Source organism: Crinia signifera, chromosome 3, assembly GCF_055691185.1.
Source record: "Crinia signifera chromosome 3, ASM5569118v1, whole genome shotgun sequence".
Taxonomy (NCBI): Eukaryota; Metazoa; Chordata; class Amphibia; order Anura; family Myobatrachidae; genus Crinia; species Crinia signifera.
The window spans coordinates 61,917,648-61,989,736 of NC_139219.1; positions in this window are offsets into that span (position 1 = coordinate 61,917,648).

Below are 72,089 nucleotides of genomic sequence, written 5' to 3' on the forward strand. Positions count from 1 at the left end.
GGCTGCGGAGTTCACACCCTGCGGCGGCAGGGAGTGCTTTCTCTGGAGTCCTGTATAGACTTGACACAAATTAGAATTTTTTTTAATATTCTCCATCTGGCATTTCTATGCTAATAGACTGTACCCCTGAACACAAGGGGAATGAGGAGAGCTGCCATAGCTAAATTCCTTAACATTCTTGACAAAATGTCATTAATGTAAGGCTATCACCATGTCCCAGAGTCCGGGATCATAAGTTCTTACTCTCTCAGCCTAAGTATCTTAGAATGGAGTGAGTTTTCTCCTAATGACTCTTTGATAACTATATTTATTTTGCACAATTTTATCATGCTAACCAGCAAATAATATCTAATGGTCAACCCATGTCTTCAACAAGGTTTCCACCGCACAGGGTTTTGTTTAATATTTATCCTCTCTTTTCACTACCTTTCCATAGATCCTAAATATCTGTCTTTTCCCCTTTGCTCTACAACCTTATATTGGGAAAGGGTGGGGTTCCTCTCGTTAGAGGGTATAGGTTGAGTGATTTCAAATCAGTTACATTTCTTATTAAGAGCCAATCTACGATTTTGGAATTTTTATGGTCTCAAGTTGCCACAGAATTTCAAAATCTTTATGAAAATGCTTCCGTGCCTGAATCCCTATGCTGCCCTGCCTGAATCCCCTTCTTTGTGCTCTAAACCATTTAACAAGATAAATACTCCCACCTGAAATCTTTTCTTTTCCAAACTTATTTGTGTATTTTGTATAGAGCAGGTGGAAGACTTGCTACATTAAAATACCATAAAAAGTTTTCTATATGTTATATTGATGACCTTACCATACACATATAAATAAATTGATATTTCTCCTGGTATGAGACAAGACTCTCCTTAGATTACCATCCCCTCTAGGGTGGCAAATCATAGGCCCTAAAATTGTGAAGATTCCAATCCTAATATTTGGATTTCTGGATTAGACTGTGCATGCGCAGTCTAATGCCAGTCAGCGTCTGAGTACTCACTCAGACGCTGCCCGGCTGCTCCCGTCTCTGGCTGTACAGCTCTGTGCAGTATGACATGGTCAGAGGTCATGTTGCGCACCTCAACAGCCACACCTCTTCACCGGTTTGGGGGGGAAGTAGCATTTTTATTTTATTTTGGAGGTCAATTCTGATATCATGGGATTCCCAGTATTGAAAAAATGCCCAGCATTGGCATCCCTAACCCCCTCATTCTCCTCCAACAATCTCCCTGCTAAATATATAAATTTTTGTTGTTTTTATTACATTGCTTATACTACCCCTTGGGCCTCACTGTCCTGTTCCTATCTTTTTACTTTATGTTAGCAGATTGCATGTTTTGAACATTTGCCATATCTTTTGGCCTTTTTTTACCAATATGTTTTTTATTCACTTTGGGGGTTGGTCTGGTTGATTCGCTCGGATGCAAATATATGTACCCTTACGAGTCAACCAAACCCTGCCATGCGAATGGTGGTATGCCAATGTGCCCATATATGGCCATGCGAAAGGACCTAAATAAGGTCCTTTGTGTGTTAATCTGTGATAGACACATACAGAACAGTAGGTTTGTATTTTCTCTTCTGTATTTCTGCATTACAATAAAAAAATAATTTTCATATATACATTTAAAATTATATTCATTTTTGAAAAAAACTAAATACATCTATATTGATTAGAATCATAACAAAAACAAGGAAAGAAAGTATAATGTAGGTGCACTGAAAGTCATTTAATGTCACATAAAATTTAACTTTTAATTATTTTTCAATAAAAATCGGTGAAATATTAAAATTTAATAGAAAGAAATAAAGAGCAGAAATAAGATTAAAATATGATGGCCACAGCTGAACTCTGTCCTATATTTGCAGGGTTATATTAGCCCTGTATGTTATCACTTGTGTCCTATTTGGATATTTTATCTCAGATTATATTCTCCGAGATAATTGTCACATTACTGCATATAATTACAGTAAAAAATGACTGAATCTTGTGATTTGTAATAACTATCACTTAGGCTAAATAGCCTTCCAATAGGTTTTGTGTTACTTCTGTGTGTTAAAGCTAGATGTGTTCTTAATTAAAGTATGATTTTTATAAGGCAGTTCAGTAGAAAGACGTCTCTTTTCAACTGTAGATATTGTACTGTCTGGTGATTGGACAGTGTGTATATATACCATCAATCATCCAATTAATTCTTGAATGAGGCTTTTATATACATAAGCCGTCTTGCATTTTTATAATGAAGGAGTGGTATTCCAGCTTCACAAGGAACAGTACTGTTTGAGCTAAGGGAGAGGAAATTTGTAAGCCGCTTAGTATTTGTTGGCTATTACCCCACTCAAACAATATTCTTATATATCTGCCGCTGATTGTTTGGACAGTGTGTGTGAATAACACCAATCCTCCAATTGGTATTACCCGTTTCAAAATAAGACTTTAGTTACACAAAATATTCTTGGGTTTTTATATTTTAGAAAGATAGTGTTCAGATTTCACATACATTAATGCTGTTGAGTTTAAGGGATATACAGTTTATCAGCCATTTTGTATTTATCGGCTATTACCCCACTCTAACAGTATCTTTGATGTGTATAGATGACAGCAATCCTTCATATTCTATAATATTCCCAATTTTCAAATAAAGCTTTAATTACACAGGTATTGTTTGGGCTTTTATAATAGACGGACAGTGTTCAGGTTTTCACAAAGGTTTATACCGTTGAGCTAGGGGATATAAGGTTTTTCAGCCGCTTTGTACTATATTTATGGGCTATTACCCCACTCAAACAGTGTCTTTCTATAACCGTTGCTACTTATTTGATAATGTGTGTGGAAAACACCACTCATCCAATTCTTGCTATTCCCAGTCTTTGAATATAATTTTAATCATACAGGCATAATAGAGAGACAGTTTTACGGCTTCCCACTGAAAGATGTTGAGATTAGGGATATAGAGTTTATTAGCCGTTTTATTTGGCTATTACCCTATTCAAAACAACATCACCATAAAATTGCCACTGGTTATTGGGCAATGTGTATGTGTCACGCCAATTAGCCAATTTCTACTGTTCCCAAGTCTCTAGTAATGTAATTATTTATACAGACAAGTTGGGTTATTATAATAAATGGCAGTATTCTGGCTTCACATACATAAATACTGCTGAGCTGGGTATGAGGTTTTATTAGCCGCTAATTTGCCGGAATTTACCCCCGCTCATATAGTTCTATTCAGTGGCTGCCGTCGGTGATTGTGACAACTCTCTATCCATTACAACGGATCTGTAGCAGCTATTATTGTCCACTCATGTGGTTGTACTCTGGGGCTGTTTAGTGTGCCGCTCACCCGCTAAGGCAATATAGTGTGCCTGCGTCTCCAGCACCAGCCGGCTGTTAGGATGTTTGGTACGAGTGACACTCGTGCTGCGCTGTGTCTCTACTAGCTGCCTGCATATATTTTCCATCTCAAACACATCTCCAATACACACATTTTAGTACACATTAACACATTTTAAGAACATAAACAGAGGAGCTGTGGTCATTGCTAACCAACGGCCGTTTCACCTAAGCTTCCTCAGGGCATTAACCCGTTTGCCTCCTAGGAAGGGTTTAAATCCCCTGCCCTCTCTCCTGATTGGTTATTTCCACTTGATGTTATTTTCTATGGAAATTTAACTTTATTTTATTTGGGTTTTAATGTAATTTCTAATCTCATTGTTTTTCATTTATATAGGTGCTTTATGTTTGTATATTAATACCGCTAATTCTTTAGTGTTTTAAATATATTATGGAATTCACCTATTCAGTAATTTCTTTATTCTCATAGTACTGTCCAGGTTCATTTTTCACAAATTGGAGACATCAGGATATTTTAATTACTTATTTTATTTGGATCTTGCCATAATAATATGGTGTCTCTATTTATTACTTGACCTCATTGTCATGTACTGTATATGTTATTAGCGGGATGTCCTCCGTTTATTATAGGGTTACATTATATAATATTTTAATTCATGGCTCTAGGCTTTGTTGTTATATATCAATCTTGATTATTGAGGTGATAGTACCTCTTCTCGTGAAGGTGCATATTTTAAGTTTACTGCAATTTCTAGGTGTCTCATTTTAAATCCTATGGTGATCTATAAAAGTGCTATTACCCAACATAATTTATTCTAACTGGTGCATCACTACAAAAAATAAATATATAAATAAAAAGTGTGAAAAAACAATAAAAATTTATAAACTACGTTGGTGAGGGAATTCAATCTGAGTGATATTAGTGATGAGTATATACATACAATCTGTATGTTCAGTGCAATTTAAGGGGGTTATATGGTTTTATGTCTTTCATTAGTTAATTTCTATTTCTTCCTTCAGCGATCATGTGGAAAGTGAAAAACGTGTATAGGTATATGAATTTGAGACTTCTAGTAATAATGTTCTAATCTTTGTTGGATAATAAGTCATGTTTTAGATGATTACATGGATAATCACTATTTTGATTACAACTCTTGGCCATTTTGTTCATCCCGATATCTAGTTTTTATTAATATATTTAGTCAATATGACATTTATGGTATCACTTTATTGAATTTAATATTTGACATTAAGTATTTCCCAATATTATTTGAAATTAAAATATTAGATTATTCCCTAGGGATTGATTGCTGTATTTATATCCTGATGACAAGTCCTATTGTCATTATGATTATTAATTAAACCAATCAGGGTTACCATGTTGAGCAGAGGGGAATGATTTCTAGGGTTATATTTTCCCTTTTTCATGTTTAAACAGCATAGTAAATCTTAATTTAATTTTCTTAGCCAAAAGACTAGTAGTTATTATTGGACTAATCCAAATATCATACTACTCATTTGTGGAGACACAAAAAATGATGAAAGAATGATAAAGAATGATAAAATTGAGAACGAGAGAGAGAAAATGAGAAAACATGATGAGAAAAGAGACCATATAGATATATTTTCACAGATGTTTTTCTATCTAAATGTGAATGGGGGTCCTCAACCTTGTTTTAGGGCAGAAATTTACTTGGACTCCTCAGTTATTTATTAGAGAGAAATTTATGAAGAAAAAAGGAGAGAAAAGGAGGAGAAATTGATTAAGAGAGCATCGTCTCCTTTATAAAAAAGAGGTGAATTGATTATATTCGTTCATCCCGAGTGGTTCCACACTATTCATGAGAAAATCCATCTTGATTCTCTTTTCAAGAGTTCATTTTTCATATCTCCACCTCTTATTCCAAGTTTAATTCTTTCAAGACCATGGATCCTGAGCTCAGATGGATCCCCCTTGTGTACTCTCAGGAAATGTTTTGCTACACTTGTCAGGGTTTTGAAATTCTTGCAGTCTTTATCTGCATTTCTGATGCCCCTAATGTGTTCCATGAGTCTCACTCGCATTTGTCTGCTCGTGAGGCCCACATATTTCATCCCACAGGGGCATTGTAAACAGTAAATGACTCCCATTGTTTTGCAATTAATAAAGTCATGTATCTTCAACTTTTTTCCATATCTGTCTTCCACGTCTTTTACCTGCAGTATGTGTTTACGTGTGTTACAGTCACCACATTTAAAACAACCTTGATATTTATTACCTTTCGGTTTGTTATTACCTTTCGGTTTGTTCTTTGCGAAGTGGCTGTGCACCAGAATATCTCTTAAATTTGGGGATTTCCTCCAGCTTGTCTGTACTCTGTCTCCCAGTATGGTTGTTAGTTCTTGATCTGTGGTTAGTATATCCCAATGCTTTTGGAGTATATTTATTAGAATGTCTATTTGTCATAGCAGTTAGTGAATGTGTGAATTATTATTAATATTATTACATTTTATTTATAAGGTTCCATAGACTTTAAACAGCATTTCTGTCTCTGTTTATGATTGCCTATTTGGTTTGCTAAGACTTATGAGTATCTTTATAACAATGAGTCTCAAGGAGCGGGAACACTTGAAATAAATTCTTCTGTATGTCCCAGAGCAACACTGGAAAGTTGGACACATAAAAAGGTCATAGTTTTTTTTATGTTACCTTGGTGTTAATGTTGACACCTCAGCACATGGAGCCCCAAAAAGTGTACTGGATCCCCTCACATGTCTCACCATGCTGCAGTTGGCCCTCATTTGGCACTGAGCTTGGCACACTTTACCATTCCCAATTTGAGTCCAATTTGGATGGTATGGAAAATATATTTTTATGGCAGGATTCCCATTACCCAATGGAGAATAAGGAATTCTGCCATATTAGCGATTTTGCATCTAACATCCAGTGGTGCCAAGAGAAGATGGGTAGGGGGTACTAATTGTATGGGCCCATGTCTAATGAGGGGCCTGTTGCCTGGCAGTAGCAGCTGCAGCAGTTCTTCTCATCTCTGCTCTTGCTGCTGTGTGCTGGTCTGTATTGTGGCCAGGGAGGTGCTTAAGTATTATTTTTTCAGCATTTTATACTATGGGTGCATGGCCGAGCCCCATGAAAAGTACCCAGGCCCAACCAGGCTTTCTACTGCCCTGCTTGCATCAACTTAGTGTATGTGATCCTTAGCAATACAAATATAGAAGGAGGTTCATATCACCTCCTGCTTGCATGTACAATTGCTAACATCTCTACAATTGCTAACATCGCTTTACAATTGCTAACATTACAATTGCTACAATTGCTAACATTGCCTCCATCACTCGCAATGCTCTTCTGTGACTTCAGCATAAATAAGTCTGAACCTTACTCAGGCTGCCTATTGTAGGTGGCATTGTAAGACTACGTAAACTGCGAATGTGATGCAGTCCTTGGCTTTGACACGTTCAACAATACCACAAGTCTGTGACTGGCCATAACACTCAGGCAAAACATTTCTTTCTACAGATGTGTCCAAGCGGGTAAGTATAATAATGTGAGATTTTTGTACTGGTAAAATCTTATTAAATAATTTAAACTGCAAAACCAATCCTTTTCTGATACGCGGTCTTCATGATAACAGTTAATATAATGACAGTGTCTGTGTCTATATGACAATGCAAACATCAGGATCCCATAACAATTCCACTTGAGCATTTAAAGCATGCAGGTATTATTATTTATATTTAAACATGTCTATTTTTTTCTTCAAATATGGTGTAAGCTACACGTTATATGGTATATGGATGATCTGAGAATACACACTATGGGGGTGATTCATTAAGACTCGGACGGGGTCAAATGCAGCCCCATTCCAATAGTGGGGGGACAGCGCGTGCGCGTATTTGTGCATGTGAAGACCCCGGCAACGAACGGCTTCAGCGAGTTACACACTTGCCGGGTCTTTCATTGTGGGGAGGGAGGGCCAGGAGCATAAACTTGGCTCGCCCATGGGAACACTCAGCGTTTTGTGGGCGTCCCTATGAAAATGCTGGGCATTCCCATGGGAATGCAGGTGGACCAATGCCTGCTGGGGATGGGCGGCTAATGTCGCAGGGCCTCAGTGCCTGCCTATTCAGCAGATACCGAAGGAAATAAAAGTCAGTTGAAACATCCTTGCATGGTACTGAGGGGATTCGGTGGTGGTTGTGCCTTTTGGCAGGGTGGCGGACAGCATTTCGCAACTTATCGAGCCAACAAGAATGAGGACTTATATGATATATGTTGATATCTCGTATAATGTGTACCATCAGATCCACTCATTATTCATTATTTGATATTTTGTGCAGTAAAAAGGCAGATCATGCAGTGTTATGGTGGTTTGCAGTATCATTACATCACATCACTGGTTCACTGTATCATACCATCGTCGTGTGTGTTACCAGTTTTATAAATAAATACAGTTGATTGTTTGCTACACCCCAGACCCATACCCAGTATTAGGGATCCCCAGTGACACAGAGACGCCTCGACGTATTAGCCCTATATCTGCAGATATATGCAACCAAGATCTCTGTATTATCTGATCATTATGTAGTGTTATTTCTCATTTAGTGTGCAATTGGGATAGCAAAATGTTTTTTCATAACCAGAATTACCCCTCCCGTTTAGCACCTGAGTGACATCACAATCTGATTGAGCAGCTTGCCAATTAATGTTGTGGTGTTTGCTACATGTAAAGGTCTGATAGCGCAGTTACATCACAATGTCATCATATTTGAAATAATAGTGTGAATCTGTAATCAGCAGAACTGTGAGAATCTGATAACAAATCACAAGCGGAGGACTTTGTGTGGGTCTCTATTAACAGTGATAATTTGTAGCTCAGGGACCCTTAACCTATAAAGACTTGTTTGCCAAGCTATTTAGCCTTCATCCCCATGGTACTCTTTACGAAAACCCGTCGTGTACTACCAACGAATAACCTACAGTTTAATAATGTTTTATTTTTATTTTGTGGCTACATTCCTATTTATTATATTTACAATAACAATAATATCTAATTTACAGAGAAGATTACATTAGTGAAAATAAAGTACGTTACTTTAATTACAAGCTGTACCATCAGTCATAAAGCTCGTTTGCAGACCTCATTTGGGGACAAGAAGAAAATGGTGAAGAAGCCTTTTGTCTGTATAGACTTGAGATCTTGGGTGCTATGAGGTTTTTAAATATCGGACCAGTTAGTATGATGCTGGATGTTTTTTCCTATAAGCCTGCTGCCCCCAGCATGTACATTAAGGTTACTAATATTTCTGCACACAATTTTGTCAGTGTATTATTTAGAACCTCTGCTTGGGAACAACGTAGAAGAACTCAACTTGAACTCTATAATGCTGGAAGAAATGTGCATATGTATATTGTTGCAGTGTACCAATGAATATAGAAGTGATATGAATAGAAATGATATAGCTTACTCATGCTAGCAGGATTTCTGTGTTCTCTACCAGCGGTAATGTAAGTTATTACTCTCATTAAATTAGACCACAAACAAGTCAACAATGATTCAGCAAAATGGTTTTGTTTGTATAGTACAAGAAACGTTGATAGATCACCAGTCAAACATTTATGGCTAAATGGATGAAGATTTTAACATTACTGCCTAATAAAACCCCCATACTGTGTGATTAAATAAGAGGGGAAGCAGTAAAAAGAGAAAGTATAATGATGGTAACATGTAGGTCAGTTAGAATTTAATTGTCATTGCACTTCATTGCTAACATATCAATTCTCTGCTGCTTAGCTTAGCAGAAAACAGCCCAGCTTAGCATGTACAGTGTCTGTTTATCAAACCCTCACTTCCATCACTTGCTTTTGACTACTCTTTAAACAACCGTATGTAGTCTTCCCACTTTAATAGGATAATGTTGCTGAAAGCACCTGCTGATTTCGTTCTTCCTAACATTCATTGCACCCGTGATCAGTAAATTTACTTCAGCCTAGACACAAGATGAAATTAGATTGTTTCATTATAGCCTTAGTGACATACAGGATATAGAACTCTCTTACACTAATAACTGGTAGCAAAGTACAACATTAGCCACTAACCTAAAACCATTCACTGCTTAGAATGTCTCCTCCTCGAATTTGGCAACTTGCCAAGAGATGTTAGACTACACACATTAAATAGAAAGTTCATGTCCAAATCAGGATCCCAATCATTACAGTGCGTGGCGGCGAGAGCTGTGCTGTTATCTAGAATTCCGTGTTATTAGAAACGGTCTTTGATATTACAATGATAACACTCTGTTTTTTAAATTGTCCTCTAACACTCTATATTAATACATAATTCAAAAATGATCGGATCTACATAAGAATGGAACCTGATTGCACAGTGTACATTATTGTGCGTAATGTTTATTGCTGAATGAACAGAACACCAACTACTTATACTATCCTAAACTTAGTACAATGTAAGAAAATCTTTCCTGAGAAAATAAAATACTACAATAATAAAATATCACAATTTGAGAAATATACATATATTCCATAGACAAAAAATAAAAACCTTACAGTTTCATGTTTCCCATTAAGGCTTCTGAGACATGATCTTAAATTTCACAGTACTACTGAATTTCTACCACTTAAACTTAAAAAGCCATACAATTATGATCATGGACGCCTTTACAGACATGTTACTTGTGAGATTGCAGTCACTAACACAATGGTGGGGCTGCTTATGCACAGAATTGTGTGCTCACTGGAATACACACATGCAACTGAAGGTACTAGTAGTTATGCAGCACACTCATCCCACTTAGTATTGTGAGCTCATTGGAATACACACACATGCAGTCTACACATTATACTGTAAAGACATTTCATCTATCGGTAGATTATTCTCATCATAACATTTTATCTTCACATCTTGAAACTGCCAATACATAACCAAAATCTATTTTTTTCCCAGACACATGGAGATTTAAAAATGGGTGGTACTACTACTGATCGATGACCCATTCTACTCTTCAAAAAGCATAATCAGCATACAGTGGGCGGTTGTGTAAAGATGTCCCCATATTTTAGATCCAGCCTCGGGCTCCAATATCCCAGGAGATAATGCGATAGTCAAGGGACACATTTATCAACTCTGCTAGTCAACCCATGCCTTGGATTCTTGGGGAGGTGTGTAACCACCCAAATATAACACCCCCCCCCCCCCACACACACACACACACACCCTCTCCAGGGTACCCCAGGACTTGAATAAAAGTCCAGAGCTTTCTGCCGCACACCCTTGGGCAGTGGTGTCGGGTTGATAGCATGAGTAAAATTGTTGTTTACAGTGGGACAACAGATCCCAGCAAGGCTGGTCAACATGCTGGTACTTGGTACCACAAGTACCAGCATGCATTGCACTAAAGGCCCACTGGTATCTATAGTCTCCCTGTAAATGAATTATTACAATAAAATGACAACTTTTTAAAAAATATTTTATTTAACTGCACCTTCATTCAGTGTGCCGACAGCTCACCCAGGGCTTCTGCAGCATCTTCTCCATTTTATTCTGTGTTCTTCAACCGGCGGGCAGCGGCCTTTCAGCTCTGTTTTTTGCAGCTGCTGCCACCCGTAGAGCTTTCAGGTATCTATTTACTCTTCACCCAGTGGATGGCCCCCTTTCAGCTCTTCACCCGCATGAGCAATGTTTTTGTTCTGTGCATGCACATGTGCATTTCTGCATATGCTGGGTGCGAGCGCTGTCCCATTCACACCTACCAGTTTTGTTCCCATGAAAATGCTGGGCAATGACGCGGCTGCTGGGGGCGGGCAGCTGACATAGCCAGATGTCAGCTGCCCGCCCTCTTCCCGTACAGGAAACATGCAAAGCTCGGACACCAGAGGGTGTCTTAGTTTTACGTGTACCTTCCAAATCATTCAATGGTTGGATAATGGATGTTAATGCAAAACATCCATTCACAGCCCTGCATGGAACTCAGTGAGCGAGGGGTGGGCGCAGGTAGCTGTGCGAGCGGTGGGCGACATTTAATCCACATGCAGCTCTGTGAAATTCGCAGCATTGCGTGTGGACCAGAATCAGGCCCATAGAATGCACTCAGTATAGAGCTATCCGAGTGGGATTTTTTCACACAAAAATCATGTGTGCTACTGTAGCTTGCACAAGTAAATTTAAAAAGAAATTTGATGAGAGGGCAAAAAGGTGGAAGATGAAGTTCAATGTGGATAAATGCAAGGTTATGCACCTTGGGAGACATAACCAGTGTGCTAGTTATAACCTAAGCGGGGAGGCATTGGGTAATTCAGTACTTGAAAAGGATCTGGGAGTCCAAATAAATAATAAACTGTGGTGTAGTGCTCAATGTCACATAGCAACAAAAAAGGCCAACAGAATTCTAGCATGTATTAAAAAGGGGCATGGAAACTAGGGACTCAAAAGTAATTATGCCACTGTACAAGGCATTGGTTAGACCACACCTAGAATATGGAGTGCAGTTCTGGGCCCCACACTATAAAAATTACATCATAGAATTAGACAAAACCCAAAGAAGAGAAACAAAGCAAATTAGGGGAATAGAGAATCTAAGCTACTAGGAGAGATTTTAGCAATTTGGGGCTATTTACACTAGAGAAGAGACATTTAAAGGGGGACATGCTCAACATGTACAAATATATTAGGGGCCAATATAAGGAACTGTCACACACCATTTTTACTGCAAGAAATGAATCTAGGACATGAGGGCACAAGTTTAGATTAGAAGAAGTTTCTGTTCCCTTAGAAGAAAAAATTTCTTCACGGTTAGAGCAGTCAAACTTTGGAATTCTCTTCCTGGAGAAGTGGTGTCGGCGGACACAATAAATACGTTTAAAATAAGGTTGGACAAGCATTTATTGGTAAAAAACATTCATGGGTACGAATAAGAATCATAAGCTGTCTTTAAAGATTTCAGAACATACTATACAAGAAGGGATAAGCTATTAAAACCTGGGTTGAACTCGATGGACGCAAGTCTTTATTCAGCCTTATCTACTATGTAACTACTATATCTAAGGGGGGGGGGGGACCACCGAGACTGCCTATCACCAAACAAAAGATGTATTTAAACAAGACATCCGTGATGTACTTACTGCAGGTGGTGGCTATGGATCTTCTAAGTTGACACATGCACACTTTCAGTTGAGGGACTCGAGTGGGTTAAAGTTTTGCTTAGGGTGCTGAGAAGCCTTATAATGGTACACATTGCATGTAGTATATGTTTATTTTTTATATATGCTGACCCCCTCCAATGTGTGGGGAGCAGCCACTGGTACCCAATAAATAAAGTTACAGGTACTCATATGGGGGTGATTCAGTATGGTTTGCAAAGCACATTTGATTTGCTAATGAACAAAACCTTGTGCACTGCAGGTGGGGCTGATGTAACATGTACAGAGAGAGTTAGATTTGGGTGTGGTATGTACTTCAAACTGATATCTATCTACAGTGTCAAAATGAAGCAGCCAGTATTTACCCTGCACAGAAACAAAATAACTGCAGTGCACGTGGTTTTGTCCATTAGCAAACCAAGGGCCTGATTCAGGTTTGCTCGGTAAGCTGCAAACATCGCAGCTTACCTAGCGCCTGAGATGCCGCCTGCTGACCCGCCCAAATGAAATATGTTCTGGCTCATGGGCAGAGCCACAAACATCGGAATGGGGCCGAATTCACCTTGTTCTGAATGAATCAGAATTAGGCCCCAAATGTGCTTTGCAAACCAACCTGAATCACCACCTACGTTACAAGTTGATACAATCATAGTCTGTCTTTGATTAATTTCTAAATAGTACGGAGCAAGTAGGGTTGCTGTTTTGTTTTGTAGCAAATTCATGCTATTGTTGTGTACTCTTATAGTATGCATTTACACTTAAGAGACATGAATTCCTTACATAGATTATTCTTTTCTTGTGTTATGACATTAACATTACTGTTTCAGCAAGGGTAAATACTGTATTATATAACCAGTAAAACAATTTTTGTAAAGCACAATCCAAAGGTTAAACTCCTGACATTAAAATAAAAGTATCCTTATAATAGTGTATTCTACTGTAATCATTTCTTTTATGCCTTGCTCAAAATCAATTCTAGTTCAAGACTTGTTAGATTTTAGAGGTTGTGACTTTTTACAACTAAAAAAAAAATATTTTCTTTTCATGTCAGTCTTTTAAAAATGTTTGTTGATTTTTCATCATTGGCGTTTTTTGCCCAAAAAATGGTTGGGTATACAATGACGACATTAGTATGTTTTTGTTATTGATTTCATACGCTATAGCTGGACACATCATTAGAGCACTTCTATTGTAATGCTAAATAAAGTATACCATTTTACACTGATTGTACTTGGAATAGATTAACTACTAACAGACAGAAAGTTTGCATAGCTTTGATAGGCATAACTTCATAAGTAATACAGGGGGTGACATTTAATAGGATGCAATTTTATCGCACTTTCAAAATCGCCCATAATCGCACTTTTTTAAATTGCATTTTTTTACGCGAATTCGCATATTTAATGAGGTGCGTATTCCGGAAAAAAGTGTGATAATGTGCGATTTTTCAGCATGAAAATGTGCGATTATTAGGCATGAAAATGTGCGATTTTGAGGTGAAAAAAAACCGCGTGGGGTCCTCACTCTTGAGCATAATCAGCCCCGGGCTCATTGAGCAAGACCTGTTTCCAAAAATACGGGGGACAAAAAGCATAGGGGTCCCCCGTATTTCTGAAACTAGCCCCGGACTCTTGGACTGATCCTGATTCCAAAAATACGGGGGACAAAAAATCTGGGGGTCCCCCATATTTTGAAACCAGCACCGGGCTCCAACAGCCCACTGTGTCATGCCACAGCCGGGGGACACTTTTTATATAAGGTCCCCCGGCCAAAACATGAGCACTTGAACAGGTGAAGCCTGGGGGGGGGGCTTTATTGGGGGGGGGGTCCCCACTCCTCCAGGTACCCCGTCCAAGGCTCACCAGCCACGGTGCTCATGTTTCGGCCAGGGGACCTTATATAAAAAGTGTCCCCGACTGTGGCATGACACCGTGGGCTGTTGGAGCCCGATGCTGGTTTGTCCCCCTTATTTTGGAACCAGGACCGGTCCAAGAGTCCGGGGCTGGTTTTAGAAATATGGGTGACCCGTATGCTTTTTGTCCCCCGTATTTTTGGACCAGGTCCGGCTCAATGAGCCCGGGGCTGGTTATGCTCAGGAGGGGGGACCCCACGCCATTTAAAAAAAAAGAAACACTTTAACACATTTTTTAACACAGGACCATGCACAGATCTTAATGATCTGTGCAGGGTTCTGGCCAATTCGCATATTAGAACCTGGTCTAAATGTTTGGCGATTTTTAGACACATTTTCCTGAATTTGCATCTCATCAAATATGTGAATTGTATACTTTTCAATGGGAAAACATCTGGATGCGAGTTCTGGCGCAACTAAAAATTGCGATTTCGCGGCAAAATCTGTTTTTTGCCGTTTTTCACATTAAATATGCGATTTTGGCCATTATTGGCAAAAAAAACCCCAACAAAAATCACACTTTCTCATCTCATTAGATGTCACCCAGAACTTCTCAACACAGATATACTAGTTTTTAGAAGCATATTATAATAACCAGTGCTCAAAGTGGAAATTTAAAAGTGGGGGTATGGAAAAATAACAGAAGTGATCATGCGCACGTCAAAGGCGTGTTCGCTCCAGAAAAAAGGGGCATGGTCACTCAAAAAGGGGCATGTCTAAGTGCAGTGTACCACACCACATATCAAGATTCCCAAAAATTAGGACATCAGTCCATCATTGCAAAATTATTTATAGTGGGAGAGGAGGAGGAATAGTGGGAGACGGGCGAGGAGGAGGAATAGTGGGAGACAGAGGAAGGACAGCAGAAGAGTGGGGATGATTGGTAGACTGGGACACAGGGTGAGAGGGTAGGGTGCAGGGTGAAAGAAGGTGCATGGTGAGAGGGTAGTGGTGCAGGGTGATTTAGGGCAGAAGCAGGGTGAAAGGGGTGTAATGCAGGGTGAGAGGATGCAGGGTTAAAGATGGGTGTTGCAGGGAGGTGGAGGACGCAGGGTGAGAGGGGTCTGGTGCAGGGTCATATATGTCTGCTCCACCTACCCATCACAGTGGGGCTCACAGCCTGAACCTTCCACCCATAACTGTGCCTCGTCAGACTTCCCTACCTTCCCATCGTAGTGTGCCTCATATTCCACCCTACTCCCATCACTGTGTGCCTCACTCCCAGTCCCTCCCACCACTTTCCAGTGCTCCGCCTGTTGGGAGCAAGCTGCATCTTTGCCCCAGTGTACTCACACTGTTAATGCGAGTGTACCTGTAGCAGGAGGTTGGATGAGGGTGAGGGGAATACAGAAGGTAAATATGCATGGAGGGGCACTTTCAGCAGAGTGACAAGGCACAGTGCTGTGCCGTACAGACCAGTACACTGCCTGCTATGTGGTTAGTGCTGGATTATGGGTCAGGTGGCTGCAAGTATCCCTGCTCCTTGGTATGGTAGATAAAACTTCAGGGAGGGATGGTGGAAGGCACAGCCGGCGGGACTTCAGTACTTGTGGGTGGGGGCATGGTAAACTCCAGGGAAGGGAGGGTGGAAGGTGCAGGCGGTAGGACTGTTATCTTTAATGGTGGTGGCTGCAGGGTTATTCCAGGAAGAGGAGAGGGGAGCGGTTGGCTGGGCTCCAACTGGGAAGGTGAGGAGCAGAGAGTCAGTGACAGGCACCGCACCATGACTTACTTCAGAGTCAGCCAGGCACAGCATTCCAGCGGCAGCAGAAGGCTCATCCAACTGCAATGCCCTGAAGAGCCACTTCACTGCACAGGCAACAGAGACCAATGCGGCAGGCTGGCAGCACAAATGGGAGGGGCCAGACACTTGACTGACTAGTGGCACCAATGCCAAAGGGGAGGGGACCCGCCTTTTACAGATTTGCCTCTTCTAAGTGCAGCAGGATGGCCACTCCCCCGCCTCCTGCTGCACAGATTGCCTCTGAAGGCTAATCAGTGTAAAAAAAAGCATTTCCGGATCAGTGGAAGAAAGGTGTCAGTATGTCATACCGACACATACCGGCCCACTTCGACCACTGATAATAACGTTAGTTAAATAAAAGCAATACTATCCCATGGTATGTTTTACACAAGTATAATTTGCCATGAATTGTAATTGACTACCCTACATTGGTATATTGATACCAGATGAAGATATATATATATATATATATATATATATATATATATATATATATATATATATATATATATATATACCAGGTTTAATATATGGACCATCAATTAAAGTGTTTGTTTTGATTGTTCATTTTTTGCTCCCTTTTCGTAATTTACCCCTGCACAGTGGTATAGTATACCGATGTACAAAAATTCCTTATTTGGGAGAAATATTTTGTTAAAGCCTTATAATGATAGGATCTGAGTTTCTGTTTGGCTATAAAAATTAGGAAGCATTTTCCCAAATGGAATGATAATATTCACTAAAACATTCCAATCTTATTAAGATGGGACATTTATGCTTATAGAAATCTCATTAGTTTCTCATTATTTCTTCCTAAATCACTTCCACTGATACAAGCCTATGGTGTCTCTGTTTCTCCATCCTGTTTTAAACCAAATATTTCCAATAGTATAGTAGTATCAATGATTTCTTTCCTACAGTATTTTCTTCATTTCTGATTGGGTGTCTGCCTTTTAAATAGGTGGGCTTATTGGAAATAAACTCATGTTTCATGCAAGGTTTGCACTAATGATTTTTCTTAAACCAATGTATAACAGAAAATGCCCTGAGATATAAACTCCACTGCTACCTCTGTGTTTAAGCCAACAAATAGTGTTTGTCAGGGCTGCCATCAGAAATTGCGGAGCCCAGGACTGACAAAATAGGCAAATTATACAGTCTAGACTCTAATCCCCCCCCCCCCCCCCCCGATGTCTGCCCTGGTGATTGTGCTACCCTATCAAAAAATATAACCCAGCATAACACTAAAGCTCCTATATGCAACCCTTATAAGCTGTATCTTTTGATAACCCTGTGTTACCTTTTCCTGTTTTTGTCTCTTCAATGCTCCCATTAGCTTCTGCCTTTTTTGCGGACTCTGTTAAGTTACTGACCTCCTTTGGGTTTTCTGGTGGTCCAGAATCCCCAACGTCATCATGGAGTTGCCAGAGGACTACAGGAGCCAGGTAACATAGACAGAAGTCCTGTAGACCATGCAGACTACTACATAGGGATGTATATGCGTTGGATTGACATTTATTTTAGCCTATCACTCACTTCCCCTTCCCCCATATTTATATGTCCTGTCAGTATCCTTTGTCCCCTTCCATCTTTTTTTACTGTTTCTCTCTATCGTCCTTCAACGTATGGTTTGTCGGTTGCCCTACCTTATATGTTTTTTTTTCATTTTCTTCAGACATCTTCAGATATCCTATTTGCCCCAATAAAAACTTCATATTTTACCAATGTTTTTTTATTGGGCTATCCAATATGGATTGCAACGCTGTATAAAAGAATGCTTTCTATTGGAAGAAATTTTGTTGACCAAGGTTATTTACATATATTATTTAAGTCATGTATTAAAAAAAGTGATGGTGAAACCCAAAATTTCTGTGCAACAATAAAGGCAACAGTTTCCCTACAGTCATCAAGTTTTTTAAGGAAAGTGAGTTTTATATGAAAGTTTTATATATAATCTGGACTGATCCCAGTCCCAAGTGTCTGTCTACCAGCAAACTTTTTGAACTTCAAATGGTAACAGAACCTTAGAGACTTCTTTGTGCATCCATTGGCTGCTGCAGACCTTGGCACTTTTCACTTTAAAAGGCCTACTACTAAAGATAAATATGTTGCTGTTGGTTTAAAATAAGTGAAAATCCCTGGTATACCAATTAACTGCATTTCATATATTTTTGTGCAAATTATTGGCTCTTTTTTGTTAGTATTAAGCTTTGAGCAATCCTCAAAATATCTACTAAAAATGCCAGCATTGCTCATAGCATCTGTCCTTTTAGTATAAATAAATACAAATACAGCCAAGTCAATTCATTGAAGTTTAGTTAAATATTGCATCCAAAAAAGGAACCATCGCTGTGAGCAATGCTAGAATTTTTACGGATATTTTGAGGATCTATCACAGCAACGTTGGCAGTCAAAGGGTTTAATAAAAAAGTTTGCTTGGCAATTTTCACAAATATTTTGACAAAATATCCTTGGCACTCACAGGGTTAAGAAGCATAGCCAAATCGATGTTCATCTGAATTCATTGGCCTGGATGGCGTAAATGAACAAACTGCTCCTAATTGTTTTAGTTTTTTTTATTAAATGAAAAAAGGGGTGAGATTTAATAGGATGAGAGATTCAGAAAGTGAGAGATTTGGTGAGAAATCTCCAGTTTTTTTAAAGCGGCAATCATTTACACTGCACAATCAAACTCTCACTTTCTGAATCTCTCATCCTATTAAATCTCACCCATGGTGTTTTAATTTTCTTCATCTTAAGTTGTTGAAGTATAATACTTCTTAAGTCTTTTGTTTGTGGATGAATTAATATCATTTTTCATATATTTTTTTAATTTAATCTATTATATTCAATATTTGAGTTTTGTAGCAACTTTTTTTTATAATGATTGTTTTAGTTTTGACAGTACATTAATATTTTTTCCAGATTTTATTTTGTCCTCGCTCAATTTGTTATGCACTCGTTAAGTAAGCGTAATTATCTGTTTCACTTGCAAAGGACCTATTTGTTTACTTTGCTATGCAACTCAAACATGCACCTTTATTAGCTGGCTCTGACTCTCTAGCCCCTACAGTATGTCCTGTTTAATAGCATTCTATAGACATTCCCACTGCATTTACTATGAGGGGCAGTTCATTAGCAATGCCTTCCTCAGGCAGCTGCTTCTTAGTGATAAGAGTGTCTGAGTGTGTTCCGATGCTTGTCTAAAGAAATTCACTATGATGGGTTAACTCCGACATGTCACCACATTCCTGATATGTCTGCAGTCTACAGATGCTGTAGATACACTGTTTGAGTGGGGTGATTGCTTAGCATCGCCCTTTTCTACAATATATATATATATATATATATTTTGATAAAGCATTGTTTTTTGTTTGAATGTTTCTTTTCTATGATCTTTCTAATTGTAATAATTGATAGTTAAATTTTTATGAGTTTTTGTTTTTAGAGTTAATAATCTAATAATCTCTATATATATATATATATATATATATATATATATATATATATACATATATATATATGTATGTGTGTATAAGCATGTGTATATATATATATATATATATATATATATATATATATATATATATATATATATATATATATATATATATGAGATAGAGGGTTAGGCACTCCCAACAATAAGTGAAGCTGCAGCCGGTGCCATCACATTTGGAAGCATCGAGACGCAGAGGATGAGGCACTCAGGACTTAAGTTCAAATAAAGGCAAATTTCTATTGAAACGTTGTTATACCCATGGCTCTGTTTGCCTTTATTTGAACTTAAATTGTGAGTGCATCATCCTCTGCATCTCTCCGAGTTTCCTTCCACAATCCAAAAATATACTGGTAGGTCAATTGGCTTATAACAAAATTAACCCTAGAAGGACTTTGTCTGTATTTGGGATAGGCACTGGCCACTTTTCACGTTTTGGGTTTTGGGTTCTGATTACCTTCAGGTTTCAGGTTTTGCCTAAACACCCCCTCAACGTTTTGGGTTTTGGGTTCTGATTTTTATTTTATTTTTTTAAACACTAAAATCACAGAATTTAGGTGTTTTTTTTTTCTCGTACGCTATTATTAACCTCAAGAGCATTGATCTCCACTCATTTCCAGTCTAATTTGAACACCTCACAATATTGTTTTTAGGCCAAAAGGTTGCACAAAAGTAGTTGGATAACTATGATAAGCGACACAAGTGGGCGGCACAAACACTAGACTGATACGGCACACTTTATAGCACCCCTGGACTGATATGGCACACTTAGCATCAACCCTGGACTGATATGGCACACTTAACATCACCCCTGGACTAATATAGCACACTTAACATCACCCCTGGACTAATATAGCACACTTGGCAGCACCCCATGAATTATACGGCAGACTTGGCTCACCCCAGGAATTATTTGGCAAACTTAGCATCACCCCTGGACTGATACGGCACACTTAGCATCATCCCTGGACTAATACAGCCCACTTGGCAGCACCCCATGAATTATACGGCAGACTTGGATTACTCCAGGAATTATACAGCACAGATGGTAGCACCCCTGACCTGATACAGCACACATGGTATTATATGGCACAGATGGCGGAACCCCTGGACTGACACAGCACACATGGAATTATACGGCACACCTAGTGACACTCCTGCAGTAAAAAGAGTTATTATTTTAATTTAAAAAATGACAGCACCCTCGGATTGAAACAGCACACTTAGCAGCACCCCATAAACTATACAGCACACTTGGCTCACCCCTGGACTGATACGGCATACTTAGCATCACCCCTGGACTGTGACGGCACACTTAGCAGCACCCCATGAATTATACAGCAGACTTTGCAGCAACTCATGAATTATATGACACACTTGGCTCACCCCAGGAATTATGCATCACACATGTGGGCATCCCTGACCTGGTAAAGCACACATGGAATTATACGATACAGATGGCGGCACCCCTGGACTGATACGGCACACATGGTGGCAGGCATTGAATTATACGGCAGACAAATTCCTGCAGTAAAATTAAAAAAAATGTGTATTATTTTAATTATAAAAAAGAGCAGCGCACCTGGAATTATACGGCAGACTTAGCAACACCCCATGAATTATACAGCACTCTTGGCTCACCCCTGGACTACAACGCATTTAACAGCCCTTGCAGTAAAAAAGAAAAAAAAAAACACCTTATTTTTATTTTCATTTAAATAAAGGGCAGCTCCCCTGGTCTGATACGGGACACATGGAGGCACCCCTGGAATTTTACGGCACACATGAGGGCACCCCAGGACTGATACAGCACACATGTGGGCACCCCTGGACTGATACAGCACACACGTGGGCACCCCTGGACAAATACAGTACACATGTGGGCACCCCTGGAATTATATGGCACACATGTGGGCACCTCTGGACTGATACGGGACACACGGGGGCACCCACAGAATTATACAGCACACATGCAGGCATCCCCATGACTGATACAGCACACATGTGGGCACCCCTGGACTGATACAGCACACATGTGGGCACCCCTGGACAAATACAGCACACATGTGGGCACCCCTGGATGATGGATACAGTACACATGCGGGCACCCCTGGACTGATACAGCACAAATGTGGGCACCCCTGGACAAACACAGCACACATGTGGGCACCCCTGGATGGATACAGAACACATGTGGGCACCCCTGGACTTATGCAACACACATGTGGGCACCCTGGGCACTGGCAGCAATAATAATTTTTTTTGCTTTGAATTTTTTTTTATTAAAATAATGCAGACCCCTCTGTGCATTAATCACCCCCCCCCCCCCAGCCTGTTTCCCCATCACACCCCTCAGCAGACAGCACGGACACATACATGCTGTCTGAAATCACCAGCCTGTTTGAAAATGGCGCCGACCGCCGGGAACTATATATCCCCAGGTCTCGCGAGAATCCGACGCGGGATGACGTTTTAGCCTCGATTTGGACTCGGAAAGATGGCGGGAGCCGGCGAACTCCTCGGATCCGGCCTCGGATCAGGTAAGTTCGGGGGGGGGGGGTGGGGGGGTGGATCTCTAGGATCCGAACCCGCTCATCTCTAGTCTGTATGCGTGTATATGTGGCAGGGAATACAGATTGCAAGCTCCACTGGGGCAGGGACTGATTTGAATGGTCAAATATTCTCTGTAAAGCACTGCGGAATATGTATGCGCTATATAAGAAACTTTTAATAAATATATATATATATATATATATATATATACACACACACATACATACATATATATTGTGTAGCTACTCAGCACTCTCAGGACATTACGTCTGTCAGTATAAACATGTTTCTAGCACCATCAGCTTGTCAACATTTCAGTTTTATTATTTTTAAACTTTAGTCAGAACAAAGAAAATAAGTTACAAATCTTACCTTTTATAAACACATCAAGTGACAAATTGTGAAGAGAAAACTGACAAGATGCTTGATGGCGTGACAGCAAACAGCTGTGATGTGCAACAGTCTGCACCCTCTCCATCCGGAACGTTGCCTAACAACAATAAACAATAAGTGCCATCACCAAAATCGGCAATGCTATCATGAACTGAATAATAAGAAATATGATCATAGGCTATACAAAGCCCCGGCTAATTCACACAAAATGATATAGGGGGATGCAAAAATATTTTGTCCCCGTATGCAAGGTTGCGAATTATTGATTATGCAAATCATCCATTCGCATGCCTGCTGGGGATCGCGGATTGTGAGGTCGGGCGGACATCCGTGCGGGTAGCATCTGTTTGACTCAGAAGCCTTGCGAGTCAACCTGGATAAGAGCGTAGACTCAGTATGCTTTCAATTGATGGAGTATTTTGCTCCTGTTGCCACCTCTGATATTGTATTTTATAGTTGCCAGACAATGTCTGACTCATATAAGTGTCTAGCAACTGGTTGTTCCTGGTTGCAACCTTCCAAAGCTTTCCTAATTGTCCTGTGTGAGGACACTCTTTCCTTAAACATACAGTACAGGAGATCTTGCCAATATGCATAAGGACACATGGACATCATTTAACGCATACTTCAAATTTGCTACTGAAAGTCAGAATATATTGGACACATTACGGAATATATCAGACAAACATAAACTTAATTTCCTTTATTTATTTATTTATTTAATTAAGTTTGAGTTGTAATTGGATATCTGCCTACTTTTCATTGTCTGCTGTTCTCCATCTTCCTCTTCTTCTTTTTCTTCATATTGTGAACGTTTACAAGTTACAACTGGATGTTAATATATAATTCATGTACAGTATATAAGGTTTGCTTTTACCAATATTGTAATCACTTATGTCAATTTATTTTGACAATTACAGTTATGACACTGATGGTTACTTGAACAACTGTGATTTGAAGCAAGCAACTGTGAAGACTCGCATGAACAGTCTACAGATAAATGCTCCGCTGTGTGAACTTTGGCATTGCCTTCACATCTGAAACAGGTTCTAGGTCTTTTGGAAGTAGGCTTAATACCCATGTCATATTAATAGTAAACTGACTGCCCACATACTGTACAGAGGATGAAACCATTTTGTGTACAAACATGGTTTATCAAAAAACATCAAAGGGAGTGTGGGCAGATCCATGTGATGCCATGTCATTCAGTATCCCTCAAATCCGTTCTGGAAAAAAATTGGATGGCCGGGACATCTTTATGGAGCCCCCTGGGCCTGCTGTGCCCTAAGCAGGTGCCTAGGTTGCATTGTGGAAAATCTGCCTCTGACTCTACTAGATCATGGGGGAAATTCACTAATGGAAATTTGTAAAAAATAGGTGTATTTGTATCCAGAAATACACTTATTTTTGACATTTACTATCCCGAAAATACGGCAATTCGTATTCGTATAGATAGCACATCAATACGAATACGAATTGCCGTATTTTTGGGATAGTAAATGTAAAAAAAAGTGTATTTCTGGATACAAATACAACTATCTTTTTACAAATTTTCTTTAGTAAATTTCCCCCCATATGTCTAATAAATGGGGCTGCTGAGAGGAGGCACCTCTTCCAGTTCTGGAAATTGACAGGTAGGCATTAACATAACACCTAAGTTCACTGATAATGCTTAGCCAAGCACCTGATCGGCTCCAAATTGCACCTGTTGGTTTTTGGCAATATCCCATGTGGTCATACACCAATCCATCCCCACATATCCTGTTTTACCAAAGCTCTTATAGGCCTCCTTAATAAATTACTACATAGTAGACAGAGGGTATTATTTAGAGCATAATAGGTTTTATAACATCAAGATATTAAATAAAAACATCATGTGCAGTATGTGGACATCTACTTTAAATTAGCCGAAAAGAGCTCGAGCAATTTTGCAGTACCTTAAAAATGTGCCTAATTTGCTCTTTTAAGACTTCAAATCTATCAAAGTTATACATTTATAATGAAACAAGACCTGGGTATTTCACACAGTTGTTATGTTTAAAAGGTTACATCAGTGTGACATTAATAGTTAGATACAGGTTTCACTCCTTGCATTTTTTTTCTCAAAAGCAGTCATATTCTAATCCTAGCGATTGTAAGGAAGGCTGATGATTTAATTCACCTGCCTCCTTCTGACCATTGGATGCAGAATACAGATTCCAGATACAGTTAATGGCTTTGCTGTACATGATCCATTGAATGTTTATTAAGATCATTTAATACAACGACTCATTTGATATGTGAGATCCAAAAATAAATAATGCTCTCTTTAAACCACCTTGCTTATGTCACCACCATTCCTTGCCAGTGGGAGCACAGTACTATATGTCAATCACATCATTTCTCATCTACTATAGCTCTCACTTTAGTGCTATTCATTTTGTTTTTATTTGTTGGTATATATTTTATGGGATATCAGCAAACATTTGTTTGTCATTAATGACTCACTAGGCTGCGTATATTTGGAGCCTTGCCAGCAGGTGTACGCACACCCTCCGCCTGCCCAAATTCCCTCTCTACTCTGTGAGCTGATGTGTACGCCTACACATCCACTTACATGCACCCGCCCAGAGGAAAATCATCTGATGGTTACTCACCATTGAATGATTTTTCCTGTGTTCGCTTCTGAAAGTAAGACAGGACTTACTTTTCAGACAGGGCCGGATTAAGGTCTGTGCCCCCCCCCCCCCAGATGGAGGCATCATTCTCCCCCTCCCCCCGGCCAGAGGCATCACCTCCTGCCCCGCACCCCCCCCCCCAGACGGAGACATCATCCTCCTCCCCCTCACTACTAGTTCCCATCTGTCACAGGGACCCTGCTGCTGACTTCACATAAGCCATAGGGGCCCCCTGCCCGCCAGCGCTACCCGACCCCGCACTGCCAGACCCCACTGCCTGCCAATTCACGGATCTCCGTGGAGGGGGCGGGGCTAAAATGCTGCGATTTTAGCTCCACCCCCTCCTCTGAGAACCGCGGATTGACTGATTTCAATCCAAAGGTATGGGGAAGACGCCACAATCGGGGGGTGGCGTGGGGGTCCCCCGGAATCCGGGAGGGTTGCCCACCTTTCCGGGGGGCCGGGAGGAGGACCCGATTTTCGGGATCCTCCCGGTAATTCCGGGAGGGTCGGCAACCCTGCTGTACTGTACTGTAAGAAAGCATCATAGTTGTTAATCATATTTATTTATATAGAGCAGCACAGAACAATTAGAAAATGTTATAAAGAGAACTATGTACAAAGCCTTAGAGATAGTTAAAGTTATCATATCACAGGATGGCCTCGAGCATGCGTACATATTCACAGTCTATCAATAATCGCCAAGCCTCACAATCATGCAATCAGGTCTGAATTAGTCCCTATGTCTAAGATGTTGCGGTACTTGTTTAGTTTCACGGCGGCTGATATATCCGATATATCGGATGCGATCCGATGCAATTTTTTACCTGTTCATAACCCCACTATCCACTACGCATGGAGTTGATTACTGTGCGCCACAATATATAAAATCTACTCCATGCGTAGTGGATAGTGGGGTTATGAACAGGTAAAAAAATTGCATCTGATATATCGGCCGCCGTGAAACTAAACAAGTACCGATGTTTCTTCTGCATTAACATACGGTGCTACTGTGCATTCTTGAATCAGGCCCTCTGCCCCATCCCAAACAATGACCTCCTTGGAAAATACATAGCATCATTTTATTGAATAGAACAAAACACATATACAATACCAACTGATTCCTGAGCAGCCCCTAATCGTCCTATAGAGATCCCAGAAATGTATCGTTTTAATTTGCCCATTGAATGACAGATAGGATGATCAAAGATGTGCTTATAAGATTACATGGAATTCATAGTGTGCAAGCAGATTGTTATCAATATGAGGTAAAACGCAGACAGACACAGTTCACTACTCACTAATCAACCAGCTCTGTCTCCAGCACAACATGCGGATCCCGTCCCTCATGACAGAATGACAAATTTTAAGTTTCACGACTTGTAATATTTATATTTGCATGGCTCATTTGCAGAGATATTGCTTATTTTCCATAAATATTTCAACTTGCAGTAGAGAACAGTGAGGTACTGGTTTAATTAGCAATAGATATGTCAATAATCATAAACATGTAACATTTTGCAAACATATAAAGTTTATCTTACACCTAGAGGCATGTCTTAGTGGAATAAATTTTAAGTGTTTGAGTGTTCTGCTGGATGAGTGTACCTAATTAATAATTCAATTTTTCATCCACTATTTATATTGGGAAATAGGCTCACAGTGTATACAACATGCAGTATAAGGCAGATTGTTTAATATAAATCAGTTTGAGGATCTTTTATTTTATAAACTTATATGACAGGTCTATGGCTCTTGTATATCTATTGCTACACATCGAAGGGAAATATGTTGCAGGAATAAAACATGAAAGGCAAACTCCTGTTATAAAGATAAAAATATGCAACAACATGACACGTTCATTGAGGTTAGACCAAAAGAAACAAAGTGCAAATAAATAAGGTATAAAGAGAACTCAATACAAAAACAATTAATCACATATAAATTATACAGTTCGATCAATATAAGTGAGAACAACAATAACATGCCTCTATGTACAGTATACAGTAAGAGTACAATAATTACATACTTCTATATAAACAGTGAGGGCCAGATGTACTGAGCTTGAAAAGTGATAAAATGGAGAGTGATAAATCTCCAGCCAATCAGCTCCTAACTGTCATGTCACAGGCTGTGTTTGAAAAGACAGATAGAAGCTGATTGGTTGGTGGTTTATCACTCTCCATTTTATCAATTGTCAAGCTTAGTACAATTTTGACCTAAGAGAGAACAAGAATAACATACTTCTATATATACAGTAAGAGAGAACAAGAATAACATACCTCTATATATACAGTAAGAGAGAACAAGAATAACACATATATATATATATATATATATATATATATATATATATATATATATATATATATATATATTAGTGGTGGGCAACGATTAAAATTGTTAATCGCGATTAATCGCATGAAATATTTTGCGATTAACTGCGATTAATCGCACTGATAGGCACATAAGTGCCGCTTACCTAAAATCTCGTTGCCAGGGGTTCCATGCTCGTTTCCAGGTGGGATTACATGCTTGTTGCCAAGGGAGATTGCATGCTTGTTGCCAAGGGAGATTGCATGCTTGTTGCTATAGTGGGTTTCATGGTTGTTGCCAGGGTTTTGTGCTCCATGCCGGGGGGGGGGGTTACTTGCTCCATGCCAGGGGGGTGGTGGGTTGCTTGCTCCATGCCAGGGGGAAGGTGGGTTCCTTGCTCATTGCCAGGGGGGTGGTGGGTTCCTTGCTCCATGCCAGGGGTGTGGTGGGTTGCTTGCTTCCTTCCAGGGGGGTGGTGGGTTCCTTGCTCCATGCCAGTGGGGTGGTGGGTTGCTTGCTTCCTTCCAGGGGGGTGGTGGGTTCCTTGCTCATTGCCAGGGGTGGGGGTTCCTTGCTCGTTGCCAGGGGGGTGGTGGGTTATTTGCCCAATGCCAGGGGGGTGGTGGGTTTTTTGCTTCCTTCCAGGGGGAGGGGGTGTTTCCTTGCTTGTTGCCAGGGGTTGCAGGGTCCACAACGCTCCCGGAATCCGCACTTGCGGGTAGCGCTGGTCACTCTGCACATCCCTGACAGATGCTAGAGGTAAAGGAGCACCTCTAGCGTCTGTCTCCTTCACAGCGGCTGCCATATTTGGAGGGGCGCAGGGTCTCCGTCAGCATGTGGACAGAGACTCTGAACCCCTGCGGTGAAGACCGGTCCGTTTCCCCGTGCCCGGCAGCCCCCGTCTCCCAATCCCTGCCACGGCAGCTCCCCCATCCCGCCACGCGCCCCCCCCACACGTTAACGGCGATAATAAATTAGAGAGAACAAGCAGAACATGCCTCTATATACTGTATACAGTAAGAGAAAACAAGAATAACATTATATATACAGTAAGTGGGAGCTAGAATATCATACTTCTATATACAGTAAGAGAGAACAAGAATAACATAATTTTATATATACAATAAGCGGGAATAAGAATAGCATACCTCTATATACAGTACACAGTGAGAGAACAATAACAACATACCTCTATATATACAGTAAGAGAGAACAAGAATAACATGCCTCTATATATACAGTGAGAGAACAATAACAACATACCTCTATATATATACAGTAAGAGAGAACAAGAATAACATGCCTCTATATATACAGTGAGAGAACAAGAATAACATACCTCTATATATATATATATATATATATATATATATATATATATATATATATACAGTAAGTGGGAGCTAGTATATCATACTTCTATATACAGTAAGTGAGAACAAGAATAACATAATTTTATATATACAATAAGCGAGAATAAGAATAGCATACCTCTATATATAGACAGTAAGAGAGAACAAGAATAACTTATATATATATATATATATATATACAGTAAGAGAGAACAAGAACAACATGCCTCTATATATACAGTAAGAGAGAACAAGAATAACATACAGTACCTCTAAATATACAGTAAGTGGGAGCAAGAATAACATACCTCTATATATACAGTAAGAGAGAACAAGAATAACATACCTCTATATATATATATATATATATATATATATATATATATATATATATATACAATAAGCGAGAATAAGAATAACATACCTATATATATATATAAATATATATATATATATATATATATATATAATGTGGGTCTCAGAACGGCACTCAGTTAATTGGAAAGAGTATGTAGTAACGGTGCAAGGTCCATATAAATTAAGATACAGCACTTACCCAACCTCAATAGGAAAGGACCAGACCAGCACTCAGTTTAAGGTGAAAAAAAGTTTGTAATCAATGAAAGTACAACATAGTCATGTGTAGACAGCAGGGCTCACCCGACAGCCGTTTCAACCGGAACCCAGTCCGGTTTTCTTCAGGGGACCCCTGAAGAAAACCGGACTGGGTTCCGGTTGAAACGGCTGTCGGGTCAGCCCTGCTGCCTACACATGACTATGTTGTACTTTCATTGATTACAAACTTTTTTTCACCTTAAACTGAGTGCTGGTCTGGTCCTTTCCTATTGAGGTTGGGTAAGTGCTGTGTATATATATATATATATATATATATATATATATATATATAGTATGAGGTAAGAATAACATACCTCTATATATATATATATATATATATATATATATATATATATATATATATATATATAGTTTCTGTTTGAGAAGTTTCAAAAAACTTCTCAAACAGAATCTCAGCAGGCTAATAGCAAACCTGCAGTCGGTTTGCTATTAGCCTGCTGAGATATTCTTTGAGGAGTTTTTTTTTTTAAATCCAAGACCTACATTTAAAGGGATACTTATGGAAATTGATAGGGTTGTGCATTGTTATTAGGAACTTCAAGGGATCCATCTATATACCTTTTACATTGTTAGAAGGATACATACCTGGAGTGAATTTTTATATTTACTGTCCCATGGCCTATAAAAATTTACCCCTGAAGAAGTCGATTTGACGTAACGCGTTAGCTGTTTTCCTTGTCATATTAAACTGCATAACTGACTACATACAGATGAAAAAGGGTTTTTACTTTGTTTTTAAATTGTTTTAAGCTGTTGAACAGAGATTTGTCATTAATTATTACAGTTCGGATACTTTTGGTGGTGGAACTGTTGAATAGTGGCACACTCCGTTTTCTGTTTTATATATATATATATATATATATATATATATATATATATATATATATATATATATATATATATTACAGTAAGAGAGTACAAGAATACCATACTTTCCTTCTATATATAAGGTAAGAGAGAGCAATAATTACATCCTCTATATATACAGTACAGTGGCAAACTCAGGATTTTTGATCCAAAATCTCCCACTCTGCAGTGCATTGAAGTATGGGAGTCTGGGGAAGTGGTAAAAGCCCTGAATATTCATCTTTTTATACACTGGATACTGTATGAAATACAGTATTAATATTTGACAGTACAAATGGTCAGTTCAGGCAGTTTCAAACATTTAAATAAGTGGTCAGGAAAAGGTTAAAAATAATAAATAAATACACAAACATAATAGAAACAAAACTGCACTTTCTAAGTTCACAATCTCCCAATTCATGGTAAGGCTCCTGTCTCTTCCTCCTGGCAGCTGCTCTCTGGTCCAGTGCAAAGTTTGAGGACTCAGATCCACACATACAGTAAATGTGGTAGAAGAAGCTGGTACAATAGGCATCTGCAACAGCTCTGCTCTGGCCCTTACACTGCATGATGTGGTAGCAGCTCTATTGATCATATTACATACCAGTGCTATTGTTATAATTTAAGGCACTCGCCAAGTGGAGTGGGTTTCCAGGTAACCAGAACACCCCCCCCCCCCCCCGCATTTGCCTATAGAGTAAGAGAGAACAAGAATAACATAAATCATTATATACAGTAAGAGAGAACAAGAATAACATAAATCTATATATACATTAAAGGGGAACAAGAATAACATACTGTACTTCTATATATACAGAAAGAGAGTACAAGAACATCATAAGTAGCAACAAGATTTCCAGCAATAGATAAACTTGGTATGATGATAGTCTGCGGGATTCCCAATCAAATTAATAAAAATGTCATTAAACTTATCATTGTAAAGAAAGAAACACACAATAATCTGCAAATTACACGCTAAGCTGCAATGTTTGTTATTATTATGGAAAACGCAATGTTCTGTTATATAGAATAGATTCTTCACTATCTGTTGTGTACTATGACACCCACTGTGACAAAAACAACTACGTTTAATGACCTTTTTAAATCTTGTTCTTAGAGTCCATTAAAGCCTTCTAATTCAGTTGTAAAACACACTTTAATAATCAAAATGCAGCTGTTAAGAATAGCATAGCTCATAATTCTAACTTCAGGCGCTTTTTTTTTTTTTAATGCTGAGTAGCAGACCACAGTTTAAAATTCCTATGAGGTCACAATTGGCCATTACAGTGTTTTTTGCAACTTAATAATAGATGTTTTAAAGTTTAAGTGCAGCCTCAGGCACTCATAAGCATTTATTACAAATCGCTGGTTGGCTCCCTTATGCAGAGAGGAATAACATTTACATACAGTAGCGCGGATTAATAAGATAAAAAATGTGAAAAATTTGTCAGTCAGGGAATGCAGCTATTGCTAATAAAGCTTGCTATATTCTTCGGGAATATCAAGCCGTCTGTTCCAATATTTTGCCTTTCCCCGTGAGGTATAAACATCTACATCAGATAAGACTCAAACAATGCCAAAGACATGCTGCTGTGTTCTCCAGTGGCACAGCTGAATCTTTTATTTATCTGCACGGAAATTGTACGAGTATACTAAACATTAAGACTCACATAACTCATCTTAGGTTTTTTTTTTATGCTGACTTAAAAATATAACCCATTTGTTCCTGTATAAAAGTGTTGTGTGACCATTGTGTGCAGTTTGCTACTTAAAAATCCTGTCCGTCTTAAAATCCTGCTATTGCAAAGAATACCAAATAAAAGCACATCTTCCATTAGATTAAGCGTGGTTGGGAAACTTTGTTAGCTACTTTATTGGTATTCAGGGCCACAGATACATCAAATGGGACTGGGTACTGTGGGGATTGGCCACTGCAGATTACATGGGTATATCCCCTCTGTTACCAGGGGCATAGGCGAATCTAGGGGGTGGTCCGGGGGTGCACAGGACCACCCATTAGCCCATTTTGTAGCTGAAGGGTGGGTCTTTCCAACGAAAATCCTGCTATTGCAAAGAATACCAAATTGCAAAGAATACCAAATAAAAGCACATCTTCCATTAGATTAAGCGTGGTTGGGAAACTTTGTTAGCTACTTTATTGGTATTCAGGGCCACAGATACATCAAATGGGACTGGGTACTGTGGGGATTGGCCACTGCAGATTACATGGGTATATCCCCTCTGTTACCAGGGGCATAGGCGAATCTAGGGGGTGGTCCGGGGGTGCACAGGACCACCCATTAGCCCATTTTGTAGCTGAAGGGTGGGTCTTTCCAACGAGCCCAGCCCCGTGTCTCTAGCCCTCTGGGAACCGGAGATACTGCCAGGCAAATCTGGAACGTTTTCCCTATAGGATAACATGGGACCCGCTAATTCTGACCCCCACCCAGTGCAACGGCTGCCAGTTCCCCCTTCGGCATCACTGAAACTCGAGGTTGATCTTAGTCGAACCCAAATCGCTGGGCCTTTAATCTGATACCAGGCTGGATCCATATGGGTTAATTGGTTCCAGGGATATTGAGGTTAAACCGGTTGTTTTTTTTTTTTTTCATTTCTTAAATGTAATTTCATGACTATTTATGTTTTTTGAGGGCAGATTTCTCTGGAACCAAACAGCCCAGTTTCACGGGACCAAAATCATTCAAAGCCAACTCAAAAGTTCTTCAATATGATACTGGTCTCATGTAAAGGGGCCAGTTGGTTCTGAAGATATAACTGGTTAGTTAAAGGGGCGTAGGGAGAGGGAAGTGGTTGTCTCTCCCCCTCACACCAGAAAATGCAGGGACTAGGCTGGAGTATAAGGGGTCAGCCTGGGAATGTCCCTGCATGATCCTGGGACCATATTCCCAGGAAAATCCCTGCATTTTCTATTGTGAAAGGGGTATTATTTCAAACAGCCGTGACCTGCAGTGCTCTGAATACAGCCGGGCAGCCCCCTGCTCTCTGCCCAGCTGTCAATGACTGTCACCCCTGCAGTTTCCGCTCCAATTCTTCTCCACGCTTTCACCTCAGCCTGCCCCCCCTTTAATCATGTGCGGCATCATGTGTAATGGGTACTATGGTGTGCGGCATCATGTGCAATGGGTACTATGGTGTGCGGCATCATGTGTGGGTACTATGGTGTGCGGCATCATGGGTACTATGGTGTGCAGCATCATGTGTAATGGGTACTATGGGGTGCGGCATCATGTGTAATGGGTACTATGGTGTGCGGCATCATGTGTAATGGGTACTATGGTGCCATCAAGCAAGAACCCCCTAGCAATGAGCATGTAGGTAAGCAGCACTTATGTGGCAAATATGTAATAGGCATTACAGTTTGATATGTATGTAATGGGCATCATGATGTGTGGCACAATGTGTAATGGGCATTATGGTGTGTGGCCTTATGTGTAATTGGCATTACGGCGTGTGGCTTTATGTGTAATGGGTATTACGGAGTTTGCTAAAATGTGTAATGGGCATTACTGTGTATGGTCTAAAGTGTAATACCACACCCCTTTTTGTGATACCACGCCTCCTTCCCATGAGGCCACGCCCCCTTTTTGCCGCGCGGCTACGCCGCGCAAAGGTTCCCCTACTATTATGTCTACATCTGGGACCACCCATTACCAGAATTCTAGATTCGCCTATGACCAGGGGGTAAGAGTGTAGCAGTTAGGTCAGGCATGTCTGTGGCTCTCCAGCTGTTGTGAAACTACACATCCCAGCATGCTTTGCCATACAGTAGTTTTTGCATTCCCTAATTGCAAAACTGTGGTAAGCCATGATGGGACATGCCTGATTTAGGACTCATCTTATGGAGATAATGAATTATGATTTGCAGGTTTTGATACTTTTACAATGTTAGAAAACAGAACGTTTACAATAAATGCATTTAAATCACTATGAAACAGCAGAAATCACTACTTTGGGAGTGTGATATTCTGTCTTCTATTAATTGGCTTCAGGTATCAGCAAGAACCATGACCACCTTTACTCTATACCTCTTTATATATATTGATTTATACTCAGGGACGGACTGGGCAGTCAAATCGGCACTGGCATTTGGCACAGGTGCACGTACACGCTGGGCAGGGGCGAGTACATGAAAAAATAGCAGGAGTGCACCATGATAGGAGAGGGTTTTGGAAGGCGTGTTAGTGGTGCCAGTCTACATTGTAAGAGAGCGTCAAGAGAGCAGAGAGAGGGTGGAAATGTGATTAAAAATAGGCCCTGGCGTCTAAGTACACAGGCACACCTTGGCGACAAAAGTGAAGGATGTAGTTGAGCGCGCGGCAAAGGTGTGCTCCAGAAAAAGGGGTGTGGCCACTCAAAATGGGGCGTGTCCTTGAGTGTAGTATACCGCACGATATACAATTTCTAAACATTATGCAACAAAATACTAGACCCTTTTGTACTTGCACCTTACACATGATGCCAAATGGAATGAGCCAAAATTCACAAAATGCCACATGGATTGTGCCAAAATTCACATAATGCCACACGGGTTGATCCAAAATTCACATAATGCCACACGGGTTGATCCAAAATTCACATAATGCAACACGGATTGAGCCAATATTAACATAATGTTACACGGATTGAGCCAAAATTCACATAATGCCACACAGATTGAGACAAAATTCACATAATACCACACGAATTGAGCCAAATTTCTTATAATGCCACATGGATTGTGCCAAAATTCACAAAATGCTAAACGGATTAAGCCAAAATTAACATAATGTTACATGGATTGAGCCAAAATTCACATAATGCCACAGGGATTGTGCCAAATTCACATAATGCCACACGGATTGAGCCAAAATTCATCTAATGCCACATGGATTGGGCCAAAATTCACATAATGCCACACGGATTGAGTCAAAATTAACATAATGCTACGCAGGTTGAGCCAAAATTCACAAAATGCTTCATAAACAGGAAAAATTTTGGCGCGCATTAAAAATGTACACCATAATGCCCATTACATGTTAAGCCACATACCATAATGTCCATTACGTATTATGCCAAAAAACATAATGCCTATTCAAAATTATGCTACATAAGTACTGCTTACCTACATGCTCATTGCCAGGAGTTCCATGCTCATTGCCAGGGGTTCCATGCTCATTGCCATGTGAGATTACATACTCATTGCCAAGGGGGAATACATGCTTGCAGTAACTGGGGGACAGCCACCGCCGGGCAGAAGTGACAGCCATTGATAGCCGGGCAGAGAGCAAGAGGCTGCTCGGTTGTATTCAGAGCACTGCAGGTCCCGGCTATTTGAAATAATACACCTTTCACACCAGAAAATGCAGGGACTTACCCGGGAATATGGTCCCAGGATCATACAGGGACATTCCCGGGTTGGTCCCTTTTACATCAGCCTAGTCCCTGTATTTTCTGGTGTGAGGGGGAGGGAGAACCACCCCCTCCCCCTTTAACCGGCTATATAGTTTAACCGGCTATAACTTCAGAACCAACTGACCCATTTACATGAGACCTATTGAATACATATTGAAGAACTTTTCAGTGAGCTTCAAACGATTTTGGTCCTGCGAATCTGGGCCATTTGGTTCCAGAGTAATCTGCAAAATCAGTTTACCTGCAATATCTTTGGAACCAATTGACCCATATGACCATATACAAGATTGAAGGCCCAGCAATTTGGGTTTGAATGAGCTCAACCTCGAGCTTCTGTGAAGCTGGGGGAGGAACTGAAAGCCGTCGGAACTGGGTTTTTAGCGGGTCCCATGTAATCCTATGGGGAAAACGTTCTAGCTTTGCCCGGCGTTATCTCCGGTTCCCAGGGGGTTAGCAATGTAGGGCTGGGTTTTTTGGAAAGCCCCTGTCCCCAGCTACAAATGACAGAGGGGCACATGTCCAGGTTCCCTCTCCTTGAGTACGCCAATGCCCATTACACATATTGCACCAGGCAGATTGCCCCCCGCCATATTGCCCGTCACACATACATTATTGCACCAGGCAGAGCCCCCGCCACACATATTGGCCAGGCAAAGTCCCCGTTACACATATTAATATTCTAATATATAGAGCCACCATCACACATTGCTCCAGGCAGAGCCCTGTTCCATACTGCACCAAGTAGAGCCCCGTTACACACTGCACAAGGTAGAGCCCCGTTACAAACTGCACCAGGTAGAGCCCTATTACACACTTCACTAGGTAGAGGAGCCCCGTTACACACTGCACTAGGTAGAGGAGCCCCATTACACACTGCATCAGGTAGAGCCTTGTTACTCCCTACACAAGGTAAAATAGCACTGTTACACACTGCACCATTTAGAGCCCCACTACATAGTGCTCCAGGTACACAATAGAGAAGGAGGGAATAGAGAGAGAGAGGGGAGGGGGACGGACATGGTATCAAAGCTGGTGGAAGGCTTCTTGGCTCCCTAGGCAAAACTACAACCTTACCCCCCCCCCCAAGCCCACACTGCTCCCAATACCCACTTTACAGCCACTCAAGTGAAAGTATGTTGGTGGCAGCTTAGGAGTTCCACAGCCTTCATCTGCATTAAGTGCAACAAGGATGTCTTCCTCATAGAAATCCTTAATTTTCTGATTGGCATAATTATTGACGCCCCCAGATTCCCCCCAAAATCTTGGTTCCCTAGCTGTCTAATGGTAGAGCCGGCACTGGGTGGCCTGCACATGTCTCAAGAGCAGGCCAATGGGCAGAGAAGACTTCCTAAACACAAACCTTCCTTGCTCATCAATGTTTGACATCACAGGGATGGAACACTGCCACATGGGTGGTGCCAGGCTAAGCAGGTTACAAAGTGCAATGGGATTGTGGCACTTATGCAGTCTTATGAAAACTGCTCAGTAGTGTGGAACATCAGCATTGTTTACATCTCTGAATCAGCAGCATTTACATTAATCCCCCTCAGCAGTACATGCTCTGGTCATTTATGCACCATGTATCATTGTCTGCCCACTGCCAGTGCTGTACTGGGATGTAATTGTGTTGGCACAGTATGATTTCATCCTGTCCCTGGGAGTGTATGCACTACTCCCAGTATATCTGCTGCCACAAACAGAGCTCCATGTTAGCAATATACAGTTCAGAGCTGTCACTATATGCATAAGAAGAACACACACCACCTGTAACCACCATTGGCACATTAGATCAGTCACTAAACTCCCTCGCTTACTAGCAGAACTGTGCTGTTGTGAGAGAGCTGGGGTGCAGAAGAAGTACAATGATCTGACTGTCAGTAATTGACCCAGAGCACCCTCCCAGGCTCCTGACACCCCTGGTGATAAACAGTACTCACATAGGCAACTAAGCTCACAGGTACTGCACTGACTGAGTAGGCAGGAGTCAGGAGGAAGGGGGCGTGGGTCTTATGTGTGATATTATAGGGGTGAGCAGCACAAAACTGGAGCTGGCTTATCCCCCACACTCTGCACGCAGGGCTGCTTACTTTATGTGAAGCAATGGAAGGGTTTGATCTGGGGCATCTGATGCTTGCCATAGAGTCCCTGCTCACCTTCTCCTAAGAGAAGAAGCCTTCATGAGCTGCATGTGCTGTCGCCCTCTAGTGGACGGTGCCCATAGGCAAGTGCCTAATGCTGTCTAATGGTGGTTCCGGCCCTGCATGGTATTACCTGACTCCAGGAGCAGAAGAGGAGAACTCTGATAGAGGCAGGAACTACTGTCATTACTCCATGCCCCCTACTGGGCCATGAGAGGGGTGGGGCCTAATGCTGGTAGAGAGTGGGATGCTAGAGAGAAAGGAAGAGAGGGGGTTTCTAGAGATAAGAGAGAGGGGGAGGGAGATGGTATTACCTGACTCCAGGAGCAGAAGATGAGGACTCTGATAGAGGCAGGCACTACTGTCAATACTCCACACCCCCTACTGGGCCATGAGAGGGGTGGGGCCTAATGCTGGGAGAGATTGGGATGCTAGAGAGAAAGGAAGAGAGGGGGTTTATAGAGATAAGAGAGAGGGGGAGGGAGATGGTTTTACCTGACTCCAGGAGCAGAAGAGGACTCTGATCATGGAGGCGGGCACTACCGGCAGTAGGTCCCACCCCCTACTGACCCTCAAATCACGGGACTCAGACCCTGTGATGTAGCCACCACTGCTGCAGCCTCAGAGGAACGGGTGGGCAGCCCCGAGGCGCAAAGTATGGTCAGCCAATTGCTGGCAGTGAGAATCTATAGCACTGCTGGTGGGGTTTCTGCTGGTGAGGCTTTTCCAAAATCCCTTCCTTCTCATTGTACTGTACATGTTACTTTATTTAGATATAGGGCTGAACAAGAGGTGCCCTCCAGTGTCCAGTGCCCATAGGCAGCTGCCTAGTGGTAGCTCCAGCCCTGCATGCTGGGTGGCATTGCCCTGTGCTGGGCGGCCCCCAGCATGTGAAAAAGAGCAGTTCTGCATATATATAAACTTTGATCTGTCATCACTCATTCCGAGACTCCAGCTCAAGGGGACTGCAAAGGGGTTTTGTGAATCATCTGTGACTGTAGCAACAAATCTCTATGAAATGAATGGAGACTGATCCTAGGAAAACATCCCCCTCAGTTTCACTTAATAGATGGGAACATACATAGTACATACTGCATGTATAACACTGATCTACAACCTTTTATTGGGGGATCCATTTGATAGGTCGACAATGTATTGTATATGTCAATACTCAATAGGATCACCATAAGGTCAACATGCATTCATATATATATATATATATATATATATATATATATATATAGGGCAGTGTAGGGACCGGCACTCCAAGTCCTTCCGAGGTCCAACAGCCGGGGTGCTCACTCAATGAAGTGAATAATAGAGCAGAATAGAGGTGCACTCCCGCGGTCTTCACAAAATAAACAGCCAAACACGAGTAAGGACCTTACTCGTGTTTGGCTGTTTATTTTGTGAAGACCGCGGGAGTGCACCTCTATTCTGCTCTATATATATATATATATATATATATAGACATAGGTGACAGTGGCACGCACTCGGGTTTTCACAAAAAGCAGTCAGACTACAGCAGTAGTATCCAACGTTTCGGAGTTTAATCCGTTCTCTCCTTGACAACGGATTAAACTCCGAAACGTTGGATACTACTGCTGTAGTCTGACTGCTTTTTGTGAAAACCCGAGTGCGTGCCACTGTCACCTATGTCTATCTACTCCTTTGTGTGAGCACCCCGGTCGTTCTGCTATATTGCATGGAGTGCCGTTCAAAGTATATCTATATATATATATATATATATATATATATATATATATACCTTTCACGTGTCAGCTTTTTCCATGCCGTCCTTTTTACATGTGTGAAATGTGAAATGTTGACCTGGTGCACATCGATCTTTCGTCAATATCGATCTTGTGCATATCAACCTTTCCTCATTGCCGACCTTGTGCAACCTTTTAATGTCGACCAAGACACTGTCTATCCTATTATCCATAACCATTATTGTAGACTCTACTGTAATAACAGCCTCTTAGTGACTGATGGAATATGATGGAAACAATGCTTTTTCCTCTGAAGATTGTTAGTGTAATAGACGTACTCTAATAAAGCATATGGGTCTTTCTATAGTACAGGTTTGCATTGTATGTACACATGATAATGTTTTTGTTTTTTTACCAGGCTGTCATTGATTGTGAATAATGCCCATTTGGAGATTAGGAGATTATGGTATTCATCACTTGAGAAGCTCCCTGCTGTGTCAATGCTATCAGCAAACAGCCAAATCAAAACATCCCTGGAATCTATTTTAGAATAGTTGAATGCATTGCAATTTCCCTATTAATATATAATTCAGAGAGCAGATTATGCATGAAATGCTCTCATTATCTCTTGCTTTTTACTGGCATTTTGTGTTTTTACAGTCACTGTGTTACTGAATGAATGTTTAGGTGCATACACACGGTGCGATATGTAGTTATGATTTTGACTATAGTCAAAATCGTAAGAAAAATTATCACATATCGCACAGTGTGTATACAGCTTTTTAGATGCCGTTGTGTGCTCCGGTTGGATAGACATCGTAAGAAGCAATAGGCTGTGCAGGCAAGAAGCCAATTTTGATCGTATTGTATACAATCTACTGTTCTAGAATAGTCAAAAGTGCATATAGTCATAGTCGCACAGAAATATAGTCAAAATGCCAAGTAAATATAGTCAAAATCTCAAATTTATATAGTCAATACTATATGGTTCTGGGCTCCGGAAAGTTCAATTTAAATCACACAAGGTCCAATTCAGACATGTTTGAATTAGAGATGTGCAGGCTCTGATTTACTCTGATTTCAAAGCAGGATCTTATTGGCTATCAACTGTCAACAACTGTCATGTGATTTGGGATAGCCAATAAGATCCTGCTTTGAAATCAGAGTAAATCAGAACCTGCACATCTCTAGTTTGGATGGGCTGTGAATTTGCAGCTCGTCTGATTATCAAACACTCCACTTTGCACTTGTGCGAGCCATCTGTGTGAAAAAAGCCAGCTATGGCTAGCCAACGCTGGCTGTTTGCAATTTGAGAGACAGCCAGTGTCCATTTGGGAGCAACACAACTCTGTATTCTGAGTTGCCCCAGAAAAAAATGCAGGTGGCTTCGGGCCAGTGAGAGGAAGGGCAGCTGTTTCATTCTCTTTACGGTCATTGTAGTGCCGAGTAAGTCTTGGGCTTACTTGATGCTGCAAAGCGGGGGGAAAACTGTGCAATTTGCAGCCATGCACATGGTTGGATTTCACATGTGCAGGGTGGCATTTGCCTGATTTCTGGACTTCCCAGACCAGGTCTGAATCAGGTCCATAGTCAAAATCGGCATAGCCAAAATTACACCTTGTGTGTTGTACCTTAAGGCAGAGAGGATGAGGGCATTTTTTTTTTGCTGGGGTTCGTTATAAAAAGAAATGCTAACTTTGGCAGACACAACATAATATTCGAAAGTGCAGGTAGCAAAACATACTGTAATTTTAATGTAATGTGCAAAGATTATCTTTATATAATAATTATTTTTTACATTTGATTTTAACAATATATTGGTTAGATATTGTATTTAAAATAAATTATTAGCTGTTTTTTAATCATCCTATGTGATTGTCTAGAGAAAGAAAAGGACAGTGGTAAAATGCTCTGTGCAAGACTCGTGTCATTTAACTGTGCTTTGAACTTTACTTAATTTCTTAAGGTAATTTGTAGAATATGAATGTTTGCTCTAAATGCTGAAAATCACTGTCGAATTAATGCATAATAACACAAATTCATAAGTCTATGCTTTATCTGCAAAGCTTCTCTCTACCAACCTTACTTTGCATACAAATTGAAAGCATATAAAGGACGAACTAAAGAATTCTGAAGAAGAATATATCGTGGAATTCATACTTTGCTCAATATTTCACATTTTATTTGATTGTCTGCCCAATATGCTGGAAAATAAAATTACTGAAACAATGATTTTAGACATTTAGGGCCTTATTCTGATCGGTGCGGCCCGATCAGAATATGCGGCCGCAACCGTGCAGGCGAATCCCCGCCTTCCATACGGATCGCCACCTGCCGTCCGTACGCGGATATGTGGCGATCCGCATGAAATTGGACGGGGATACGCCTCCTCCGTCTTGGGAGCAGCCCCTGCATTCGATGGTCGCCGAACATCGAATGCAGGGCCGCACGCTCCACCAGGTCCCGCAACACAAGACCACACGGACACTTGTCCGTGTGAAATCATGTATGGGGGCGGGCAGCTGACATCCGGCGATGTCAGATGCCCGCCCCGTACCCACGCGTCACGGCCTCATTACCATGCATACGCCCCGCGTTTGCATGGGAACGCCCATGAAACGCGGGGCGTATGCATAGGGTAATGAGGCTAAGTAGCCCCTCACGCCCCTCTACGCCCCCTGTGCGGCGTATAAAGAATCCGTGCGGCGAAATCGCCTGCACATGTGCAGAGTGACCTCTGCACATGCGCAGACGATCAACATCGGCGGTCCGTCCGCATGCGGGAATATCCGCACCGATCAAATATGTACATTTTTATTATTTTTCAGTTATACCTATTTTGCGCCAAAATTCTGGGTCAAACACAAGAATTTGAACATGGTTCCAATCTGGGTCGGACCTGGCTCAGACTTTGTTTATACAGGTTGGGTCTTCCTTATCCATGCATTCCAAAAACCAAAATATTGCAAAAAAAACATGTTTTTTGTTTGTTTTTTCCCTCCCAGACCCTTTTTTTCATACTTGCCTCGTCCCCCCATGTCCACGGTAACCTCCAGGATCCTCTTCAGTGGCATCTCCGGTCCCAGGAGTGCATTGCACGAATGCACGGGTACGCCGGTGACGTAATCAGCGTGCACGTGCATTCACGTAATGCACCACTGGGACCGGAAATGCCCCTGAAGAGGATCCTGAAGGCCGCCGTGGACGCCGGGACACACCGTGGATTACACATAATGCAGTGATATACACATAATGGGGGTGATTCAGGTTGGTTTGCAAAGCACATTTGGTTTGCTACTGGACAAAACCATGTGCACTGCAGATGGGGCTGATGTAAAATGTGCAGAGAGAGTTAGATTTGGGTGGGGTACTTAAAACTAATATCTAAAGCAGCCAGTATTTACCATGCACAGAAACAAATTTACTTACCCAAATCTAACTCTCTCTGCACATGTTACATCTGCCCCACCTGCAGTGCACATGGTTTTGTCCTTTAACAAACCAAATTTGATTGCAAACCAACCTGAATCACCCCAAAATCTCAGTCACATATATGAACTCCATGTGAATATACTTATACCACCTCTGCATTGTGATCATATTATATTTAAAGAAATCTGTGACTGTAGATGGGGTGGTTTACCTCATTGGGGTTGTAGCCTACCCTTTGCAGCGCTGTTTGGTGTAGGGCTACAACCAGCATCATGATTTATTGGTTGAAAAGACCACGCACAAACACACTCCATCAGCCATACACATTGAGAATGTGTATGACGTCACAGGGTCCCCGTCTCTGCTATAGAACACCCTGCTCACTCGGTGGCTGGGGGACAAAGCACGGGACGGGGCTAACCCATGGGCAAGAAAAGCCCATTATAAATAATAGCAAAAACAGCACTTCTAGAAGTGCTTTATTGACAGGGACTGCTGTGATTGGACAGTGCCTCTCTGTTCACAGCCATAATCGCACGTCATTACTTTTCACCCAGAAGTAAAATGTTGCTGTTTGAGACAGAAAAAAAGTATCCACAAGTTGTAAATCAGTATAAAGAACAGAAAGGAAAGAAATGCCCGACCTTCTCAGCAAGGGGTCGCGACTCCATGTTGCTGACCATCAGGCTGATGAATTTTTTAATCTCAGTCAGTGATTCAAGGAGTCTGAAAAATCTGTGGAATTGCCTGTTACTTTAGACTCCTCCCATCATTTTGTGACTCCACAATGCTGCCATGTATGTGCTGTCTGCTGTCTACACATGTGATGTGATGACCTTCTGCAGGACCTTGCTGGGGTCCTGTAATTATTTTTATTGTCTGCTGGGGTCCCAGAGTAAAATAGTTTGTCTAGCTGCATGTCTTAACTAGAGGTGTTTAATCCACTACATACCTGCAGCAAGATTGAAACTGAATAAACCTTAAGGGGGATATTCAATCGCCGTCGAGCATCTCCCGTGGGGGAGATGCTCGACGGGCCCTATTCAATGCTGTCTTCCCCGACAGCATTGAACAGGGTTTCCTGGCAGAACGGGCCCGACATCTCTAGCTGTCGGGCTCATTCTGCCGAGAACAGCCGGGAAGGGACGAGCTGCCGGCTGCATCTCGTCTCTTCCCGGCCGCAACTCGCGGCCACGCCCCCTTCTCGTCCCGCTGCAGGCGGGACATTGAATCCCGCCTGCATGTTCTCGGTCGAGCTGACCGAGAACGGGACTGGGTCACGGCAGGCCAGCAAGCTCGTCTGCCGTGACCCGAAGATTGAATACCCCCCTTAGTTTCTACTAAAGAATTGGTTATAAATATGGGGTAAGACACCCTGAAATTGTACACACATGGTGTTATATAGGATATTGAACTGCTTCTATCATCCAATAACTCCTTATTTGTTATGAAAATTGCCAGAACATTGTGACTTCTTTCATGCAATTCAGGTTTTTCTTTTTATTATATTGTCTCAAATACTCATTCAATACCATGGATGGTGCACAAAATGCATTATTGTCATTAATGAAAAAGTTAATGGGCCATTTTCTTATATATCAATTTACATTTTACAGTTTGAGTACACAAATGATATATACAGCAGAGACATGATTATTTTGCTCAAGGAAATAGTTTTAATGTGTTTTTTGTGTATGAAATATTTTGAATAATGATGTGGCTCAAGAAATGCAAATTGAACAATAGACCTTGTTTGCAAAGGTATACAATGATAAATAAACTAAAACTAAACTAATTTACACAGCAATGTTCCATGTGTGAAGCGTGAAGTGAATATTATTATTATTATTATTATTATTAATTATAATAATAATAATAATAATAGTAGTATAACATGTAACAACAACAATAATTCAGAATAACAACTGAATTTACCCTTGTAAACATACAGGCAAATTATTTCAAACAACATACCCAAATAGTTTAGCTTTTAAAGGCATTTCGAAGTTAAAAACCATAAATACTAATTTAAGCAACATCTGAATTAGGTTGCACTCAATCCCAGATTTTTTTTTAAATAATGATTTATTAATATAGTAATGTACAATACTACAGTATTACAAGCATTGTACAGGATGAAGTACCACTGGTAATAAAATATGGTGACATTCCTGAGTTTAAATTTAATTGAAATTTAGGAAACCTCCTGTTAAAGAGAGTGAACCAAGGACCACAAATTCAAAATCTAGACCAGTGATTCCCATCCTCGGTTCTCAAGTACCTCCAACAGTTCATACTGTATTTTTCAGGTCTCCACAAAGAACCACAAGTGATATTAGCTCCACTGTTCTAATATAGAGCGTACCAAACGATGTTAATTAGAACAGAAAGGGGAGTGGGGGCTGTAGGTTGTTTCCAGTTTATGGTAATTATGAATTTAGCTGCATTATATATTTGGCTATAAAACATATTCTGAGGTTAGAGGTCCTTAGGAGGATGAAAGCTTATCATTAAGTAAGAAAATGAAAAGCACACGAGGGAAAAGGACCCTGCCCGTAAAAGCTGACATTCTAAAGCAGGGATGAGTACCTTTGGCTCTCCAGCTCTCCAGCTGTTGTTGAACTACACATCCCAGCATACCCTGCAACCGTTTTAGCTTGGCCAAATAGAAAAAGGTTCACCATCACTTTTCTAAAGGGAAATAAAAAAGGAATTGTACAACTGTGATACATAATTCATGCATATTTATATCTAATTGCCTGGTCTTAAATTTCCCTCAGTGGGACAATAACAAAAATGTACACACGGCAAGAACAGATTCCTACCTATAGCTGGACATAGCAAAAACAGATTTCAGATCCAGTAGCTGAATCAGTTTCAGGCCCTTGACATATTTGGATTTGACAGCAACATGTACATTGTTTGTGAAAAATAATACAAGCAATGGCGTAGAAGATTATATTGAAGGAGATTGTGGATGGATGACTTTCTTCTGTGGCTTATCACCGAGAAGATAATATACAGATACAGGTACCGATGAAAGACATCGTTGGAAATAAATTAAGATGCTGGGGGGGTAGTGATAACTGGTGGAGGAAATTTCTGAAATGTTGGAAACAAGATAATGAATGCTGGGTGGAGGTATCCGAAGGGATAGAAAGAAACAGAATTTCTGTTGCATCTTTTATGTGTTATTTATGAAGTGATGAAACTTTGCCTTGGGCACCAAAATACTTGTTAATATCTGATGAAATTGGTAGACAGTTAGGTTTACTTGACCTTGAAATAGAGAAATAAGCAATGAAACATATTTCAAAAACATTTTATATAACCATCAGAAGAATTTCATAATGTACCTTAAATTCCCGTTCAAACAGTTTTCAATAGAAGAAATTGTTAGACTCTATCTGTGAATTAACATTCAATATATATATTTATATATATATATATATATATATATATATATATATATATATATATATATATATATATAAATTGTAAGTATAAATTTTATTACATTCAATTGACTTAACAATTTAATAATTTATTACAAAAATTAAAATAGATCGCAAGTAGTTAAATTATGTATTTACTTTGTAAATAATATGACACTTTTGGTAAATGTCTTTGACATTTTAATATTTCCTGTATTATTATTACAATCACCTGTACATAAGGACTGAATTATTAATGAGTCAATTTAAAAATAACTTAATTCATTAATTAATGAAGGAAAGATATAACACTAATGAATGTAGCTTTTATAAACAGCTACCATGAATTGTGGCCAAAGATTATGCAACAAGTAATATAAGATCTGTGCTGATTTTCTATCTTTACATGATTAGCAATGTTTTATTTATTCCCTTAGTGCCTTGAAACACATTTGAAAGATAATTGATGGATACATTTCTGTGACATTACAGACCCATTTATATTATACACTATACTTATTATCATTTATTAGTAAAGCATCAGAAATCTCTGTAGCACAAGACATTCGGTGTAATAAATTATTCCAATACAAAAGCACATATAACAAATATAGAGAGAGCTCAAATAGGAACTGGCTAGTGGAACTGGAGCTGTGGAACATATAGAGATAGTAGTATCAAATGGATTTTATTGAACAAAATGTGCTTTGAGAGAGTACTTGAAAGGCTGAAGCTTGGTTTAAGGGCAGGCCTGGTAGAGTAATGATTTCCATGTCAGTGAGTGTTTGTGTTCCTGGACTGGAAGTTTGTATTGAGAGGCTGTATGTAGGTGGTTTCTGTGTTGAGAGGCTTTATGTAGGTGGAACAGGTGGTTTTTGTATATCTACATTGAGACTTGGTCTTGGAGCAGCTGGAAACTGTGACACAGAGAATGTGGCAGGACAGATATGATGCTTGTGCATATAACAGCTAAGGTGGACAGAGGAACAAAGTCTATGCTCAGCTGTGTTCACCAGGGACTTCCGCAAGGAGTTGTAGACAGCTGTGAATGGACAGGAGGTTGCGGAGTACCCACCGTTAGACTTGAATAGGACACTGTGGAAAATATGAGGTATTTGGGATACTGAGTTGAAGTCACTGTATCAGGGATTTTTTGGAAAGACTGAAATACTAATTTGGTGTTAATTCAAGGAAATCCTAGAATATCTTAAACTGACAGGATCCAGGGATGCCATATTAACTTTCATTGTAAGTAGAAATACCTGTATTTGCCAACTTGGAAGATTCCAGGACTGCTGAAAAAACACGAAATAACTCAACTAGATAAACCGAACTAAGAATATCTCCTGGGCAAATAACTTGGTCTGGCGATTCCAGACAGTGCATGCCTGGTAGTAGCAATGAGGCTGAATGCCAGATCGGCAGGGACACTGTTGCAACTAGTGGATGGTCACTTGGTGGTAGAATTGACAGACAGGAACAGTTAATGTCTAGTAGCTATTATGTAATAAAAAGGAAAAGGGGACTTGGGATTGTGGAGCAATACTGCACTGGTAAGTGATATAAATAGTCCTATGCATGGACTAGTTATTGTGGTACCATTGAAGAAGTGATTTGATCCAGGCCAAGAACAAGGTTAATGGACACTTAAGGGAAATGGCTAGGAATGTTGGCCTTAATCTGAGGAGCAGTCTAGGATTGATAGAAATCTTAACTTGAAAAGGACTGAATCTTAGATTACTGACAGTGGTAGGATCCACAGAACAATCTTGGGAACTGGACCTGGAACTACAGTAGGATTGGAACTGAGACCAATAGAATGGATCACCAGACTAGAATCAGTAATTTTACAGTACCTTACCAAGCTGAAACCAGAATTGCACTGACATGGGCTGGAACCAGTATTGAACTGAACCATGCTGAAACCAGTATTACACTGAATCAGGCTGGAACCTGGATAGATACTGGATACATTACAATAGCTAACTTTCTTAGGGAGAGAATGAGCACTGCAAGGCACAGAGCAGGCTTTGAGAGATGTTGCACTGGTAATGAGACTGCCTTTCAGGAAGTCTTATTACAAGAGCTGCTGATTGCAGATTTGTTACTGATGTCAGGTGATCCTGAACTCGATCTACATTGGTGGTGCAGTGATCACCTGAGGTGAAATACACGGCAGTGTCCTAAGTCTAGGATGGGGGAAAAAGTAGTGTTTAAAGGTTACTATGCCGACACTTGTGGCTGATAGGGGCCAGACACTGTACCAGTGAAGAGATGCTGGCAGACAGTCAGGAACCTCTAGAAGAAGTAGAAATTACAGTTCCCATATTGGTATTGGAGCTTAACCCAAGAGCCTCAATAAACTTTGAAATTCCATAAATGAGGAGCAGCTTGATAAAAGTTTTGGTGGTAGAACTGAGAAGTGATTACCACATAGGAAGTAGACTTGGTACTTGTGTATTATCAGGGCACCCATTAAGTAGTTTACGTAGTAGTGTATTCAGAATACCAATACAGCATTATGCTGGCTACGTGAACTACGTAAATGGCTCTGGAGCCCTAAAAATACACAATGCTTAATATCCCCCACTATCCACGTCATACCCCCAGTATCCATTGGGGGTTGATTTTATAAAGTGTGGTGAGCGCAGCGAGCGACTGAGCCCAAAGCATGGTAAGCGCAACACGCCCTGCAAGGGGTAAAATGGCTGGTCTATACTTACCCTTCTCCGGCCCGGGCACCACATTGATCCCCGCTGACTCACGCTGGGATCCACAGTGACTCTCTGGCAGTTGCATTCAGTCCCCCTGCTCCGGCATTCGCCACGGACGCTGTACCCAATTAGCGTAGTGCCGCTGGGGGGAGCAGGGAAACCATGTGATGCGCCACCAGCGGCACTACACTGAATTACGTACAGTGTCCGCTGCGAGTGCCGGAGGAGGGGGACTGAACACTGCCGCCGGGGAGTGACCGTCGCTACCTCTGGGGAGTAACCATCGCTGCCGCCAGAGAGTCATCGGGGATCGCCGCCCGGAGGAGTATAAACCACACCACCCTGCTCCCAGTGCTGCCTCCTGTATTATCACGGCGCCGGCTACGCTGACAACGTAGCGTAGCCTACGTTGAAAACGTAGCGTAGCCTGGCGCATTGATGATACACAAGTACCGTAGACTTTTTCAGTGATAATTACCAGTAAAAGTGAGGTATTTTAATTTGGGAAATATATCAGAGACATGGTACTCACATTCCCTGATCCAATTGGGCAATCTGCCAATCAATAATGCAAAGCCGCAACCATTGATGAAAAATGATACATTGGAAATAAATTTTTGATTGCAAATGGTGATCCAGTGAAATGTTGGATTTCCATAATTTCATGACCCCAACAACAGCAGAACTGGTTATTGGGTGAATACTGTACATCACATATGTATGGGCCCCATAACATATGGCAGGATTAGAGATCTATAAAGGACTTGGTGAGAGCTTTGAATGGGAGAGTGAGAGCTTGAATTAATTTTGGAATATAATGTGGTCATCTTAGTGATTTGTAGCTATGGAGAAATGAGAAAAGGTGATTAGTTTCCCTACTGCATTAAGGATAAATTGTAAAAACATTAGAAAGGTAATGGGGAGGCCAAATAATAAAAGGTTGCAGTAGTCAAGGCAGGACATTTTCATAATTACTAAAAAGGGAGGTTATTCTGGCAATACTATGAAGAAATTAATAATAGGACTCTGCACAGGAGTTAAGCTGCATGATGCTGATTCGAGGATGGTACACGGAAAGCTGTCTTGATGTATATGGGAGAATGTAATGTTTTCAGCCACGAAGAGGATGGAAGATGGGAAGTTGATGAGCTCTGTTTTGGTGATGTTGAGCTTTTGGCAACATTGGGACACCGAAGGAGTATCATGATGAAGTGGAAGCTGCCTACACAGACCTATTGAGAGGAAAAACATTCATAAAATCAGTTGTTTTTTAAAGCAATATCTATTAACCAGTAGTACACAAGAGAACCATAAATGCCATAAGAGAGCCAGTATTGCCATAATTTTGAAAACAGGTTGCTTTCACCTTGTAAATGATTTCCACTTTAAAATTATGGCCATTCACAGATAAAATTCTGGACCTCCAACAACTCAGACCCCATTACATTTTCCCCCAGCATTTCAATAGTCTACAGACATTGTAACACAATCCAAACAAGGAGGGTGAGATCAGGAGAGGAATTTCTGCTCAATGTCATCAACTTATCAATAAGATAAGTTGGGCTATAACATCAATTTAAAAAATGAGGGGTGCAATTCAATATACATTCAATATATTTATTTAATTATTGGGTTCTTTTTAAATCAAGTTGAACTCCTCCCTAACTACATGTTGCCTAATAATCAAAATATACATAAAAGGCTAACTACTCCTCACCTCTATGAGGTGAAGTACTGCCAGTGACCATTAGAGGCCAGTCGACAGACCAAATCACTCCTGTGTATATTAAACGATGTCATCACAGAAAGTAAAAAACTATTTTTGCAGGGGTACTGAACTGTTTCAAACTTGCTGGATATGAAGAGACGGAGTTGTGAAGACAGAGATTTGAAGTAGGGGCAGATATAGATTGGCTATGGGGTGGAGAGTTTGTTGGCTAAAAACTGTTACAGCTCAAAGTGAAAGTAAAAAGAGTCACAGTTCAGAGTGAAAGCACATTGCAGAAGCAATAATTTTGATGGGCTTCTAACTAGTATGTTTTATTAGTAAACCCAAATCAGTTACATTTCCTCACAGTTGAATTATTGTACCAAATTGTATCCAAAATTCTCGTGGTACTGAACATTTCGGATAAGGGATACCCGACCTGTACCCAGAAAAGAAACTGAAAAAACCCCAAACCCATAAACAATAATAATATAAAACATGATACAGAAGTTTCCTCTTACTCTGTTGGTGTAGTAGGCATGTAGAGTAATTACACCAAATTATTACATTACAGCAATCCATGGGGTGTACAATTTGGGAAGTTTCATATTTGTCCATCTTAAAATTAAATGATATACAGTATAAATAAAAATACACTTTATGGTACAAACAATAATAGCTACACAGAACAAAGTAATTGTGTGGTGTGACCAGATGACAACAACATAATAAATCTCATCATGATTACATACATAAATATCACTGTTTAACCTGCTATTAGTCCCAGCGATACCAAAAAACATCTGTTAAATGAATGGTGTCACTTCTTAGATGTCAATTTAGTAGAACCACTATATAATCTATTAAGCTCCAAGTGGTATAAAAATGTCTAGAAAATGAACAATCATTTTAAAATAATTTTATTAGTCGGACTGCAACTGCAGTTACTTAAATTACAATCCCAGTGGTAAGAAGCCGTTCAAACCTAATTTGTAAGACAAGATGGTGGATTTAATGACTGGCAGCAAAGTTTCTTCAACAGATTTCATGGGGCATGATCCAAAGATAATAGGTTTTCAGCCCAATGACAACCCAATTACAATGCCAATCAAAGCCAACTTCATACACACTAATTATCAGATTTAGCTGTCAGCTCAAATACCAACATAACACGTTTATTTAAATAAAAATTTAATTTAGGAAAAGAAAGACTTCATGTGTGATTTATAGAGATGGCTAGAGCAATGTTGTATTCTCAGAAAAATAATAGACTGATATAAATGTGGAATAATAAAACCCAACATAAATAATAATAATAATAATAATAATAATAATAATAATAATAATAAATATATCAAAAAGTTCTACAATGATCAAAACATAAAATATCTAATTATAATCAAAATGAGAAAAAATATTAAATCAAGTCATTTATTTTCTTAATGGTGAAACAAGTTTTTTTCATCATCCATTATATACTGTAAGATTTAGTGAATACAGCATTCATATAACTTATGTCTTCAGTTGATACAAAATGATAGAAAAAAGAAAAGCAATGCAAATAAATAAACTGACAATGAAGTCGCCTTTCCTTGTGTGAAATGTCACTGTGAGGTAAATTCAGTAAAGCATACACACGTAGAGATGTTTGCTAAGCAATGTTGCTAAGCTATTTAGGGTAGGCGATTTCCTGGTGTCAAGATCTCCCATGGGGAGCACATACACATGCAGAGATTTGTGCTCAGCTATTCTGCTAAGCAATTTTTCTTAAGCAAAAAAAGGCAGAGTAGTGGTTCAAAATGAGAAATTGTGATCAGTATCTCTCATTCTGTACACACACAGAGATTTGCAGTCACTTTCTAAGCAATTTGACTAGATTTTGACTGCATGCACTGTCAGATTGCTTAGAAAATAGCACAAAATCGCTTCATGTGTATGCCCCTTAAGATGAGAGATCTAACAATGGCCCTTATTCTGCATCGTGCGGTACGGCCCGCGTGCGGCCGTACCGCCGATGTTTTTAGTCTGCACATGCGCAGAGGTCAATCTGCGCATGTGCAGCCCCATTCGCCGCAGACGTATTTCGTCCGCCGCAAAGGGGGCGTATAGGGGCGTGAGGGGCTTCATACCCTCATTTCCCTATGTATACGCCCCGCGTTTCATGGGCGTTCCCATGCAAACGCGGGGCGTATGCATGGTAATGAGGGTATGACGCCACTGATGGGGGCGGAAAGCTGACGTCGCCGGATGTCAGCTCTCAGCCCCCATACAAGCTATCACACGGACGATTGTCCGTGTGGTCTCAGCTTGCGGGAGCTGCTGTGGCGTGCGGCCCTGCCTTCGATGGTCGACGACCATCGAATGCAGGGGGCAGCTCCCACCATGGTGGAGGCGTACGCCCCACCATTTTTATGCGGATCGCCAGCCGTCCGTGTACGGACGGCCGTGGCGATCCGTCTCGTGGGCGGGGATTGGTTTGTGCGGCCGGAGCACCGTGTGCGGCTCTGGCCGCACCAACCAGAATAAGGGCCAATGTTTTTTTTTTTTTTTCATTGTAGTAGGTGCATTGCTTGTAATAAAAATAGTTACCTGCAATTGTGCACTCAATTCTCTATTTCTTATTTAAAGCCATTTACACTGTACACATCCAGGCACAAGATATAAGACCAAATGAGTTCAATTTTATTACAGTAACAATTGAACAAAATAAAGTTCCAGATAGTTTGCCATTAACTCTGCAGATTATTTTGTTGTAGGAGCTCCCCTGTGGGGTATAACGATATATTCTCAGCATGTGAAGTACCGGGGCCCTTATTCTGGTTGGTGCGGTCGAGCCGCATATGCGGCTCCGACCGCACCAGACGAATCCCCGCCCACCCTACGGATCGCCACGGCCGTCCGTACACGGACGGCTGGCGATCCGCATAAAAATGGTGGAGGCTACGCCTCCACCATGGTGGGAGCTGCCCCCTGCATTCGATGGTCGTCGACCATCGAAGGCAGGTCCGCACGCCGCGGCAGCTCCCGCAAGCTGAGACCACACGGACAATCGTCCGTGTGGTAGCTTGTATGGGGGCTGAAAGCTGACATCCGGCGACGTCAGCTTTCCGCCCCCATGAGTTGCGTCATGCCCTCATTAGCATGCGTACGCCCCGCGTTTGCATGGGAACGCCCATGAAACGCGGGGCGTATACATAGGGAAATGAGGGCATGAAGCCTCTCACTCCCCTATACGCCCCCTTTGCGGCGTAGTAACGCTATGTGCGGCGAATTCGCCTGCACATGCGCAGATTGACCTCTGCGCATGTGCAGACGGAAAACATCGGCGGTACGGCCGCACGCGGGCCGTACCGCACGAATCAGAATAAGGGCCTGGGTGAGGATGTCACTGGGGAGGAGCCAACAGTGCAGACAGAGGGGGTAATTCAGTATCGCTCACTAAGCAGCGGTACTTTGCTGCTTAGTGAGTGGATTAATGTCGCCCGACACTTGTTCAAATGGAGCACCCCAGCCACCGAATCCCCTCGCTAACATGCAATGGTAATGTGAACAAGAGCACATCCCCTCACATGCAGCCAAGAGCAGGAGAAATTATTAAATGGTCGCCAACCATCAAATGTTTTCTCCTGCTTCACAAATAAAAGCCAGTCTGAACTGACTTTTATTTCCGAGTGCTAGGACAAAGACATGGTGGGTGTCTGACATCCTGTGACATCAACTGCCCGCCCCCAGTAATGCCCGGCCCGCCCACGCTTCCATGGAAACACCCAGCATGTTCATGGGGACGCCCATAAAATGCTGGGGGTTCCCATGGTCCCGCCCTGTGTCCGCCCCCAGCCCTCCCTTCCTGCAGGAACGGCCTTGGTAAATGTCGGGGTTTGCACATGAGAAGAAGCAGATTCACAAACCCCGACCATCGGGGCTGGTGCCGAATTTGGATAGCTACGAGTGATCCTGAATCAGCCCCAGTGCTACAGTACAACCCTTTTCCAAACAGTTGTCTTTGACCCCAGTGATGCCACTGACTGGGACCGAACCATAAGCAGTGAAAACCCATTTGATTTTCAATGTGCATGTTCTGCAATGCAGGGACTAGTTCTAAAGGTGCCTACAATGTTGATGTTGGGTTAGAGCAATTTATTGCTACTGCTCATGTGCCAAAGCTGCACTGCACGCAGGCAGCAAATTATTAGTGATTGCAAATGCAGGGAGGATTTATGAATGGCAGTAGTCAGTGTTAGGGCAAAGTAGTAGGTGGTTAGAAAAATGGAGGCATGTCAGGACTATTTCCTGGGCATTTCCTAGTGTTTCACAGTGAATTTCATTTGCAGCCGAAGATTCAGGAACATCTTAGGTGAGAGACAACATAGAATTGCTCAGGGGATCGATGGACTGAAAAATGTGCGGCTGATGTCCCCAATGATGTGCATGAGCAGCTGATGAGATAAGAAGACAGTACGTAATTCTGTGCACTAGATGGCCACTGAGTCTACTCTGAATGAAATTGCAGCTGCCAATGCAATTGCACACTTCTTTCAATGCAATTGCACAGATATTCTTTACTATTTAATAAAAACCGAACATCGGTGCTAAGACAGCAAGACCTGTCAAATAACAATTTCCGCACTCTTGCCCATACACGCACAAGGCTGCACTCACGCGCAAGCCCTTAAACTACAGTCTCATTTAGGAAAATAGAACCACAGTCTAACCATAGTGCTGGCAGGATGTGGTGAGGGGGCATTGGGTGGATGACAACACGGCATGGGGGGGTGGAGTCGAGACAGTGGAGGTGTGTCCATGCTGTTTTCTGCATTGGGAAAAATAGTGGCCCCGGAGACTGCCCTTGCAACTAGGCTGCGCAGGTAAGGAGCTAATTAAAAAATGTGAGAGATCCCCTATACAGCAAAATGTTCTCATTTCTGCGATGCAAGATTTTGCAACGAAGAGGAGGGAACCGACATGCGGTGTGGCCCTGTCCTGTGTTGGGAAGCCCCCTACATGCTAGTAGAAGGAGTTGTAGTTTTGCATTTTTAACCAAACTAAAATCATGCTGAATCAGGCCCATCAATCTTCATTGAGAAATTGGTTCAAAATTATGTAGGTCAAGGGTATTTTTACTATGAATATTGTTTGGCTTCTAATTTAAATCACTAGCCACTGTCGTCAGTTGTAGGGTCTACATTCTGTATTTACTGTGCCAAGCGTGTGCAATATTGAAGACTTGCCTTTCGATGACATAAGCCATTGGCTTTTTTTCTGTCAAACACCTTGTTGGATTGCCCCCTTTATAATAAACTCTGCTTTAAATAAAAGTATAAATCTGCTGTCAATGTTGTGCAGATTCAAATAAATGTCTCCTTAAAAACAATAACCAGTTCAAAACCTCTCAGTCTGGTCTGGGGAAAGAAAAGAATAGGCAGTTTGGTGTCCTACCAATCTTCCAATAACCAGCATTGGCTGAAACAGCTGAGGGACCCTTTGATAAAGCAGGGAGACAAACAGCATAGGGTCCCCCATACTTACTGTACATAAGCCCAAACTGGTCGGCCCAGACATGGAATTCGAAAAATGGAATCATGGGAATTCCCAAGCCTTGGGAGTCATCCTCACATTACTGGTGGTGTTGGGTGCAGGGTTAATGGTGTATACAATAGAAAATATTTTCTTCTTCATGGTAAGACTACATATCACAGCAAACATTCTTGGCATGCCAGCACTTGTGGAACAACAAATGCAATCATGTTTGGATACTAAGGACCCACTGGCTTGTGTAGTCGCACTGTAAAGAACAAGACCTGAATTCCTTCATCCATTTCTTGGTTGGCATCATATGAGGACACATTTGTAGGACACAGACAAGAGTTGAGAGAGGGTTTACTTACTTTATAAGGGGAGTTAAGTCATAAGAAGGGGAAGGCAGGTCAAAACTTAATGAGTCTGTACCCATAAAGGGTGACCATACAGAGTCAGGGTTGCTGTATGGACCTATGAGTCAAAAGACAAGGATCGCTGGAAGCAAGCATAGTGCTAATACTTTCTATAGCATAGCTTGCAAATCCACAGAGATGTGTATGTTCACCTCTGATGCACAATTACTCAGTATAGCCAGCAAATCCCCAGAGATGCATATGTTTACCTCATATTGTACACTCAACTAATGACCATAGCCCACAAATCCACAGAGATGCATATGTTCACCTCTGTGGATTTGTGGGCTATGCTTAGTAGCTGTGTGTACAGTATGAGATGTGCACATTCACCTCAGACACACAGCTATTGACCATAGCTCACAAATCCACAGAGATGCATATGTTCACCCCAGCCACACAGCTACTGGCCATAGCCCACAAATCCACAGAGATGCATATGTTCACCTCAGACACACAGCTACTGACCATAGCCCACAAATCCACAGAGATGCATATGTTCACCTCAGACACACAGCTACTGACCAAAGCCCACAAATCCACAGAGATCCATATGTTCACCCCAGACACACAGCTACTGACCATAGCCCACAAATCCACAGAGATCCATATGTTCACCCCAGACACACAGCTACTGACCATAGCCCACAAATCCACGGAGATCCATATGTTCACCCCAGACACACAGTTACTGAGCAATAGCCCACAAATCCACAGAGATGTGCATGTTCACCTCAGACGCACAGCTATTGACCATAGCTCGCAAATCCACAGAGATGCATATGTTCACCCCAGACACACAGCTACTGACCATAGCCCACAAATCCATAGATATGTGTATGTTTACTTTGGATGCGCAACTACTAGCCACCAAATTCACAGAGATTCACCTCTGGCGTATGCACAAAAAATGATAGATATGCCTTTTTGCATGAAATTCTAAATCAGGACCACTTTTTTATTTTATTTATAAATGTTACATAGATTATTCATTATTATCTGTAGTAGAACCAATTTTAAAAATTCCTTTATTGAATTCCACCATGAGTCAATTCCCAACTCTGTATTTCACAAGTTGATTCAAGGCCCTTTAAGCAGCCAAGGAAAAGGCCTTATTCACAACTCCAATTATCATAGGAAGATGCCAGATACAACAATAGGTCAAAGCAAGTTGCATATCGATATGACGGCATAATGTACAAAGAGAGAATAAAAAAAGAAGACAATTCATTGTCATTAACTCCGTGTCATTTCGACTTTCTGTAGTGACATATGAAATGAGTTGATTTATATTGACCATCCTCTTCGCCTTACTCTATAAATCAGTCGAACGTACCTTTTGCTATCTAATTGCATCATGATTTGGTTTTACATGTTTCCTAACAGAAAATTAATTTTCCCATTTGCTAAAGCATTTAAAGCTTAATAAATATATTTATGAAAATCACTTTGCATCCGCTTTGTGAAACCTGCCAGGCTGTGTATCTCAGCCCAAGACAATAAAAACCCATTGACTTTTTTTTTTTTGTTGCAGCAAATAATTAATCTACCACCTAATCTGTGAACCCTACTAAGATTTATGAATTATGACGAGAACCAGCAGCTCAGTTAGAACACTCAAATGAATTATATAAATTCATAAACTTGCTCATGTCCAGATTTCATTAGCCACACACATTAACAGCATTTTATGTTTATTACTGCTCTGACACAATCTATAAATAACTGGGATGCTAATCATAGTGTTCTGCTGGGCATCATCATTTAATCATAAAGAGATACATTATTATAAACTATAATAGATAATAACAAGCTTGGGTCAGTGGTCTCATATTAAAAGACCACAATTATATTGTATAAGGGTACGTACTTCATACTTTTGGTGACACTAAGGTCTTTATCTAATCACATGCAAATGCTCCCTTTGACACACTTTTAATACCCAGTGACATTATTAATGAATTATACTTGTTAAACATGTGAGTCCTCAAGAATTAAAGTAAATAGAGTCTAATCAACTGGATGTAACCGCACTGTGTTAGAGGTATTACTGTGAAGCTGATATTACTTTTCTTAAGGTCATTATTTAACACGGTGTTAAATGTTTATCGTTATGCTAATATAAATACGTGCTATCTTTAAACAAATAAAAAGAAATAACTGTTGTGAAATAAAATTAAGGTATATTAAAGGGGACTTGCCGATAAAAATGTAAATAATCTGTCATCGCAAAATCTGTACCGCTGATTGTTATTATACAATGAAGTGTGCTTGCCACTCTATGCTATTTAGGCCTTCAGCAACATACAATATCAGAGGAGAATGAACTATAGCAAATTAATGAGGCATCGAGTCTCCACGGTGCTGTCCAGTAGTTATTCTTGTGCGGTATTAATACATACACCCCTACATCCTGATTTATGCGGCATAGTCCAGTTTTTCTGGGACTGTCCCGCTTCCCACCTGGGGTCGACAGTGTCCCACAGCGGGGGGGGGGGGATGTTGGCAGTGGGCAGTCCCCTCTGCCTGCAGCTGCTCTGCACAGTTTACACAGTGCTGGTCATGTTCCCATAGGGACAGGATTTGAGGGCATGTCCTGCATCCATAGAATTTCCACAAGGCCATGCCCCATTCAGCAGAGACCCTGCCCCTTTTCAGATGCTCGGCTCTGCCATGCGAGCATTCCAATCACCAGGATTGTAACATTTGGAGGTATGTGAGTAAGGGGTGGTTCTGGCAGCTGAATATTTGTCCTGTTCTAAATTGTGTAATCATAGCCACGCCTCCCTCTGTACAATGCCTGAAATATGGGCATTGTATTGCATGGGACATTGCCTCAATTATGTGATTGCACTGCTACATCAAAGACGGTGTAATGGTTAGCATTACTGCCGCACAGCGCTGAGGACATGGGTTTGATATACACCATGGCCCTAACTGTGTTCCTTCCACATTCCAAAAATATACTGGTACTATACCAGTAATACCAGTATACTTGTTGGCTTCAAACAAAAAATGAACCCTAGAATGTCTGTGTGTATATGTGGTAGGGAATATAGATTGTAAGCTCCACTGGGGAAGGGACTTTTCTAAAGGCCCCCATACACTATGCGATTTGGGCACGATTTCATACAATTCAGATGAATCGGGTCGTGAAATCAGCCCAAATTGCACATGTAGACCTCCTGTCTGACCAGATACACGGTCCCGTGCACATCAGATCGGGAGGTCAGATGGGCTGCACATAACATTTGCTGGTACTTCTGTAGTTTCACGGCGCCAGCATGGTGCCGTGCTACATCCGGGTTCTACGCTCGCCACGAAATATGTCAAAAAAAGTAACTTAACTCCATGCCAACATGGATAGTTCATACCCCCACTATCCATGTTGGCATGGAGTTGATTTTAAATAGCGTGGCGAGCGTAGCGAGCCACCGAGCTCGCAGCGTGGGCGAGCGAAGCGAGCCCCGCAAGGGGACTCAGACGCACAGCGCCATATTGGCGCCGTGAAACTACAGAAGTACCCATTTGCTAAATGTCATGTGCAATCCGGAGCCGGGTGGGAGACGGCAGTGGACGGGGGATGCCCGCAACCAGAGATCTGGGTAGAGGGAGCAGGGGGAGGCAGAGAGAACCAAGGAGCCTGGCAGGGGAAGCCACTGCCGGGCAGTGCCATCGGGCGCAAAAAAAGTCATACAAATGAATGGGCAGCCATTGATTGGCTGAAACCTCTCTCAGCCAATCATTGTTTTTTTTTAAAGTACAACTGCTGGTGCTGTCCGTCTCCCCAGTTCTCTCCGCTGCCCCCCCCCCCCCTGCTCTCTACACCCAGATCTCTGGTTGCTGGCATCCCCCACCCACTGCCATCCCCCATTCCCTGGTCCCCTCACCAGCATTTACCACATGCAGAAGTTGGCACATGAAGTGCCTAATCTCCTGTGACTGCTTCCCGGGGGCTACCGGGACAATCAGGTCCGACTTGTCCTTAGGCCTTGAAAGAGATAAAAAAAATCTTCTTGTCCAATGAAGACATTTTTGGCCACCCTCAAGGAACCTCTAATTGATTGGCTATCACTAGATTGCCAATTAAAATTCCCAACCCCCGGACTAACAGCTGTAACCAGTTTAAACTAGTATTGCAAAAATAGAAAAATGGATTTGTTAATATTTCAAGTGTCCTCAAACTTGTGAGTATTTAAAAGCAAGTAGCTGTGACTACATAAATTCTAGAATGTGATTTCAATATAAAATAATATAGCAATTATCCCCCACATTTACCTCCTCAGGAAAGGCAAACATGCATAGGAGTCATTTACAAAACAAATATATTCATTGAAAGAATTTCTATAGCAATATTTTTTTCTGAACTACAGTCCAGAAATTAAATCCTTAACATTGAATTATTGCAACTTTAAGAACAAAGGAACAGCAGACAGTTTGCATCTCTCATTTGGTAAGTGCAGACATGCACTGTACCTCAGTTTGTCATTTCATGTGTTTGCTCCTAAAAGCTCAGGGTGAACGGAGAGAGATAAGGGAAGGATTGTAAAACCACTGTAGAAAGCAACCTCTGGAGATTTAATATTCTGATCAGCTCACCTCCGAACATCTGGCTCTTAAATGTTCAAGCACAAAAACAAGAGAGCTAATGAAAGCCTTGCATATTATCTCTCCCATCAATGTACCTCACAAACACCTGCTGAAATTAAAACAAATTGAATCTTGATTGCTGATTAAGTGCCCCATCCTTAGATTGATATTCTTTCATTATTTGCCCTGGCACACAATGCACAAACTGATGAAATCTAGTGGTGTTCCATGAAAGTAAAGGTTAGTATAGGGTGATTGAAATCTGGGAAAATGGAATATGTGTATTGAATTAAAAATGCATATCTGTTAACCCTGAAAAATTAGCTTTAGTCTTATGTCACTTTGTGCATATTACTGTTTCAATTATATTTTCTTTTAAGCAGGTGCAGTTTAACATTCTGCTTGGCTTGTATTAGGTTCGACAGGCAATGTCATTTGTGTCATTTGGAAAACAAATAACATTTTCTCGCTAAGGAAAACATGGGCGTACAGTAGTTTGTTACAATAGCATATGGAATAAGGCATTATTAGATTGCCGTATTGGAGTGCCGCAATCAGACCAATAAACCGTGTGGTGAAGTTATGCTCAGTCAGTAGGAAAATAAAGTGTACTGGGAATACTGTTCCCTGGTCACACCATGGTGGTTCCCTTGTCAAAATGCCAAATGGAGTATTTGTTACGTCAACTGTGCATATCTTTGTGTTACCGCTATTTCCTGACCAGGGGCGAAATGTAATAGGGTGTGATTTTTTAGACATGTGCGATTTTTGGTCAAAAACGGCCGAAATCGCACATTTTCCGAAAATCGCACATTTAATAGGTTGAAAATCGCGGTAAAAAATCGCACTTTTTACCGCGAAATCGCACTTTTCTAAGTGCGATTTTTAGTCACATTTCAATTCGCATCCAGATGTTTTCCCATTATAAAGTATACAACTCGCAAATGTAATAGGGTGCGATTTTTGGTCAATGTTACCAAAAATCGCAAAAAAAATAGACCAGGTTCTGACAGGCGAATTTGACAGAACCATGCACAGATCATTGAGATCTGTGCATGGTTCTGTTAATAAAAATGTGTAAAAGTGTTTTTATAAAAAAAAAACGGCGTGGGGTCCCCCCTCCTAAGCATAACCAGCCCCGGGCTCATTGAGCCGGACCTGGTTCCAAAAATACGGGGGGACAAAAAGCATAGGGGTCCCCCGTATTTCTGAAACCAGCCCCGGACTCTTGGACCGGTCCTGGTTCCAAAAATACGGGGGACAAAAAATCTGGGGGTCCCCCGTATTTTGAAACCAGCACCGGGCTCCAACAGCCCGCGGTGTCATGCCACAGCCGGGGGACACTTTTTATACAAGGTCCCCCGGCCAAAACATGAGCACCGTGGCTGGTCAGCCTTGGACGGGGTACCTGGAGGAGTGGGGACCCCCCCAATAAAGGGGTCCCCCCCCCCCAGGCTTCACCCGTCCAGGGCTGAAGCCCGGGGCTGTCACCGGCGTCCGTGGCCAGTGGACGCCGGCCTGATAGGGTTAAATCCATCATACATATCATTACATTGCTTTTTACCGGCGAACTACAAGTGCCAGCAGACCTCCCCCGCATGCTGGGACTTGGAGAACCACAAGTCCCAGCATGCGGGGCATTAATGGGCCCGCTGGGACTTGTAGTCCACCTGTAAAAAGAATGTTTATAAAAAACACACACACAGAGAAGTACAAGTTTATTACATACACACACCTCAATTTTACACCAGCGTTACTTACCATTCCTGGATCCAGCGCTGGTCTGGCTGCTTCACAGCCGGCTCTCCCCCCGCACTGACAGCCAATCAGGACTGAGCTATGCGTCTCCATGGAGACGCATACTGTAGCTCAGCCAATCACGCTCTCAGCCTCTGTAGCACTCGGACAGCGCTACAGAGGCTGTTAGAAGCGACGGAGACAGCCGGTTCTCCCCGCTGCCTGTCAGTGCGGGGGGAGAGCCGGCTGTGAAGCAGCCAGACCAGCGCTGGATCCAGGAATGGTAAGTAACGCTGGTGTAAAATTGAGGTGTGTGTATGTAATAAACTTGTACTTCTCTGTGTGTGTGTTTTTTATAAACATTCTTTTTACAGGTGGACTACAAGTCCCAGCGGGCCCATTAATGCCCCGCATGCTGGGACTTGTGGTTCTCCAAGTCCCAGCATGCGGGGGAGGTCTGCTGGCACTTGTAGTTCGCCGGTAAAAAGCAATGTAATGATATGTATGATGGATTTAACCCTATCAGGCCGGCGTCCACTGGCCACGGACGCCGGTGACAGCCCCGGGCTTCAGCCCTGGACGGGTGAAGCCTGGGGGGGGGGGACCCCTTTATTGGGGGGGTCCCCACTCCTCCAGGTACCCCGTCCAAGGCTGACCAGCCACGGTGCTCATGTTTTGGCCGGGGGACCTTGTATAAAAAGTGTCCCCCGGCTGTGGCATGACACCGCGGGCTGTTGGAGCCCGGTGCTGGTTTCAAAATACGGGGGACCCCCAGATTTTTTGTCCCCCGTATTTTTGGAACCAGGACCGGTCCAAGAGTCCGGGGCTGGTTTCAGAAATACGGGGGACCCCTATGCTTTTTGTCCCCCCGTATTTTTGGAACCAGGTCCGGCTCAATGAGCCCGGGGCTGGTTATGCTTAGGAGGGGGGACCCCACGCCGTTTTTTTTTTTACTTTTTTTTTTTGGAACAAAATCGCATTTATGAAAATGCACACATTTTCATGACTGAAAATGCGCACATTTTCATGACTAAAAATCGCGGCAAATCGCGGCAAATCGCATTTTTTGCCGCAAATTCGCATCTCATTACATATGCGAATTCGCGGCAAAAAACGCGATTTTTAAAGGTGCGATTTGGTGCGATTTTTTTTTAGTCTAAAAAATCGCACCCTATTACATTTCGCCCCAGGTGTTCAAACCATCCAACTGACACTATCCTGAAAGACCAGAAACAGGCAAATGAATTAAGGTTTAAATACATATTAAGACTATATTCATTAACAACAACCATTTTGAAATAAATATATTTTAGCAATTTTAATACGCAAAATAATTGTGGATCATCATATATGGTTCAGTGTGCTATAACACTTGCTGCCAATTTAACCAATTTTACAGCGGGTGTCGAATGACAGCCCAACAGTCGGGATTCCAATGGTCAGTACTCCAATAGCCTGATTCAGGTTGGCTCTGTAATCTGCGAACATCACAGTTTACCGAGGGCCTGAAACATCACCCGCTGCCCATCCATACGATAGCCCCCCACCGGCAATTCCCCTTGGTAACATGCTAGGAGCAGTGCAACGAGAACATGTACCTGTGCATGGCTCCACTGAAGGAGAAATCATACGATGGCGCATGGATGAAGATGGGGCTGACAGCTGACATCCTGTGACCCACCTTTTGGCAGACATTGGCCTGTCTGTGTACCCATGGAAATGCCCAGCATGTTAATGGGGATGCCCATATTCAGAAAGTGAGAGATTTGGTAAGAAATCTCCAGTTTTTTTTAAAGCAGCAATCATTTACACTGCAAAACCAGTTTGATTTTGCAGTGTAAATGATTGCCGGTTTAAAAATAAACCTGGAGATTTCTTACAAAACCTGTCACTTTCTGATTGTCTCATCCTTTTAAATTTCACCCAGTATCTGATTGGATGCCCATAGCAACATCCCAGGTGAAAAACAGTAGAACTCCCATTTAAGAACATTTTCCCATTCTGTTTGGTTGCCCTGGGCAACATCACATCTTCATTTTTAGAAGCTGCAGTAAATTTCCCACTTAGGAACTTATTGTGGTCCAAATGCAATGCAGCGTCGCTTGTGGATGAAACGCCACCCCCCCCCCCCCCTTGCTTGCCAAATTCCCCAGCACGGCTGCAAATGGATGTTTAGCATAAACATCCATTCGCAGCCTTGGGTGTCGGGGTCGGCGACCATCAAATTATTTGAAAGGTGCATGCAGATGTAAGAAACCTCTCTGGTGTCTTGCATTTGCATGTTCCCTGTACTTGAAGCGGGCAGGGTAGCTGACATCCGCTGACGTCAACTGCCCCCCCCCCCTGCACCCACATCATTGGGCAATTACCATGGGAAGGCCCAGTGTTTTTTATGGGAATGAGCATGAAATGCTGGGCATTCACACATGGGCATAGCCCGCCACCACCGCCCCACACCCCCCACCTGCACTGCTAGGTGCGAACAGGACGGCGAACTAGCAGATCTAGCAGGGACTACAATCAGCCACTCGCCATCACTCCCCTGCATGAACACACAGGGGAGAGAGGCAATTCAAAAAAAGCCTCATTCTCTTGTGGTGAATGTGTTGGTTGCCGTGTACCTGGACCTGGAGGGAGTATAATAGTGTAATGGGTACTTGTGTATTATCACGGCGCCCAAGATTTCCATCGTATGGGCTCCTAAAAATCTCATCGCATCGCATCGTATCCCCCTGGAATATAGCGGCATGCGATGCATGGGATGCAATGTGATTTTTAATTGTACAAGCACCCATGCCATGAGATGTGATGGGTGCTTACAATGAGATGTAACCCCCAGTATTCATGCCATCCCGAAGCGTGACGAGCGCAGCGTGCCCCTCGAGGGGTGGCGGTACACGTCCTGCGACTTTTTAATACCCCCACGTCGGCGTGGAGTTAATTTTAGATAGTGTGGCGAGCGCAGCAAGCCCCGCGAGGGGACGCGGAATACGAGCCTGAAGCGTGGCGAGCGGACACTGAATACTTTACATGTATTCCGCTGCGCTCACCATGCTTCCGGATCGTATTCCGCGTCCGCTTGCCACGCTTCGGGCACTATCTAAAATCAAGTCCACGCCGACGTGGATAGTGGGGGTATGAAAAGGTCACAGGATGCGTATCGCCACACTTCGGGATGGCTTGGATACTGGGGGTTACATCTCATTGTAAGCACCCATCACATCTCATGGCATGGGTGCTTGTACAATTAAAAATCGCATTGCATCGCCTTCCATTTGCTGGCATCCAATGCTATGCGATATTTAATTGTACAAGCATCGCATCGCACACATCGCACACCACTAAATCAGGTACAAAATGCCATGTGATGGGCTCCGTTATAATACACAAGTACCGTGTAATGCTATCGTACTGTTTTCAGATTTTCACAAGCATGGACTCTTATGAGAGCCCATCTCCTGGCAAGAGCATTTTAGTAAATTCACATGAAAATATAAATTTTATACATTATAAGGTGTCACATCATACATTACAATGTGTGCCGATATTTTTGACAAGAATAGGTCGAATTTGCAACCTATTCAATGTATGTTACTGTCGTAAATGTTCTGACGTTCGGAAAGCATGTGGATTGGAGAAAACAGACACAGATTGTTGAAAACAATAGTTGAATCTACATTGTTGAAAATGGACGATAAATTTGTGGAATCTGAAACCATATTTGACAATCTTTGGCCACATTCAATAGGTGTGTGTGTGTGTGTGTGTGTGTGTGTGTGCCAATATTTCCAAGTGTCATAAATATTGGCACACATTGAATACCCCTGAATGAATTTGTGCAACAAATATTTAACCCCTTCCCGACATTTGACGTACATTTACGTCATGGCCGGGAGGTACTTCCCGACACATGGCATAAATGTACGTCATGAGTTTAAACTGTCACTGCGTCTCGAGACGCAGTGACAGAGGGACGATGTCTGCTGTCCCTGACAGCAGACATGTCCCTGCATGCCCAGGGGGGGCTGCGATGTCACCCCCCCGTCGGCGATCGCTGTGATTGGCTGTTCAGTGTGAACAGCCATTCACAGCGTTTTCCTGTGTTACCAGCGAATCGGACGCTCGGTAACACAGGTGTCAATCACCGCCGGGCGTCAGGGGGCATGAGGGGGTCATCGGTGACGATGACACCTCACCCCACCCTCACCCCACCTGCCCCCAAGGCTGTGATTGGTCCGTGGGACCCACGGACCAATCACAGCCAAGGCGCGACATTTAAACTGACGGTGACTGCGCTGCAGACGCCATTCCGGTCTGGAATAGCGTGCAGAACGGTCACCGTGCCTGCCTGCCGTGAATACCGACCTGATCCTTGCTAATACTTACCTGATCCTTGCAAATACCTTACCTGATCACCTTATCACTGCTTGTAGCGTGCTGGACGCTTCCTGGATCTGACTTCCTGAGACTTCCTGCTGCTGCTGCAGTGTGATAGAGAGATAGAGAGATAGAGAGAGAGATAGAGAGAGATAGAGAGAGATAGAGAGAGCTATATTTTGTGTCTGCTACCCCCCCTTTTTGGGGGTGCAGGGGTTTTCTATATATATATAACTGTCAGTGCTGCTGCTGCAGTGTCATACAGTGATAGATAGTGATAGATAGTGATAGATAGTGAGAGGTAGAGAGATAGAGAGATTTGTGTCTGCTACCCCCCCTTTTTGGGGGTGCAGGGGTTTTATTTTATATATATAACTGTCAGTGCTGCTGCTGCAGTGTCATAGAGTGATAGATAGTGAGAGATAGAGAGATAGAGAGAGATAGTGACAGAGAGTGATAGAGAGTGTATATTTTGTGTCTGCTACCCCCCCTTTTTGGGGGTGCAGTTTTTTTTTATACATATAACTGTCAGTGCTGCTGCTGCAGTGTCCTAGAGTGATAGATAGTGAGAGATAGTGAGAGATAGAGAGATAGAGAGAGATAGTGACAGAGAGTGATAGAGAGTGTATATTTTGTGTCTGCTACCCCCCCTTTTGTGCTGATCAGTATATCTGTGCTGATCAGCAACTTTTTGGGGGCGCAGAGGTTTTTTTTTTATATATATACCTGTCAGTTGCTGCCAGTTGCACTGTCAGTTGCACCAAAGGTTGTGCACCTGCTGTCCCTCACTGGTAATCAGTGTCGCATCACTGATCACCTTTTTTTTTTTTTTGTGAGTGCTGTGGGGTCTTTTTTTAATTTTTTTTTTACACACACTGATTTTGTGGGTGTCCTGTGGCCACTGTGCGCCGATCAGTGACGTACATCACTGATCAGCTTTTTCGGCACAGGGTTGATCAATTTTTTTTTTTTTTTTGATCAGATTCCTGTTGCCTTTGAGCGCTGTTCAGTGACAGACGTTACTGACCAACATCTGTGCTCAATTTTTGGCGCAGGACCTTTTTTTTTTTTTTTAACCCCTTCAATTTTTTATTTTTAACCCCTTCATTTTTTTTTTTTTATTGGTATAAAGTATGTTTTTTTTTCTGCACCACATACACACTACATTTTCCCCGGATTGAAATAAAGTTTGTACCCCCCCCTACACTATACACGTGTTGAAACATTTCACTACCAGTAACACAAAAATAAAAATGGCATCCCAAATGTCCTCCCAAATGTCCTCCCAAATGTCCTCCCAGTCATCCAGGAGAATGTATTCAGTGGAGGAGGCATATGCCATGCTTGCCTCTGACTCTGACACAGGCAGTGATGCAAGCGGGGAATTTGAAGGATTCGTCTTAAGCTCCTCTTCCTCCTCTGGTGATGAGGGACCCCCTCAAAGACGCCCCCGTAGATCAGCTGAGATTCCCCCCCCAATAATTGATCTAGTATGGACCCCACCACCAGACAATTTTGAGCCCCAGGTTCCTGAGTTTTTGGCCATGCCAGGAATCCAATTTGATTCCACAGGTCTCAGAGAAATTGACTTTTTCAAATTATTTTTCTCTGATGATTTTATAAATTTAATGGTGGACCAAACTAATTTATATGCCCAGCAGTTTATTGCTCAAAACCCCACGTCATCATTTGCTAGGTGGACCCCTGTAGATGCAGTAGAGATGATGACGTTTTGGGGTCTGGTGTTTCATATGGGCATAGTAAAAAAGCCAGAAATTAGGCAATATTGGAGTACAGATGTTCTGTACAGTACTCCATTTTACCGTATGGCCATGCCCCGGACTCGATTTGAGACAATTCTTAAATTTATACATTACACCGATAATGCACAGTGCCCACCCAGAGATGATCCCACCTTTGACCGGCTATTCAAAGTCAGGCCGGTCATTGATCATTTCAGTGCCAAATTTGAAGAGGTGTACATCCCTGAAAAATTTATTTGTATCGACGAGTCCCTTATACATTTTAAAGGAAGGGTTAAATTCCGCCAGTACCTTCCCAGTAAGAGGGCAAGGTATGGCATAAAAATGTATAAACTGTGTGAAAGCACCTCAGGGTACACCCACAGGTTTAGGGTTTATGAAGGGAAGGATTCAAGAATTCAACCGCCAGAATGCCCCCCCTCCCTCGTAGGTGTTAGTGGGAAAATTGTCTGGGATTTAGTGCACCCCTTCCTAGATAAAGGTTATCACCTCTATGTGGATAACTTTTACACTAGCATCCCCCTGTTTAAGGCCCTTGGTTCAAGAGGTACAGCAGCTTGCGGTACTGTGCGCAAGAACCAAAGAGGCCTCCCAAAAACGCACATTGCCCAAGTAATGAGAAGGGGTGAAAGCAGGGGAATATGCAACGAAAATATGTTGTTGGTCAAATATAAGGACAAGAGGGATGTCCTTATACTGACAACAATTCACGGAGACAGTACCACCTCCGTCCCTGTACGAGGTACCAGTACCCACACCTCCAAACCTAATTGTATCCTGGATTACAATAGGTACATGGGCGGAGTGGATCTTTCAGATCAGGTACTGAAGCCGTACAGTGCCCTGCGGAAAACAAAAATCTGGTACAAGAAGGTGGCCGTGTATATCATCCAGATGGCACTGTATAACGCTTACGTGCTATTCCGTTCTACCGGCCAGAGGGGGACATTTATGCACTTTCAAGAGGAAGTCATAAAGGGCCTAATATTTGGGAACCAGCAGGCAGAGGGCCCCAGTACTTCTAGTACTGGCCCCCGTATTGTACCAGGGCAGCATTTTCCTGATGAAATCCCCTCCACTGGAAAAAAGGGCAGGACACAAAAAAGGTGCAAAGTTTGCTATAAAAAGGGAATAAGAAAGCAAACTATTTTCCAGTGTGACACTTGCCCCGACAAACCCGGCCTATGTATAAAGGAGTGTTTTAAAATATACCACACATCTATGGAATATTAGGTTCATAATTTCACCGTGCTTCGGGGGTCTTGCTAATGCCACATAGCACCCACCATTCATTCCACCAGAATCTGAGCCGCAAAATCCAAAAATCACTCCTTCCCTTCTGAGTCCTGCCATGCACCCAACTGGTATTTTTTGGTCACATGTGAGGCATTGCCGTACTCGGGAGAAATTGGGGCACAGATTTTGGGGTGCTTTGTCTCCTTCATTCCTTGTGAAAATGAAAAATTTTGAGCCAGAACTGCATTTTTGTGTAAAAAAATGTAATTTTTCATGTTCACTGCCCAGTTTTATCAAAATTGGTGAAACCCCTGGGGGTTTGAAATGTACACTATACCCCTAGATGAATTCCCTGAGGGGTGTAGTTTGCAAAATGGGGTCACTTGTGGGGGGGTTCCACTGTATTGGTGCTTTGGGGGTCTTGCTAATGCGACATAGCACCCACCATCATTCCACCAGAATTTGTGCTGCAAAATCCAAATATCACTCCTTCCCTTCTGAGTCCTGCCACTTTTTGGTCACACATGAGGCATTGCCGTACTCGGGAGAAATTGGGGCACAGATTTTGGGGTGCTTTGTCTCCTTCATTCCTTCTGAAAATGAAAAATTTTGAGCCAGAACTGCATTTTTGTGTAAAAAAATGTAATTTTTCATTTTCACTGCCCACTTGTATCAAAATTGGTGAAACCCCTGGGGGTTTGAAATGTACACTATACCCCTATATGAATTCCCTGAGGGGTGTAGTTTGCAAAATGGGGTGACTTGTGGGGGGGTTCCACTGTATTGGTGCAACATAGCACCCACCATTCATTCCACCAGAATCTGTGCTGCAAAATCCAAAAATCACTCCTTCCCTTCTGAGTCCTGCCATGCACCCAACTGGTATTTTTTGGTCACATGTGAGGCATTGCCGTACTCGGGAGAAATTGGGGCACAGATTTTGGGGTGCTTTTTCTCCTTCATACCTTCTGAAAATGAAAAATTTTGAGCCAGAACTGCATTTTTGTGTAAAAAATGTAATTTTTCATGTTCACTGCCCACTTGTATCAAAATTGGTGAAACCCCTGGGGGTTTGAAATGTACACTATACCCCTAGATGAATTCCCTGAGGGGTGTAGTTTGCAAAATGGGGTCACTTGTGGGGGGGTTCCACTGTATTGGTGCTTGGGGGGTCTTGCTAATGCGACATAGCACCCACCAAAATTCCACCAGAATCTGAGCTGCAAAATCCAAAAATCACTCCTTCCCTTTTGAGTCCTGCCATGCACCCAACTGGTATTTTTTGGTCACATGTGAGGCATTGCCGTACTCGGGAGAAATTGGGGCACAGATTTTGGGGTGCTTTTTCTCCTTCATACCTTCTGAAAATGAAAAATTTTGAGCCAGAACTGCATTTTTGTGTAAAAAATGTAATTTTTCATGTTCACTGCCCACTTGTATCAAAATTGGTGAAACCCCTGGGGGTTTGAAATGTACACTATACCCCTAGATG